The 72,089-nt window shown below is 31.0% G+C and overlaps 6 protein-coding genes, 1 long non-coding RNA gene and 1 pseudogene across 14 annotated transcripts in view; 1 reads left to right on the forward strand and 7 right to left on the reverse strand.

The window, feature by feature from the left end:
* Window positions 1-8,359: 8,359 nt before the first annotated feature.
* LOC114390387 (germin-like protein subfamily 1 member 7) lies at window positions 8,360-9,439 on the reverse strand. Its single transcript, XM_028351111.1, has 2 exons — window positions 9,264-9,439; window positions 8,360-9,147 (listed from the first exon to the last, which is right to left on the reverse strand). The coding sequence occupies exons 1-2, from the start codon at window positions 9,379-9,381 to the stop codon at window positions 8,600-8,602; spliced, it is 666 nt and encodes a 221-aa protein (XP_028206912.1). The 5' UTR covers window positions 9,382-9,439; the 3' UTR covers window positions 8,360-8,599.
* Window positions 9,440-13,327: 3,888 nt separating this feature from the next.
* On the reverse strand, window positions 13,328-14,530 carry LOC114390395 (germin-like protein subfamily 1 member 7). Its single transcript, XM_028351120.1, has 2 exons — window positions 14,402-14,530; window positions 13,328-14,071 (listed from the first exon to the last, which is right to left on the reverse strand). The coding sequence occupies exons 1-2, from the start codon at window positions 14,514-14,516 to the stop codon at window positions 13,539-13,541; spliced, it is 648 nt and encodes a 215-aa protein (XP_028206921.1). The 5' UTR covers window positions 14,517-14,530; the 3' UTR covers window positions 13,328-13,538.
* An 8,568-nt stretch (window positions 14,531-23,098) lies between these two features.
* On the reverse strand, window positions 23,099-26,766 carry LOC114389220 (50S ribosomal protein L9-like). Its single transcript, XM_028349848.1, has 6 exons — window positions 26,578-26,766; window positions 25,469-25,654; window positions 25,242-25,376; window positions 24,821-24,937; window positions 24,353-24,457; window positions 23,099-23,455 (listed from the first exon to the last, which is right to left on the reverse strand). The coding sequence occupies exons 2-6, from the start codon at window positions 25,613-25,615 to the stop codon at window positions 23,291-23,293; spliced, it is 669 nt and encodes a 222-aa protein (XP_028205649.1). The 5' UTR covers window positions 25,616-25,654; window positions 26,578-26,766; the 3' UTR covers window positions 23,099-23,290.
* Window positions 26,767-26,938: 172 nt separating this feature from the next.
* LOC114389221 lies at window positions 26,939-31,624 on the forward strand. 2 transcript variants are annotated; one of them, XR_003661723.1, is made up of 3 exons: window positions 26,939-27,150; window positions 27,514-27,608; window positions 30,609-31,624. It is a non-coding gene; the product is annotated as an uncharacterized LOC114389221 (long non-coding RNA). The 2 variants fall into 2 exon arrangements; XR_003661724.1 differs by lacking the exon at window positions 26,939-27,150 and adding an exon at window positions 27,160-27,415.
* Window positions 28,266-35,120, reverse strand: LOC114389219 (glutamate receptor 2.5-like). The gene is made up of 5 exons (XM_028349846.1): window positions 34,699-35,120; window positions 30,421-31,682; window positions 29,953-30,250; window positions 29,318-29,718; window positions 28,266-29,047 (listed from the first exon to the last, which is right to left on the reverse strand). Exons 1-5 carry the CDS (start codon window positions 34,988-34,990, stop codon window positions 28,562-28,564), a joined length of 2,739 nt encoding a protein of 912 aa, XP_028205647.1. The 5' UTR covers window positions 34,991-35,120; the 3' UTR covers window positions 28,266-28,561.
* A 6,384-nt stretch (window positions 35,121-41,504) lies between these two features.
* On the reverse strand, window positions 41,505-47,041 carry LOC114391109 (annotated as a pseudogene).
* A 3,960-nt stretch (window positions 47,042-51,001) lies between these two features.
* Window positions 51,002-56,704, reverse strand: LOC114388892 (glutamate receptor 2.5-like). 7 transcript variants are annotated; one of them, XM_028349421.1, is made up of 5 exons: window positions 56,357-56,704; window positions 53,661-54,922; window positions 52,779-53,076; window positions 52,020-52,420; window positions 51,002-51,745 (listed from the first exon to the last, which is right to left on the reverse strand). In XM_028349421.1, the coding sequence occupies exons 1-5, from the start codon at window positions 56,610-56,612 to the stop codon at window positions 51,314-51,316; spliced, it is 2,649 nt and encodes an 882-aa protein (XP_028205222.1). In that variant the 5' UTR covers window positions 56,613-56,704; the 3' UTR covers window positions 51,002-51,313. The 7 variants fall into 7 exon arrangements, with proteins under 7 accessions (XP_028205222.1, XP_028205223.1, XP_028205221.1 ...); XM_028349422.1 differs by having other exon boundaries at window positions 52,095-52,423; XM_028349420.1 differs by having other exon boundaries at window positions 52,020-52,423.
* An 11,588-nt stretch (window positions 56,705-68,292) lies between these two features.
* Window positions 68,293-72,089, reverse strand: part of LOC114389479 (kelch repeat-containing protein At3g27220-like) — a 3,970-nt gene continuing 173 nt past the window's right edge. Inside the window, exons 1-7 of the mRNA XM_028350171.1 lie at window positions 71,942-72,089; window positions 70,705-70,893; window positions 70,227-70,456; window positions 69,723-69,893; window positions 69,388-69,493; window positions 69,016-69,222; window positions 68,293-68,671 (exon numbers count right to left, since the gene is read on the reverse strand). The exon at window positions 71,942-72,089 is cut by the window's right edge and continues 173 nt beyond it. Of these exons, the coding sequence (XP_028205972.1) occupies window positions 68,504-68,671; window positions 69,016-69,222; window positions 69,388-69,493; window positions 69,723-69,893; window positions 70,227-70,456; window positions 70,705-70,893; window positions 71,942-72,089 (1,219 nt within the window). The 3' untranslated portion in view covers window positions 68,293-68,503. The remainder of the gene's footprint in view (window positions 68,672-69,015; window positions 69,223-69,387; window positions 69,494-69,722; window positions 69,894-70,226; window positions 70,457-70,704; window positions 70,894-71,941) is intronic.

Genomic DNA, 72,089 nt, shown 5'->3' on the forward strand with positions numbered 1-72,089 from the left:
GACTAAACAAGCTTGGCATATCTTTGGCCGACGTTATAAAAAAATTTCATGACTGATGTTACTGAGAAAATAATCCTAACCAATAAAATCTAAAAAAGTCTGAACTGATATCGACAAAAAATAACTTTAATTAACAATATACAAAAAAAAAAGTTTGATAAAAAAAATCTCAGTTAACGTCAGTAAAAAATAACTTATGTCAATATTGGTCATAAAAACTTTGGTTATATATTGAGAGTATCTCTGAAAAAAGAATTTCAAATTCGATATTTTTTTAGAAAATTTGAAATCTAACTATTTTAATAAATCAAAATGATTTATAAAAATATCAAAAATTAAATCTCATTTCAAATACTCTTTCCAAACAAACTATTAAATTTCCTTTAAAAAAATGAATTCTCCTATTGAAATTGCTACATCCAAACACACTATACATGTAACATATTTTGACGGGAGCCTAGCTTGTGAAAAAAAAAAATATGTTGAATGGGAGTACATTAACTAGTTAACTTTTTAGAATATTCAATTTATTAAAAATTGACAACATATCAGGTGCTTTAATTTCGAAATTCTAAATTACATTTATAGCAATTTAATGATAATTATTACGATTTGATGTTGAAAAATCATTAAAAAAGAAATTGTGCATATTTCGTTAACTTGAGCAGAAACAAATATTCTGTAATATTTTTAATTATATATTATTAATTTTCCTTTTGATTACGAAAACTAATTAAATAAACCAAAGTTAGAAAGATAAAAATTATTATTAAAATCAATAGGATATATTAATATAAAATATTTTTTTATTTTTAACTATTTAAATATCACTTTTATGATCAACAAAGGTTGATTTAGTTAATAAACAAAAAAGTTATATCCCAAAAGGGACGCGGGTTCGCTTCATGTTAGCGATGTAAATACTTGTAAATATTTTATTGGTGGATAATAAGTAAATATTAATTAACTGATTAGATTTAACAGATCCTTAATCAAAGAAATTGACGGAAATTAAGGACAAATTAAAATTATTATATCCAAATTTGTATTTATAATTAAAAGTAATTAATGTAATTAATAGAATCATTAAAATGATAATTAATTAATAAAATTTACGAAAATACATCTAATCTTAAATTTAAATAATATATATGACATGTAACCCCAAGCAAATATTACGAATCACCATAGTATGATATGTGTTATTCCAAGTACCAATGTTATGATATTTGTTATCCGAAGGATTATATCATGACACGTGGACTTTAAAGCTGTGAAAGAATTCACAGATTTTATATATTAGGATTAGTCTAGATATACAATGAGAGGTAGAGGATTTTGTTAACTTACATTTTTTTTTTGCTATTTTATAATTTGTTTCCCTAATTTCTTAAATATATTATTTTGATTTTTTTATATTTTAATTGTAACATTTGATTTTTCTTATTTTATAAATTGATGATTTTGATCCTTCTAATAAATTATTAATAAATAATAAGATAATTATAATTCTTCACAAGATTGTGTTCTTTTTTTTTTTCTTCCTAAAAACACTTCTCCCACCTTCATTATTGCACCCAATTCCATCGACAGTAATATCATATTAAGGTTAATAGTTTTTTATTAAAAAAATTAATGATTAATAACTTTTACTTAATTTATAATTAATTTAATATATCTAATAATAATAATTATTAGTTAATAATCTATCAAAATACCAAACAGGTCAATTTATAAAATTAGAAAGATAATTAAAAATTAAAAGAACTAAAATCATAAATTTAAAAAATTAGTACAAGGGCATTAACAAAGTTATAACTAGATGTTGTATTTCTTAAAATACACAATGTTTTAGCTTATTAATGCAGGCATATTAAAAAATAATTATATGTATATTAACAAATACTATAAGAATATCTTAAAAAGCATCAATACTAATATACCTTACTAATGTATTCATAATAAAAAAATAAAAATAATTACGCTAGCAAATTTCATATATATATATATATATATATATATATATATATATAGTAAATTAAACTATCTATCTATTATCATTATTTATCTTATATCATACCATATATTTTTTATCATATTTATTATTTATTACATCAGTACACATGTCACGCTCCCATAAAAAGATATCTCATTTTTCTTTTCAAAACATAAAAATACGATAAAAAGGGAAATAATTTCCATTGATTTTCAAAATATCAATCATCAGCAATAATTTATTTTCCTATGTAAACAAAATGTTTTCTTTTTTGCGGTTTGCGATATGTAATCGTAACGTCCTCAATAATGTATCAATATAATAATAATCTTGATATAAAATAAATATTAATATATAAGCTAATTTTCAGGAAAGCAATAAAAATTAAAAGATTCCAATTTTGTTCACAATAATTTTAAATGTCTCAAGACCCTTGATGATAATCAAATGAAAAAAAATAATTGAGGAAACAAGACCGATCAGATATTAGTTAAGAAATTAAAAACAAAAATCATGAAAAATTTGATTATTTAAAAATATATTTTGTCCTATTGATATAATGAGATCAATACAAAAAAGAATAAATTACACTCATTGTGATTTTTTCAAATTGTATCCAATATTCTTCCCTAACATCAATTCAAATATATGTGAGAAGATAAAATTGTCCTAACATCTTTATTATATTTGCATCATTTTTTTTTTCATATCCCAAAGGAATATAATATGTGATGAGACGAAATTGTCTTAACATCTTTCTTAAATACTCAACAACAAGTTAACAATTGATCATGTGGATGGACATTTCTTAAGATAATAATAATTTTTTTCCTTAACATTTGACTCTTACTTCACTTGTTGTTAATACTTGAAGAAAATGTAACCCTTAATTGATACATTATAACCTAGCCATCAAAAATAATTTTTTAAAGAAAAGAGTTAAAAACACAAATGCACCAACCAAATAACTATATTCAATCAATAGGCATTACTAGAACACGTTCAACAAAAATGCAACAAAGAAAGGGTGTTAACACATGTATATCAATAACATGGATTTACATCCAACAAGTTGGATTCATATCCAATTAGAGAAAAAAGAAAAAAAAGAAGAAAAGTGCTAAAATATGTTCAAGTTAAGAATGATCATATTTTTTATGGAATAAGGAAAAAAAATAATATTTTAAATATAAATTTTTATTAAAAGTCATGTGATCAACGTGTATATGATTTATGTTAAATTATTTAATATTGTTTATAGTGCGACAACATATGAGTATCTAATGCAAACTAAACAATTAATGAATCTTTTGTATGGTGTAAAAAAAAAAAAAAGAAATACAAGGTGTAATTTGGAAGGAAAAAAAACAGAACTATGAGTGTAATTTATTATATAAAAATTAAACGTCATTAACTATTTGTTAGTGAGTATCCTCTAATAGTCGAGGTGTTAAAGCAGTTATTGGCATGGGACCATAACTGAAATGGTAGTCAAGGTATAATTTTTATATAATAAATTACACTCATAGTTCTGTTTTTTTTCCTTCCAAATTACACCTTGTATTTCTTTTTTTTTTTTTTACACCATACAAAAGATTCATTAATTGTTTAGTTTGCATTAGATACTCATATGTTGTCGCAATATAAACAATATTAAATAATTTAAAACCTGAGATAATAGATTTGTTGTTCTCTTTTCAAAACCTGCATGTTTTGCTCCTTCCAAGATTCAAATAAATTTGTAGAAGCACATACTCGTGGTAATACTATTAATGGAAAAGGGCATTGCAGTTTGGTCAGTGAAATTTGTAGAAGCACAGACTTGTGGTTCTAGACAACTTGGTATAACAATGGCTCAGCTCAAGCATTCCAATCAGAACCAACGCAAAGATAAAATAACTAAAGTAAAAGTTTTAGACACATGAACAAAAATATATTTCCTTTCACTACAAAAAGAAAACTACATTTTATGGCGTTGAAAAAGTTGTGTTTGACAGCTAAAACTGTTACAAATTACATTTTCAACCATTAACCATTAGGAATAGGAATACGGATGGAAATAGATTTGGTTGAATTTTTAAAAGTATTTTTTATTAAAAATATTTTCTGAAACATTTTGAGTGTTTTTAGTTAAAATCTCGTTTTGAGTGTTTTAAACAGTGTTTTTTAATTTTAATTTTTTAAAAAATTTCTCTATAACTAATATTTATTCATTAATTATCTTTATTTTTTATAACCAATATTATATATTTTACTATACATTATATCACCTATTAATTATTTTACTCAAATACTACATTTTTCTTACAAAAGCTCAAAAATGATACATAATCCACAACAAATTCATTCTTAACATTTAACTTAATTAACGAACAATTAAACAAAAGAAATCAAATTTAACAATTAAACAAGTTTTCTTAATTCTTAATCAATTAAAAAGAAAGACAAGACAAAAGAGTTTTCTCAACCAAAAATGTTATCTTATCAAATTAAACAATTAAATGTAAGAAATCTTGATTTAAATATAACATAATTCACCAATCAAACTCTTAATGAACAAATTGCATATTAGTCAAGGTAAAGAATTTATTTACAATGAATTAATCAAGTTACAGTGAATCACATAGAAAATCTACCTCCTTGTGCAGAAAAAAAGAAGAAAAACAGCAAAATCAGCGTCGACGTCCACCATAACACTCAAAATAAGATATTATAAGTAACCACATCTCATCACATAGCCTTCTGCAGAAGCACCAGTTTTCGGATGACTACAATTACCTCACTGCACCAGTTACAAATAATAAAACACATAATTATCACTAAAGACGTTAATAATAAAACACTTCACTATCTTAAAACTTCATACTCTATTATCAAAATATGATTTACAGAGAAAAGAAGAGTATATAATAAACTCAAGGATACCTCATGATTTGCAACTCTTAATTAATAAGCCTGTAGAAAGAAATAGAGTACACTACTTGTAATAAATAACTGTTAGAGGAAAAAATAAGTAGAAAGAAATAGAGTACATTGCTGAAAGGTACCCTGTATATATAGATTAATTAGATATATTTATTTATTTCATTTTCTTCAAAATCATATCTTAACAAACTTTCGTGAACTGGTTTGAATAAGAGATAATTAAGATAATAGCTACATAGTACAACTTTAATATCTCTAATATAGGTTCTTAAATTTAAAACAAAAGAACTGTTCCAAAAGACACATTAGAAAATGACTAGCACAATGAAGCAAAGTTTGAAGTATCTCTTGATATCACACATTTTTTCATCGATATTTGACTTGATAAAAATTAGATATTTTTGTAGGAAACAAAATTAATTTGTGCTTGAGACTTACCTTGTTTGAGCTACTGAAATTGGAACTCTAGACCACTTTGAGATAGATGGGAAGAATTAACTTGCACTGACCTGACAAACCTTAAAGAATAATATCCTCTTGGAGTTCAAGGGTGATTGCAAGCTATGGGATTAAAGCTTCCGCAAATGACATCAAGAATATAATATAATCATTAAAATTACTAATATATATATATATATATATATATATATATATATATAAGCAAAATATATACCTGATCTAGTTTCATCTTTCTAAACCCAAAGATGTGAGTTGTGTATGAAAAAACAAGGAAAAGCCAAACAAAATATTACGAGAACATAATAACAGCAGACTATGACTATTGCTTACCACAGAGCACCTCAAAATAGGGAAATTTTATAAACCTAGTCACCTAGATCAATTACTATATTTTCATTCATATTATCGGGTATTGACAGATGGTATTGTAGTCAGAAAACAAGAATGAATTATTTCACATGTAGAAAGAAAAATTTAAGCTAGGTATTACTATAGAAAGGAAAATCCAATAGTTCAAGGCACAGGCTTTGACAAATTTCTCCTGAATGATAATGGGATAGAAATGATACAACGATAAGCAAGAGCTTTGGAAATAAAAAAAAAAAGAAGGAAAAACAAGAAATAACAGGAAGAAGCAACAACTTAAAAGGAAAGAGAATGATTATATTAGATGAAACTAAAATTCATTGAACACAATAATATTGCACCATCAGCACACCAGAAGCTTCCATACAATAAACATTGGTGGAGCAACGACTGAACCATGAAACTATAAAATAATAATAAGAGAAAATGGTTATTACTTAGCAATAGATCATGATCTTCCATACTAATAATCTTCCATTGGATACAGATCATGATCAGTTTATGATTTACATTACTTTTAATGATTTAATAACTACCTTTTTCCTTTAGCCTCTCTTATTATAGCTATCTAGCAGCAGTGGTGCACAAATTCTGTTTACAGAATTTATTATCCAACCACAGTTGATTATCTAGACGATAAATTGAGATTTTGTGTTTGCGTATTCTAATGTATCTAGATTCAATTGACTTGACAGTAAAGTTGAATGCAAGATACAACTAAGAATGGTGTTACTATAGTGAAATTTGAAACCAAGTTAAATGTCAAGCATTAAACCATTGAAAGTGCAACTCTCACCTGACAATGGGAACAATATTATACGTCAAGATTTCTGTCCTGAAATTTAAAATTAAATATTTTTAGGCCGAAGGAAATGGTTATGGTGTTAAAAGGAATCAATTCTTAACCATTTTCCTATCTAAATTTCTAAATTTTACTCATAATCTTAAATGAACATAACCTATGATTTCATGTAATACAAGTGAGCAACTGCAAATTTCAAATCAAGGTTATTGAGTATTTCAAAGAATAAAGGATACTATAAGTTCACAATTCAGAAGAAATATATAAAACTAAGAAGCTCAAACGATCAGAATAAGAATTTCACACCGTAAATGGACATCATTTGGTCTTCCCATTAAGTTAGTTTGACAAAGAGGCGTGACAACCGGAGTAGCTGAACATGCATATGTTCCAACAAACTCAATTTGCAATAGCTTTCCATCACTCATATTGTTGTATTTCTTGATGGCTGCTAAAGCATTAGAGTGCCTCACGAACACAACTTCTGTTGTTCCCTTTGATCTCCCAATCTGGTAAATAATGAATGGTAACTTTTAAATTCACCCTCCTCCGAGAACAGCAGTTGTGAAAGTCTGACACAAATTTTCAATTCCTTGCATTATTTGACTCACCAAAAGAATGACAAGGTTGTCATAAAAAATGACATAAAATTTAACATTATCAAAGATATAGAAACTAATTGAATACGTAGCAAACAGTACCAAGTAGTGAAATTTTCTGCACCTCTCCACAGAGACAAACTTTCAGAATACAGAGATTCAAGCGTGCTACACAGTTGAAGTTAGGATATGACATGAATAAGAACAGAAGTTGAAAAAAAATGACAAGGTAAACATAAATACTACTAAGAATCAAAATGATAAAAATTATAGGTTAAAAGGTGTTTCAGGCCCTTTAATTTTCAGTCCAAATTGATCTTAGTTCCAATACTTTAAAGACAATGACTTTGATTCTTATATTTTTTTATAATATGTGAATTTCTTCTCTCTTCATGAAACATAGATATTGGGGCGAGAGACAAAATTAATTATGATTGGAAAACTGAAGCACCTCAAACTATATTGTATCACCACTACGAGGCATACAAAGAAAAAGGGATCATAACACATTTAAAAAAACAATAAAAAAGTAGAGAAAAAATAAAGCAAAACAGATTTTCTACTGTAGATGATGATGATACCTTGATATCATCGTCGGCAACTCCATGATCCAAGTTAAATAAATAGAGTTTAGTGCCACTTTCAATCTTAGCCGCACCTAACTCCTCCAAAACCATTTTCGGAAATGCAATCATGCTATGTTGCCTTACCTGCCAACCAATCAGAACTCTCTTTTCTTAGTCACAGTAAAAATAATAACAAGGAAAAAAGGGAACGAATGAAACCCTAACTCACATGTGGAATGGGGTACAGTGTAATTCTAGCCGAGTTGCAAACAACTGTGAAAAACAGGAAAGTTTTAATAAGATACCAAGAGTCAGGAATTAAAATATTTGCAGAGGTTTGTAGTAACCGCTAGTAATAAACCGTCACATGTATTATGGAGACGGAAACGTGGGTATTAATTAACCTGTGATATTTGCACTTGATTCGCAGAATAATAAGATTTGTGGAACAATAAGGATAAAAAATTTAAAATTTAAAACAAACGTTCGTAAACTTCATTACCTACCCGTTAGTAAATATCCTCAAATAGTTCAAGTATCAAGTGGTTATTAATCGTTAACTTCAACAAAAAAAAAAGTGATTATTAATTGGAACCACAACTGATGTATTAACGCATCCCATGAAAGTACCATGTAAAAAGTCTACTTGAACAAAAGGGCAGAATATCGTATTTTATTGAGGTTGTCACAAATGTAGAAAACAAAATTAAATTATAACAAAACAACAGCCTTGGCATATAAATACATCTCAAGTGCAATGCCTACCAAAAATTAAAACAAACATCCCAAGTTCATTTTAATATTATCCATATTCATAGTAACGATATATTAATTTGGAGAGTGTGAATTGAATGAGGTGGTCCAAACAATGATTCAGTTATCCAAACTAGTTGTTGCCGTACCAAGATTGTTTTTGAAGATAATCAATTACTTTCTTGTCAACTTGGAATGCTTTAGTAAGAACCTCTGAAGAAATTGGAGGATTGGCTTTAAACAAAACATTTGCAATAGTGATAGTTCCTGGATTTTGACTGCTAAGAGCAGCAATGGCAACTGCATTGCCATATCCCACATTCCGTTGGAAATGAATGAGACCAATTGGGAACACAAACACATCACCCTTGTTCAGCACTTTGGTGAAGAGGCGATTTCCATCTTGATTGGAAGTAACAAATCCAACATAGAGAGTACCCTCAGTGACTATAAGGATTTCAGTGCCTCGAGGGTGAGTGTGGGGAGGGTTTAAACCCTTTGGTGCAAAATCTACGCGAGCCAAAGATATGCCAAGCGTGTTTAATGCTGGTAGCTGATCAACAAACACTTGAGTCACTTGTGCACCATTTGGGTTGGAGGTATTCCCAGGTTCCACATGTCTGAAGAAATCTTCTGCTTTCACAAGCTTAGGGTCTTTACAGAATTTTCCATTCACAAACACTAGAAAAAAACAAGATAGAAAGTTTTTAATTAAAAGATTAGACTTGATCTAAGTTAGAAACAAACTCAATTAGTGTCAAGCTAGACTAGTGAAAAATTAATGTTTATATTCTTACCACCATCTTTGGTGCCATTGACTGTCACACAAAAATCTTGGAGAGGACTGGGGTCATAGGCCGAGGCAACTGAGAATGCCAAAGCTAAGACGGCAACAAGGAAGTACATCACTTTCATTTTGCTTTCAACGCTACTCTTTAATGATTACGATCAAGTATGTAATTACTTGATTTTATATATGTTGTGAGAATTGAATTTTGTTGCATGTTAAGATTGCTATATATAGGGATGAACCATTGAACTGGTTTGCAGTTTAACTTTATTATAATTAATTCTTTATTTCGCGGTGAACCATTCCTTAACTTCTTCATGCGTGCTTGATCAGAGTGTAGAATGCTTCAGTGTTATCTTGTCAACCATGACCGTGTTTGTACCTAGTCTATAATATTACTTTATAATGGGAAAATCCATTATCTAAGTCATATATCAATTTAGACTTTGTCTCAATTCTTAGATCTGATAAGAATTGTTTAAATATTTAAAGGATTGCCTCAAGTCGTCAAAAGTAGTTGGTTTATATATATTTACAAGAAAGAAAAGAGAGACCATTTCGGATTTTTCCTGTCAACAATTAATTAAAGATTAAAGATCACTCTGAATGCAATTCGAAATTGTGCATATGTTTTCGAATAGAACGATGTATACTTTAGCAGGATTTTTCCTGCTAAAGTATGAATAGAACGATGTGAAAAGATATATAAATATTGGAATTTATTAATGATGAATCGATAAAACATCGCATTGACTGCGATTGCTTTAGGGAAAATCATTAAAAAATCGCATTTTAGGGATCTAAGTTGTGAGATAAATTTATAAACATTGGATATCCTAATCCTATTGTTCAGGGAATTTTATTCTTAACAATACTATTCTCAAAAACATGTACTTATTGATATTTTCCTTTTAAAATTCTTGGCTTGTTAGAATTTATCATAATTAGACAAATAATGTTTTATTTTATCCTTGATCAATTGTTATTGCCAACTTAAAAATTAAACGTTTCTACTCGGGATCTATTCTAATTTATTCCAATTGCGTGATGTCTTGTAACTTTCAAGTTTGACCACGTCTCTGTTGCGGGGCTTTACCTTATTTGTTGACGTAGATGATCTATTTATATATGTATATAAGAATTTGGTAAGATACACTCATTTAATTTGTTTTTTTAATTAAAGTACATAAACAATTCATACCTAAAAATTATATATTTTCATATCTTTAATAATATATTTTAGTTAGTTTTTAATTTTTTTATTAACTGAAAAATTAATTTAACTGTTCGGTACACAATTTTTTTAATAACTTTTAACTATTTTGAAATGTTATTTAAATGTTATGTTTAACAAAACTAACTGCAAAATTAATAGTTAAAAAATTTTAAGTTAACTTATTAAATAATAAATATTTGATAAAACTAACTAAAAAAATGTAAAATGATATACTTAAAAAAATATTTATCAAATAATCAAATAAATTATAAGTTTTTCTCTCAGGACAAGAAGTTAGAAACTAATTAGAATATTTTCTCAAACACACTCTTAATGACTTTTTAGTTGAATATACAATATTAATTTAAAAAATGTGACTTATATATAAAATTGTAAGAAAAATATATTATTGGGAACAATACCATCACCATTAAATATATTATTGGGAAAAATACCATCACCATTATTTGATATGTTTCAGAATACAAAATTTATTAAAATCAAGTTCAAATTGGAATTTACAAAATTTGAGCAATTACAATTTAGACACAGATAAAAATAGGATTTAATTATATCGTAATGACTATATGTAGGGAATTTTTACATTGTTATTTAATTATATATTATCATGCTGTATTGAAATATTGTTAACTTATATAAATTATAATGATTATTTTAATTTTTCTAGGTCAATATAATTACTTTAATTAAAACTTTACTCGATCAAGGTAATTTCTAAAGTAAAATATTATATTTTATACTGACTTTACATGAAAATTAAACTAAAAATTATAATGTAAAATTAATATTAAAAATTTGTTATGATGTGATAAAATTTCTAAATCTAGTTTAAACTGAAATTACGTAAATTCAAGTTAATTAAAATAAAAAATTAAAATTCAATTCTTATAAATTGGGACTATTGTTACACTTACAAGATTTGGATACGCAGTTTGAAGCCTTGACTGAGTCTTTTCCAGCCATTGCAAGTAAAAGTACAGGCTATTTCAATGCCTTCTCATGCAGCACAAAATATGAGCACGCAAGATCGTTGAGATCGAAAGTGATGGTCGATGGAATAATAAACTTGTCGATATATGCAAATGTTTAATGAGTTGTCCAAGTTCATATAGTTGTCATTTAAGCTTTGTTCTGTCCTCCAAATATTCTATAGCTCGAACTCTTTTAAAGCTACTTCACTTCTCTTTGCTCTTCTCTCAAATTAATTGATAGCTCTTTTTTATATCTTAAAACTAAATTTGTATTTTTCATTTTTTTAAAATCAATTTATATTATACTTTTAAAGATGAATTTAATTATTTATTCTATAATCTAGTATATTTTTTCAATAAAAATAAAAAATAATACCAAAAAATTTACAAATACTCACACATCTTATTCAATCCATGAAGTTAAAATCTATTATTTTACTATATTAGCACCCATTAGGTATAATGACGGATAAAATTTAGGTAGAGTAATAAATTGAAGTTCTCATTTCTATACCTGTATTTTTTAAAACTATCCCTCAATGACCTATACCTATATAAACAATAACTTCACTACTTATCCCTATATCTTATGGAATATGGATACCTAATTATTTTTATATTATTTATAAACATATGATAAACAAAATATTTAAATAAATTTAATTAATCTCACTTAATAAATAAATTATAAACATATGGGCACCCAATACTTTCTAAAAACAAAATAATTTAAGTAAATTCAAAATTAACAAGGAAAGCTTATGAAATAATTATGCTAAAAACTTGTACGCCTAAAGCTTGAACACTCAAATCAATACATTATAGATATATAAAATATGTAATGTAATGTAATTCATGTAATATCATTTTTTTCTTTAAATTAATTTAATATATTAATACCATTTAAGTATATGGATAATATATTCATTTCCATAACTTTTATCAGTAAATACTTATCATTACGAGAAAATTAAAATTAGTGATAAAATAATTTGTATATATGTTATAAAAAAATTCACCAATGAAATTTTTGTGACTCCAGTGCTCGTGATAAAAAATAAATTTTCGTTAAATTAAATTTGTGTAATGCATACTTATACTTGAACTTTTTACTAACTTATTCTTTTATTTTTATTTGTTGGCATTTTTGTATTGAATTCAATTAGAATGTACTAACCCTAATTCTATGTTATTATTTAATTAACTTGTATGATACCTGTTGATTTTTATAATATTTACTTCAAAAATCAAATTTAAGATCATTTAAAAAAAAGTTGGTGATCAAGATAATTTTTAATTGATTGATAATGTATTGAAAATATTTTTTTTATTAATATCCATTAAAAAAATTCGGTACAGTTCAATTTTATTTTATTTAATATGATACAGTGGCATGTCTAGTTTTGGCAATTATTGACAAAAGTTTAACTCTAGAGACAGTCTACGCTAAGATATAATATATAAATAAAAAATAACTCCCTTCTTAATTAATTAAGAACTAATTTTTAAGATTAAGTCAATTTTACACTCACGTTTTAAGAGCAATGTTAATTAATAAGATTGAAATAATCTCTTTACTTTTTTTTATCCCTTACCCTCACTTCAATTAAAAAGTGACATGATTAAAAAGTTATTCTCTTTCTTCTTGCTAGTATTCATTTTCTTACACGTCGTTTTCTTTATGATATGTAAAAGGGAACGTGAAAGATAGACATATAAAGTACGTTTATTACACTTATTTTAAACAAAAAAAATACTTATTTTAATCTTAAACAAACGGACCCTAATTGTTCTCATCATATTACCGTTTTTTTTTTAAAAAAATAATAACTAAATTAACAAGAGCATGCATGCATATACTGTGTAAAATCCTTTATCCCAACAAGAGAAAGGTAAAGGCCCTTTTACTAAACAGAAAAACAACGTATCAACCAAACCAACAAGATCCAAACAAAATAAACATATACCCCATACATTTTATTTTGTATAATAGTAATTATTTGGAGGTAAGTTGCGTAGGGTACATGATTAAAAAAACAAAGCCATCTTAGTTGTAATTGTCCCAAGATTTATATTAGTTTTGATTCTGAAGCTCATCAATCACTTTCTTATCCACTTGAAAAGATTTGGTGAGAATGTCGGTTGAAATACGTGGATTAGACCTAAACACAGCATTTGCAACAGTGACAGTTCCTGGATTTTGGCTGCTAAAAGCAGAAATGGAAACAGCACGGCCCCTCCCGGGATTATATTGGAACTGAATGAGACCCATAGGGGACACAAACACATCACCCTTCTTCAACATTTTGCTGAAGAGACGATTTCCATCTTGATTGGAAGTCGCAAATCCAACAAGAAGAATTCCCTCAAGGACTATAATGATTTCAGTGGCTCGAGGGTGAATGTGTGGAGGGTTTAAACCCATTGATTCATAATCTATGCGAGCCAAAGATAAACCAAGTGTGTTTAGCCCTGGTAGTTGATCAACAAACACAGGAGTCACTGCTGACCCCAATTGATTCGAAGGATTCCCAGGCTCCACTTCTTTGTAGAAATCTTCGGCTTTCACATCTTTAGGCTCTTTGCAGAATTTTCCATTCACATATACTACAATTTAACAAGACAGAGTTTTCAATTAATTAAAATTCTTGACGATATATATACATATAATTTAATATCAATAATATTTAAAATAAGTGATAACAGCTTGTGTTTCTCAATAAATGTTTTAAAATTCAAATTTTAATTAATCCTTATATATTGAATAAGTTATGTTAGTATAAGAATACTCACCTCTTGAAATCCTTGATAAAAATTAATTATTATTTTTGATAATAATAACTTCATATCAGTCTTATGATTAATAAATATAAATCCCTAATATTTAACCAGCTTAATGTTTACGTAGCACGAATTGTGAGAATTGTTTGTACTTACCACCATCGCGTTCTTTGGTTGCCACACAAAAATCTTGCAGAGGACTAGGGTCATGGGCAGAGACAAGAGAGGATGCCAAAGCCAAGATAGCAACAAGGAAGTACACAACTTTCATTTTTTTTTCCCCTCTTATTGTGAGAATTGAATTTTGATTCATTCCGAGCCTGGTATTTATAAGGATGAAGCATTGAAGTTGCTTGCAGTTTTCTTTACCGTACTTAGTTAATTCTGTATTTGACTATGAACTCTATATATTCCTCCAAGAGTAAACTAAAGGGATGTGCTCCACGTGAAAAAGTAAAGGTTCGGAATTACATTGCCCACTTGCTTGAAATTCAACCTAATTCTTTATTTTATGGCATAAGGTATAAATATCTCTCATCCAGGATGGCATTCTTCTCTGTGGAATTATCATGGAGAACTAAACTTTTCTTCTTAGTATTTAATATAATATTTCACTAGTAGTAGATTTATAATTTATCCCAAAATAATAATTATTTTTTGTTTTTCAATATACCATCAATTATCTTTTTTTCACTCATATCTTTTATAATATTAGTTTTAGATAACAAAATCTATAAATAAATTAATTATGATGCATGATTAATTTTGTAAAATTATTACTATTTTTATTTATTTATTATTTCTTTCTTGATATGTATAAACTAACTTAAAATAACAGTTAGTTTGAGATGAAGAAAATAACATATTGAATACTTGAATTTAAGTTCACCCGCTAAACTTAAAATTATCCTATCAGTTGATCTGTGCGTTCCATAATAATTTATATACCCGATCCTTGTTAGTGTAATAGTAGTATATATTATTTAAAAAAGTCTCGGTTTAGACTTTGGGTCAAGATTTTTTATTTGATTTTTTTTTTACTAAGTTTTTAGATTCGATGATCATACTTCAAAGTATTTAGAATATTACAGTTTTTTTTTTCGTAACTCATCTTTTATTGGCTTCCCTGTTACTATTCCAAGTTTAAACATGGTCATCGAGACCATTTCTGATTGCTCCTATCAACAGCATTTCTTTGTGATAAAACGTACAAAACAAATCATTAATAATGATATTGCAAGGAAGCCGAAGCCATCATGTGAAGAATCTGTGTACTGATAATTTTGTATTATAGTTTTGAACATGGCAGCTACTTTCTGCTTTTCCTTTAATTTTTTATGTATTTATCGAAAACATTTTTACGCAAATATGGATACAACTTGAAGGTTAAGTATGATTGATATATATGATATCTAAACTTCAAAAAATATATATATGATATATAAGCTTTCATTATTCGATTATTTTATTTTATCTTTTAAGGCATAATAATCTTTTTATTTTAATTCAAAATTTGACAAAAATAATGTTTTTATGATTTAATGCTAATTTATTATTTAACATGTCATATTATATAATAAAAATATATTTAATTATCATTAATTGGATTCTGATTAAGTTAATAAAACGTGGGCTGATACTTTTACTGATACTGAATCATTTTAAAACAAATTGATAAAAGAAAAATAAAAAAAATATGATTAAAAATATTAAATATGTAAAATATTTTAATTATAGATTTTTATATATAAGATTATTATTTTTTCTTATCACACATTAAAATTAAAATTTAATGATTATGTATTATTAGCGTGGATCTCAACCCACCGCTAACATGACTATGCCTCCAACAATCAGAAAACTCCATGGTGAACTCGTATTGTAAAACCCTCACTATCACTTGAACCCAACAAATGAACCACAAATTGCCTCCCTGGGAGAGCTTGCTGCAAGTGAAGAGGATGGAAGGAGGTTAGGCAATTCTGAGAGAGAAGGTGGGGTGTTAAGGTTTCAAGGAAACAATAGGAATAAAAAGGATAAAATAGGAAAAACTAAAATAAAAAAGAATAAAAAAAATCCTAGTTTTTCATTTGCAAACTAAAATAACTAATGCTGAAAAATGGGTTTCCCCACAGTGAGAGAGAAGAAGTCTTGTCCCACCCAACCTAGAATCAGTAGTTATAAAATTAATAAATTTATAATCCATGATAACTAGTGATTTGATAATAATATAAAATTACTTTTTAATCTATTTCATATATTAGAAAGTAGATTAAACCAAAATTGAAATAAAATATAATTAAAATATATTAATTCATATTTTCATTTTTCTTATTTTTCTATGAAGTTACTTGTATAACCTATTTCATATATATTAAAGCATATTTGTGTGTGCTTCACAGAGAGGGAGGATAAGGTTAATTATTCTGAGAGTAATTCTTATTCTTATTAATATAAAATATATATGTTTGATATATTTTCATATAAATTTTAAAATTTAAGTATTATAAATAAATGTTTTTAAAATCAAATATGTTTGATCCAATTGAGACACTAGTTTAAAATTTAATAATAGTTTAACTGTGATCAAATTGGTAATAATAACAATATGTAAGCAATGTAATATCTAATTAATATATATATATATATATATATATATATATATATTAAAATCTAGTTTAAATAATATAAAAATAGATGTTCAATGTATTTTCATTAAAATATTAGACAATATGTAAATATAATGTGATCGTATATTAAAACAATTTCTAAAATAGGACTAGTCAATAATAATAATATGGATTAATTATATTCTTAGTATCTCAAATTAGTATTTTTTTAGTCTTTTCATTAAAAAAATTATATTTTAAGTCTCTTACATTCAAAAATTCAAAAATGGTTACTTTCACTCTCGGAGTTTGAGGGACAAAAAAATAAATTTTTATTTGGAGAACTAAAAAAAGTAGTTATCCTAATTTTGATAGACAGAAAACATAATTAAACTTAATAATAATAATAATAATAATGAGACTAAAAAAATATATTAATACTTTATAATACTAAAAACATAACAACATTTTATAGATTCTTAACCTTCAAAATACACACAAGAGTCTAAATCAAATATAGATAATACTTAGGTAAAAAAATTTAACATTACCTAATAATGTTCATTAAAAACAACTGCAAGTTTACATCTAGAATAAAAAAAATCAAAAAGACGTTTTATTAAGTATTTTTCAATGATATGTTGTAAACCAATTTTTTGTTGGTTTTGGGTCGTTATTTGATCAGATTTTAAGTTCTTTGAACAGTTTTTTTGAGGTTGATTTTATGGTTTATTTAGACCAAACGCTAAATTAGTTTACTAGTTTCCTGGTCCAATCGATCAGTTTGTTCCAATTTTTAAAACTATGATAAAAAAAATTTACATAATTGAATTTCTTGAACTCTTAAAATCTAGGGTCTCATATCAAATATTCTATTTTACCTAAATTTGCTCATTGGTCAATGTATAAAGGTAGCTTCTCTAATTTTTATCTATATTAATATATAGGTATCACTCCAGTAGCACTATTATTGACAGTAATATTCTCTCTCATAATATTTAATGGTATAATTGCATACTCAATATTATTAGAAGTTAAATAACTGATTTACACATTATTTAACGGTTATTCAATCATTAATATAATGTTAAATATTATAGTGTAGTATTTATAATATATATATATATATATACATATAATTATATATTAAAATTTAATTATTAAGTAAAAATTAACTTTTGTAAAAATTTAATATATATATATATATATATATATATATATATATATATGTATATATTAAAATATACCTTAAAATTTTATTAGTTTATATTTTGAATTTTCTTATTTTTTTTATGAAGTTATGTAAATTAAAAATGAAAAATAATATAAAAAATAGGTGTTTAATATATTCTAATTAACATAATAGATAATTTAAGTATAATTTAGTCGTATAAAAAAGAATTATCACAAATGAATTTGTTGAACTTTAAAAATCTACTATATGTCCTTTCTAATTTTCTTTTTTATATAATGGCTCCACGGTTCAATATTGAAAGGTGGGTTCTCTAGTCTCTACTATCTATCATTATAGAGAGTGCTTAAAAAAATCATCTTTATATGGAGAGAGAAATTTCGGAGAGAGAGATTCATTTATTTTTACGTGGAGTAAAATTGACTTAATTAACCATAAGCATTGATGTAATATTTAATATCATTAATGTAGTATTTTTTTAACCATAATATTGGTCTCCGGATGTATTAATTTTGTATCATTAAAAATTTATTTTAAATAATATAAAATAGATGTTCGATATATTTTAATAAAAATATTCAAGTACGTAAGATTTTAAAATCAAATTGGTGGTTGAACGACCTAGTATAACTACATTGGTTCAAGATTCAATCGTTATTGAAATATGATTAAATCGGTATAATAATAATAATAATAATAATAATAATAATAATAATAATAATAATAATAATAATAAAACTTAATATCACTACTTTATAAAAGCTAAATAAAGCATCATTTTATAGCTTTTTAACGTTCCAAATTCACAAAAGTTCAATCAAATATAATATAATACTTAAGTATAAATTTTAACATTAAATAATAATATTTATTAACAATATAACAACTTTGCATCTAGAATGGAAAAAGAAAAGGACCAATACTTTTTATTGATTCTCCATTTAATTTCTTAACAAAATCAAAACGAGGTAGTATTAATCATTTTTCATTGATATGCTGTGAAGCAATTTTTTGCATATTTTTGGCTGGGTTTTTTTTTATCGTTTTTTTTTAGTATTTTAACTGGTTTTCAAGATCATTTTTGTGATTTATTTAAACCAGTAGCTTCTTTCACCGAGTTTTTGGTCCGATCAATTAGTTCATTTTAATTGTCAAAACACTGATAAAAAAAATGAAAATTACACAACTGAATTTCTTGAACTCTTAAAATCTAGAGTCTCATCCAATTTTCTTTTTGTTGTACATTCGTTCCATTGATGAATTAAAGTTGAAAGGTAGCTTCTGTACCACTTATCTAACTATACCTATATATCTATATTTTTGTAAAAAAAAAAAAACTATATATCTATATGAATTAAGGCTGAATGGTAGCATTAATACAATATTTGATACTATTAATGTAGTATTTAGTTATATTAAAAATTCATTATTAGATAAAAATTTATTATTATAAATTTATATATATACCTTAAAATTGCATTAATTTAATTTGATGTTTTCTTAATTTTTTATGAAATACCTAAATTATAAAATTGAAATAATATTAAAAAAATAAGTGTCCAAATTATTTATTTCAAATATTAGAGAATGTAAGTATAATTTAGTAATATAGACTTCAAGCTAAGGATTAATATAATATAGTATAATATTCAATAATATTGATGTAGTATTATGTATATTAAAAGTTCATTATTATAAAATTACACACCATAACCCCCTCCCCCCGACACACATATATATACCTTAAATTGTTATTGATTTATATTTTATATTTTTTTTATGAATTTAAGTAAACTGAAGATATTTGATATGAAATAAAAAAAATAGCTGTTCGATATAATTTAATTAGAATGTTTAACAATGTAATTATATTTTGAGCTTATATAAAATTAAAAAGGAACTTTTACAGTTAAATTTCTTGAATCAGTATTGATCAATGATAATATTAAAAACATCATTTTGCATATAAAAATAATATTTAAATAATATTAAAAATATGATATCATTACTTTAATTAGAATACTCAAAACTAAAATAAAAACACCATTTTGTATGTTTTTAACATTCATCAAAATAAATAGAAATGCCTAAATCAGATATATCATATTGCTTAAGTCTAAATTTCAACATTACACAGTAATGCTTACCAACAATGACAAAATTACATTTAAAATAAAAAAGAAAAATACTTTATGTTGATTTTTCATTTTCTTTAAGAAGAACTTTAAATGACGTCTTATTAAAAAAACTTCTTTGACTCACTATGAAACAATTTTTATCTCCATTTTTTGGCCAATTTTTATCAACTTTTTAGTTCTTTGAACCTTTATTTTTATCAAATTTAATTTTGTGCTTTATTTAAGCTTTAGAATAAAACTGTTATTTTCAAGGTTAATTTCTTGAACTCTTAAAATCTACGTCCCTTTCAATTTTCTTAGTCCTAAATTCACTCTATTGGTAAATGTTGAAATTAAGGTATAGCTTCTTTACTATCAACCCTATCGATCTATACATATACCTATAGATATTTCTATAATTCTATATATAAAAAATAGACTTGAACCTAAACATTAATGTAATATTTTAATTCTATCTAACATATGTACTCATATATAATATTTAATATTATTAACATTTTTTGAGTTTAATGATCTAGATTGACAATATAAAACATTTTACATTATTAATGAATCAAAAAGTATCATAGATATAATTTTTAAGTTAATTATTGTAAAAGTCAATAAATTTATCTTACATGATGATTTATGATTAGATAATAGTTAAAAAATTATTTTACACATTTAGGGCATAACATATATTTTTCCTCTTTTTTGTTTACCAGACAAAAGAGAAACAAAAAAGAAAATAGATCGAGGACTAAGTTCTTCTAAGAAACAACACCCACTAATTTATGATAAAATTTTCATGCTTTGAAGAGGGGAGAGAAGCAAGTGGGAACTAGACTAAGCTGGTTGGGCTTCCAATATGATTAATATGGGCATTTATATCCTACACTCGCACTATTGCATCAAATATCTTTCTCATTCTAAAATGAAAATTTATATTCCGAAATAGACTTTTCATGGTGTAGGATGAAATAATGGGGATGTAGGATACAATAGCCACCATCATGTTAGCAATTCTCCGAGAATATGCCAATTGAAACAAAATCAAATTCTATCTTCAGAATTGCTTCTTACACCCCATTTTAGAATGTAATTTACATTTCGGATTAATCATTCTGGAATGTAAAAAATTTCATTTTGGATTACATTCCAAAAAGCCTAATAAAAAATGTAATGTTATATTCTAGATTAAGCTTTTCAGAAGGTTAAGAAGGCACAGGAAGATATTGCCTCCTGTCTTCATCCTAATGTCTTGGATTAAGCTTTCATGTTTATGCATAGTAGGAAAGGCACCATCAAGGCAATTGCTTCCTGCACCCCATAGGAAATTTGAAACAATCCCGATGGGCAAAAATGTCTTTTGTTATCTCTTCCACCTCTTTCCCTTTGTGCGCCGACACATCCCTATTAAGCTTCTCCTTTCTTATTTCTTCTCTTTCGGACCCAACATCAATCAAATGTATAGTTGTGAGAGAATTATAAGGGGTTGTTGTTTTCTGGACTCCCATTATTGTTTCATGCCCATGTCTTTCCAGAATGCAAACCAGAAAGCCATGAGAAATGCAGGAAGTTATAGTGGAATTGCACGAAGTAGGCCTCACTATAAGGTTGTTGGTGAAGAAAATGATGGGATACGAGATCCAAAACAGAATGGGAGGCCCAAAAGGTTTATCAAAGGATTAAGCTTGCATGTTTATGCATGTTATTTTATTTTCTTATTACATTATGCATGTTACTTATCATCTCTGCATTTATCTTTTCCTCGTCTCTTTGTCTCTCTAAATGTCAAATGAATTTGTGATGTTCACATATCAACCAGAAATTAACAACATATAAATTTTTCTAAGAATTCCATGGTTCAAATGGCTAATGCTCATAGCTTTTTCTAAGAAGCAGATTATGGTCAAATGGAAACCCCCTGACTCGAGATGAATGAAGCTTAATTTTGATTAATCGGTCCAAGGCACTAATGGTATAGCAGAATGTGGTGGTTTAATCAGGGATGATTAGGGGAGATGGATTGCGGGATATGCTAGGAAACTAGGGATAACCTCAGCCTTTGTGACATAGTTACGGGGAGTATATCAGGGTATTTGTATAGCTTGGCAAATGAGTTTCTTAAGATAATTGTTGATTCTCAAGTTGTTGATTCTCAAATTGTTGATCATCATTGCTGCCATTTTAAACATGTTGACAGAGGATTGCCATGTTAAGATCAGTCATACTTTCCGTGAAGCAAATCAATGTGCTGATTTGCTAGCTAATCAATCTCAAGAGCTGGAGGGGGACTTAGTTATTTTTGAGAAACCACCAGGGTTTCTGACTTTCTGTCTAAGTTGTTGCTTTTTATTCTTTAGGAGTTGAGATCAATGTTTTAAGAATTGGATCCATCATCGGCCCAAAGTACTAGGTTAATGAATCACTGGTCAAATTGGAGTCTCACTGATCAAACTGATTTGATATAATATATATTAAAAAATATAAAAGATAATATAACTAAGTAATTAATATAATTTAATCATTTAATACTCCAAATTTAAAATGATTGTCTTTATAAAATGTCTAATATATCAAATAACAACTGATATTCATGTCAATACAAGTCCATAAATAAGTTTTAATGTCTTAAAAATAAACATAAGTTCACAAAAAAATAACATGAAAAAAGTTCATAATTTTTTTTTATAAAAAAAACACTCAATTCAACCAAAGACTCTTCCGGTTCAACCCAGGTTATGCTGGTTTTTATGCATTTTCAATCCTTTCAGTAAACTAAATCAGTGTAATCACCAGATTCCAATAGAACAGGCCGATGCGATCCGATTCTTAAACCACCAGGTTGAAACTCCACATATTTCTTAGTTTTTTTCCGGTCCATTACCAAGAAAAAAAATATTTGACAACTAGACAACTTTATACAAAGGAATGTCAATAACACATGAGACTTCACTCAATAAAAACAGAGAATATTAAAGAGACTTTGTTAAATGTGTCGAATTTTTGTCAGTAAATAAAAGCAATGTCAAAATCTTATAATCCCCGGGTTCAATTAAATGATTTATCAGCTTAAAACAACAATTCCATCCCTTGTGAACTTGAATTCAACAAGATGAGTGAGTTATTTACTCCTGATTTTAACTTTCAAACTCCAATTAACCTTGCCCTCTGGCAACGGGATGGACCTTGGTAAACGCAGTGGCACCTCATATTCTCCCAATGTGGCTAAAGGTGATGGAAGATGCAGGTTATCAGGTGCAACGTTCACACAGATTTGTCTTGACACCTTAAATTAGAACAACATATAAAAGTCAGTACCAGAAACATAATGAGGGAAAAAAAAAAACAAAAAGAAGAGAGAAGCTCACCCTTGTAGGAACGAAATTAAAATTTGGCATATACATTTTGGTAATTTCAGGCAGTTGATCTAGAAGTAATTTTTAACTCATTTACTTTGAAGCAACACAAAATATTAAATCCTAATTTTCTTTGATAAGAAACCTATGTTAAATTAAATTAAATACGATTTGCAATTGCAACAGAAATACTAACACCTCAAAGTAACAAACTTGGATCCATTTAGTTTTAGAATAAAAAAGGATGTTAGAGACAATGTCCCAGCGAGAACAATCATCTGTCCATAGCAATAAAATAAGGATTATTTTCATAGAAATTCTTTATTTCCAGCACTGTCATATATATCATCCAACCCCTTTTCCATTGATTAAAAAAAAAAACAAATAGAACTATCCCTAGTTTTACTAACATGTCAAGATAAGTAGTAGGGTGAACAGTAACATCACATTCACACCAACTGTAATTGATCCAAGAGGTAATGTAAACTAAAGTTAATTGGCAAAATTAAGTGAAGGAATAGAAGGAAAGGAGAAAATAAAAGCCATAGTATTAACCCCTATCTAGACTTCTAATTATAATTAAATAAGGAAACAAATGATGAATTATGAAAACCATTCACAAGAGGTTATGTAGAACTCTAAAATATTTTAAGATACAGCAATAATATCATAAAATATTATCTACATATTCTAACATGAATCATTCTCTATTCCATGCTTTGAATAATGACATGAAAGGTACAAATATTACAGACTATATGCTTATTTCTTAATTTGTTACTTAGCTAATATCAACAAAACATTTAACTACAAAGAACAAATATTACCTCAGCCACAAGAATATCTTTTGTCACAGGATAACGTAACTCCAAGGGGTCATCTTTTGATTCACGTGACTTGGCTTTTTGAACATTGATTAATCTCCGCAAGACCTATTAGATCATCACACCCAGGCTTATATTAAAATAATTATCAACTTGGTTTTAACATGAAATATTCTATCGAATTAAAAATTATCGACTACATATTTCTATTTTACAACTTTAACAATTACAAACTATGTGAGTATCTTCACAAACATTTAGTCTAAATTGAAGTTTTAATAAGTAATACATTTAAAAAAATAAAAAAAAAAACTCAGAACAGTTCAATTGTACTGTAGCTACACCAAATTCCCCAAGGAGTGATAATAAATACAAAGCAATACTCTACCAGAAAAAGAAAATAATTATCCCAGAAACAATAGCAGAAATAGTCTAAAACAGCAATGAATTTGAACACTAAACTACACAAACCAGCTTAGCTTTATCAAGACGCAATGCTGCCTTTTCATACTCTTTCATCATATCTTCCTTTGACTCTTTAACAAGAGTGACATCTTCTTGTTTTTCTTCTTCAGTTGGTTGATATATCTGAAGCATTTAAAACACAACACTGGAAAATGGTGAATACAGAGAAGAAGTTATAGAAATATTGACAGTGTGAACTGCATACACATTCACATAACCACAGAAATAAATGCAAAGGAAACAGTTATTTTAAGGATCAGACATCTAACAGGATTATCATATCAAGAATTTAAAATTTTATTCCAGAAGATAGTAAAATGCAGAAAATTGTAAGTGGAAATAAATTTACCTAATGATGAATGGCATTGACAAAGTAGTATATATAAACAGGGAAAACAGAGATTAATTGAAAATAAAAGTAAAAAACCTTGCGCTGCTCATTGAGGAGATGAGCAAACTTATCAATGTTAGGGAAAGCAAGGAGCTTGGGCATTAGGTGGTTGCGAAAATATCCAGGGGCAACTTTGACAGTATCACCTGCCTTTCCCAGATTATCTATGTCCTACAAATTGGAAATTAGTACTTCACAAATCAGAAAATTGAATTAAATGAAATCCAAGAAAACAAGCATCACAACTCAATATAAATAATTACAGTTGTAAGGATGACTTGGAGCTTCCTCTTGTAACGAAGTCCTTGGGAAGCATATAGGAGTGGGTTTACCACAACATTATCATAACTAGCATCTCTAAATCTAATGATCTGCCTAACACCATGTCTGCCAAATTGAAGATAACCCATTCAAATTTGGATTCGGATTCACAGCCACTTCTTTTCTAACTGTCAAGAGCCAAAACAATTTACCATATCAATATCAAACCAACAAATTTCATTTTTTTTCAAAAAATAAACACTCTGCTTAGGCTTCTTAAGAATAAGAATGGCAATGGATCTTCTTGGGATGTGTAATTTCACATATTACATTGTTAGTAATTTTATAAGAACCAAATTCGAAGCCAAAAGCCTTGTGTAACCTATGGTTAAAGTTAAACCAATCCAGCAACAACCTTGAGGCCTTACTGGTTTGATTTCAGGTTCAGGTCTCAAAACACACATAGTATGACGGTAACCTTGCACTTTTAAAAACACAGATATAGACAGCCATGTATCCAAAACTCAGCCGGTAACACCATCATCAATATAATAATAACCAAAAAATCTCTCATGTTTTTGTTAAATTACTTCAGATGTAAACAAGAAAACCAACGGGTCTAGCATCACAAATTCAACCTCCAACATATCACACACTAGTTCATTTCTGGAAAGTTCAAGCATTTCATCAAAAGGGTGGCGGGCAACTAGGCATGTCCAATAAATCCCAAAGAAGATACAGCCCGCTATACATATTATACAAGGCATCAACCAAGACTCAAATTGATTACAATTCGACCCAAACATAGATTGGAACCGAAAAGCAAATAAAAGTGAAACACAAAACTTTGCCCACAAAAAAAAAAAAAGCCTTTGAGAACATAGAAAAATTGCAAAGAACGAACCTTGCCACGTGCAATGTGAGAATAATTATACAATATTTTGGTGGCAATAGTAGCATTTACGGGTCATGTCATGGCATTCACAAAAGAATTATTATTAATATTATTAAGACATTGATGGATTTTTTCGAAGGCAACCAACGAAGATGAACTAACTACTCAACTAATACATGTGGAATTGTTAATAGCTTCTGATCAATAAGGACTTACCGTAATCAACGAAGTGGGTTAGGATTAGGATACGGGGGTTTCAAAAACTTGAAACCTTCTTCACCAGGCTTCTATCAAAATGCACAGTTTTCGGTAACTTTATATCACACTGCTCAAATTGTTTAGGACATCTCCAATGGGAGATATCAATTTGAGATCTTAATCACTTTTTTTTTTTAATCTCACATATCACTCTCAACATTTCGTAAATAGTATATCTCATTTAGTATAAATCTAAAATATAATATACTATATATTTAAAAATATTTATTTATTTTAAATTTTAATTGAATAAAAATTATTAAATTAACTTTCATCGAGAAAAAATTGTTCTTAAAAATTAAACAAATTACAAGTGAAATGAAACAACAATAAAACCTCTTCTAATTTGAGGAAAAGAAGAGAGCACACAACAATTGTAGACTTCTAAATTCCCCAATTTACCTCAACAAAACTGTTTACGTTGTTCAAATTTGAGGCCATCATAGCATGCAAAACTCCATCTGAATTCTCCACACTTAGTTTTTTTTAGCACACTAGGTGTTTGTTAAAATGTTGAAGTAAAAAAAAAAGGTGTTTATTATAATGCTTGACTCACTTTTTCCTAAATCGTTGCTTATGAGTTTGTGGTATAAGTACGTTCTTGGATTAGTTGTTAGAGAACAGCATAAACATCGTTTCTCTTTCTCTAATTTCATGTGAAATTTCTAAGGACTTTTGTAACTTCTATGTTCTATTATATATAACCTAAGCAACATTATTTTAATAATTTGTTTTATTACTCGTTCATTTAGCAAAGCTAAAAGGACAAGAGATGAGGGTGAAGTGAACTACCCATGTATGGATAATTTTGGGCTTCCTATCTAATATTTTGTGCTATCTTATCTATTAGAAACTAAATAAGGATTGAATTTTGAATTTTGAATTTTGATGCAGGATTATGTTCTAGCCAACTTCCAATATTCCAGTCGTGACTTGTGCACCAGAATGCTCCACCAACACCAGTGTCTCTATTTCAATCTCTCGTGCAAGTAAAACTTAACACCATTCTTTCTTCTTCTAGATTTATTATTAATTAATGTTTTACTTGCATTTGGAATTTTTTAGGTTTGCCTGGTTTGTTCAAAGAATTGATGATGTATATGTGTTCAGGGTTCTGGATCAGAATAGCTTCATTAGTTTCTTGTTTGTTCTTATATGAGTTATATAGATCATTATCTTTTAAGTTGAGATTCTATTAGAGGAGTGAAGTGTTTGGGCATAAAATTTTGTAAAATATTTAATAAACAAGGCCATGCAAGTAACAACAATATACATAGGAAGAACATCACAACAATTTTTTTCCGATTTTCTTACAATTTATAAATTTTTCTGTCATTTTCACTTTTCGGGAGGCTTTTTTAATTTTCTTTCTATGCCAACTGGGTAGGATGAGTCAGGTTGGCCAATGTTTTGCTCACAACTATTTCAAGCTCAATATGTGGTTGGTAAACACAGGTGAGTTCTGGTGGGCCATTATGAGCTAATGTGTTTGGGTAAACAGCTTAATTAAATGTATATTCAATAAATTCCTGTTATATGAGAGCTTATGTAATAAATTTTGCCACAAAACTAATAAGTTAGAAAGAGATTATTTTATCACAGCTTCACCAACATCTTATAGGAGTCATTAGTTGAAATAAACTCCTTAGAAACTCTTCCAAACACCGCCTAAAATACATTTTTTCTTTTGTTGGGGAGGGGAAGGTATATTGAGAAAGAAACCACATACTAACAAGAAAGAGGTACATAGGATTTGAATCTCTCTCTCTTACCTTTTTTTTCATTTATTATTTTTCACTCATCAGCAATTTGGCACATAACTTTCTTTATCTTTGTATTTACAACGTTGTATCATCACAATATCACCAAAATAAAATGTGCACTGAAATCATTTAAATCTTTGTTAGTATAATGATTTTTAGAACAGTGAAAAATGAATAGCTCACGAAGCATGAGCAGCCAATACTACATCAATAAGCTCAACATTCATTGTGCTTTGCTGATCACTAATGACAGTCTCCTCGGCATTTCTTGTTACTGTGGCAGTACTAATACTTCTCATACTCCCTGATTGGAGTCTTGAACAGCTCCAAGTAAAACATGTGGTTGTGCATCTCCACATACTCTTTAATTTTGTTAATGTTACATGCATGTAGCTAGAGAAGATCTCTACACTAATCTTGAACACACAAATCATATTATATAACAATGCCAGAATAGCAACAGAAGAACAGATTAAAAATAGGCCAAGGAAAGGCTGAAATCCTGTTGATGACCTACCTTTTGCCTTGCTCTCGGAAGGAGAGCAATTGGCATTGCCTCCTATCAATAGCATATCTTTTTCTAGTTGTTCTGTTTCTCGTTTCTCTATCACTTTCAGCAATGCCTCGGATAAGTCAGTAGCCAAAGTCGAACCCTTGGGAAAAACCTATGTAATCAAACACGCAAAATGTACACATTAGTTAGAAATTAGAATAGTTTTCAGAAAAAAGGAAAGCATTTTTGAACTATAGCATGTGCAATGCCTTGTCAATTAAGTTTGGCTTTAGTGGAAATTGGGGGAATGCATGCAAGGAGTGCTGAAATATTGGCATTTAATATGAGAAAACTTCCAATTTAAGATTTTCCATACAACTACTCCAATTTTCACTACTGCCAAAAATGTCATAAATGAGTGATAATGAGGAGAGTGACTCACAAAACCAAAACCACCAAGCTTGAACGTGCTCCCTGCTTTGATGAGGCCCTTGCACGAGTACTTTGCCAGAAAGATTTTAGCATGAGGGGTAACAAAGAAAGCGGCTTCAATATCCTTGTTCTGAAACGCAGCAGGGTAATCACCTATAGAGTTAATTTTCTTGATGTTCTCAGGCTTGAATTTTAGTATGTCAATCAGGTACTTCACAATGAACGAATTTCCATTACAACCGACAGGGGAATTTCTTTCCTGAAGGGTTTGGATATCTAACACAGATGGCTCTAGTTGCGAAACAGTCATCATGGAAGTCAAACTTGCTGTGAATGTACTAGTTGCAATGAGTATAACAAATAGCCATGGTGCCAACACAGTTCGAGCCAGGGGGCTTGTAATTGGTTCTCCTGCTTATTAAAATTTAGAAATGTACCAAAAATTAGAGTTACACATTTCTAAAGAAGGAATGAATGTTATTGAAAAGGTTTGGTTAGTATCATGTTCTATATATAGTGAATGTTGTTGAGGAAATGCCACAGTATCATAGTGGTAGCTGAAGTTTTGGCCTTCAAGTATACCGATAATTAGTAGCTATGAAATTTACTCCTTTGAACACATGAAGTTCATGTTAGAGGACTTACTGTGTGCATAGAATATCACGCTGACTAGAAACCAAAGCATGGACCCCAATCCTTTTAGTTCTGCATTGTGTCGCCGTTCTATGAACCAAATAACAAATCCCACAAAAATGTGCAATGCAACTATCATCAACCACATCTCTTTTGTAAATACATCCAAAAAAATCCATGTTTCTTTTGATTTTGCTGATTTCTCTTTAACCACCATGTCAAGGCCAGATTCAATGTAAGGTTGTGTGAAGTCGACTAAATGATATCTATATGCCATTATTGCTGTGTCTCCTACAGCAGCATCCAATGTCTACATCAGAAATAAAAGTTTAGGATTGTATTAAGCAAAAACATACTAAAGTTTAAAATATAGTAAAAAAAACACATGGCTGTAATGTAAAAATCTATGAATTTTACAATACAATAATCAACGAGCCCTCTATATTATTAACTCCCTGAAATAGTTAATTGTTACCTTACCTTATTGTGGACTTGCTCTACCATTTCATCATAAGACCCATTGAAGGGAACAAACGTGTATTTCAAGTCATAAGGCAAAGTATTAACAACAGCTTTAAAGACATCAATTGAGAAACCAGTTATAGAAGTGTTATTTGTGTTCTGATCATGTGTCACATTCACAAACTGACGAAAGACACCATTTGCAGGCACTCCTATTTGCAGAGTTCTCTCCTCGGTGCTGCGAGTCGATCCCTTAGGAACAAACTGTAAGCCTCCAGGCCAATAAACAGTACTCAAAACTTTAGTAGAAGTAGTATCTGTGTTCACCTCTGTTAGCTGCTGTGTAATAAGGTTCTTGGAGAAACCTAGTTTTGGAGACCATAATGCCAAGTCTCTATAACTTTTACCTATCACATTAATTATATTGAAGGTTGGTGATTGCTGTAATTTGTCATTCCTGGAGAGGTAATTTTTGAACAATTGTTCAGGAGTAAACTTCCCTTGTGATTCCTTTGCAGCCTGTGCAATCGCCCAGGTTGCATCGTACAATTGAAGTGCGAAGAAACTTGGATTAATTTTCTCTTCCTCGGGGAACTCCGAGGCAAAGTTTCTTTGAAATTTGAATTTGAACTGTCTAAATGTCTCACTCACTTCCATGAAGTTTGTCTTAAACCCAATTACTCCCTGCATGTTAGAGATAGCAGATGGGTTAACTGAATCAAGAAGGCCAACAACCCCATCTGATATAACCCACACAGAACCTTTTTCCATCAAACCTATTTGCTTTGCTTTCTCAAAAAGTATGTTAGCCAGCTCTAAAGAAGAATGCACAATCAAGAAGACCCTGTTACTTTTGCTTTTGAGCTTTTTAAGCTCATTTTCAATGTTTGATTTTGGGTCTGATAGAGAGGACAAGGAAGGCAAAGCTAAATGATTGTCAATCTCAGAACCAACTTGTCTAAGAGCATAGGTGAGGTCAAGTAGCATCCCTGGATCAGAGGAAAGCCAATTATTAAGTTCATAGATTACTGTCACCTTTTTCCATCTGAATTCTCCTACTATGGCTGCAACGCATTGCATGTGAATCCTGACATCATCGCCAATTTGGATGAAGTGTGGCAATTGAGGAGATAATAACTTTGTCCTTGCTGTTGGAGAAGTTAGAGACAATGTAGGAACCTTGTTTATGGTGTAATTTAACTCACTTGCCAGAGTTGCTTCATTGTGTGTTATTGTTCCTATGATAGCTAGCACCCGCATGCTCTGTGTGAGATCCATAACTACATTTATATAAGCATAATAGTGTTATAATGTTTCATTTTTTACTAGTTTCTTCATGAGCCAATCAGTAATGAGAGAAATGAAAGTAAATATTACACTGCCAGTTTTCACTCCTAACATAATCATGAACTTAGGAAAAAAAGTTCATGTTTAGTAGAGCGTTAAATATGTGCATTGATATAGAAAACCACATCAAAAATTGTGAAATACACGAAAGGTAATATAATGGTTGGTTTCTCATTGGTGAGTATAAGATGCACGTCTCATCTGAAGCTAAAAGATTTAGCTTCCGTTTATTTCACAATTTTTTACGTGGTTTTCTATATCAATGCATATATTTAACGCTCCACCAAACATGTACTAAATCTTTTAGTTTAAGATAAGATGTGCATCATGTATTCATCATTGAGAAATTAAATATATTTTTAGTTCATACAATTTATTTTTTTTTTATTTTTCTCTAATTTTTTTTACTCCTTGTGAAATGTATTTTTTTTTTGTTTTTTTATCTTTAAAGTGTTTTAGATAATATTTTTTTATTGTTTAAAATACTTTTTTACGATTAAAAGTGTTATCTAAAACACTTTAAGCATGAAAAATAAAATAAATATATTTTGTAAGGAATAAAACAATTTTTTTTGCAGGGAAAAAAAACACTAATTACATGAACCAAAAATGTATTTAAGTCTCCTATCAAACTTACTTTTTCTTTTGTGTCTCAAAATATTTAAATTTAAGTGGGTATTGATGTATGTTTTTTTTAGAGACTAAATTACTTATTGCATACTTGTGAATGTAGTTCAATTTGAAACCAAATCAATGCTATATTGCTCTTTTCATCCGATTAAAAGTGACACCATTCATAAACAAAGGCCGACAATTTAGGGGCATAGTGACGTTTACAACTTCCGCTGTTTAAAAATTATTGTAATAAATTTAAACAATTATAATAAAGAAATAAAATTAAATGTTGAGGTAATTTCTTTGTCTGGCAAAATGAATGGTCCGGACCTTGTCCATATTTTTGTGGGCTGGAATTTATAGGCCCAGTCCCATCCTATGTTGAGCTGCCAAGCCACCGGTTTATTTGTACAAATTTAGATATTAGTATAAAAAAATTGATTTTGTGTTAAAAAATATTAAAAAAATTTAAAGACAAAAAATTATTTATTATTTGTTTATGTCACATAATAAGAATTGGTAAATTTATTTAAATTATGTTTAATAAATATTTAAATTAATAATATTGCTTTGAGGTTGTCACTTATTGTGAACGTTTATTTTATTTAATGAGTATGTTTTATATTTTAAAAAAATATAAATTGTAATATAAAATTATAAATTATATTAATAAGTTAGTATATTTTATTTAATATTTATTATATATTACTAATTGAATCAGTCCTGATCTTTTGTTCTGTTCGAGCTGAATCCATTTGGTTCATCAGTTATATGGGCCGAGCTAAAAAAACTTGTTTTTATTTGGGCTGCATTTTTTAGGCTAATATGACCCCAAAAAAAGTTAAATTTTTTGCTTATATAATAATTTTAAAATTATCATGATTTAATTTTATTAAATTAAAATAAAAAAATGTAATTTTTTTAAAAAAATATTACAATTTAAATTATAATTTTTTAAAACTTAATAAAGTAAATTTTTAATAGTGGCAGTTATATAAATTAAAGTTCCTCTATGTGTAAATGAAATTGCCGGTATATATTTATAACCTTAACAACATTACTACACATGGAAAAAATTAAGATTGAATTGATTTGAAAAATTAAGAGATCAAATTAAAATTTTTACTAATAAAATATCAAAATTAAACCAAATAAATTAACAGATGGGCCAAATTAATAATTTAACTTATATACACACACAAGGGTGGAAATGAAATTACTCCTAATTAATTCCAGTTAAGGTTACTAAACTCAATAACTCTAGGTATATATATTTAATTTTAACGATCTAACAGCTGAATATTTTGACATTATCTCAATGATAATGCACACCAAATTTTAAATGAATCGGACATTTATAGTTAGATAATCTTATAGCCATCATTTACTTATATCTTTTAAAAAATATATTATACGTTAATTTGAATTTATTTATGCAGACTCGATCAATTTAATAAGCACTAATTCAACTTTTGAACACCAGTTGCATGTATCACGAGTATTTTATGGAGTAGGGACCAAAATGTTAACAGAAGAGAGTTTAGGGTTAAGACTGGGTCATTTTTGTTTAGAAACTAAAAGTAAAATTTCAACAAAAAAAAATAGGGACAAAAAATATATTAAATGCTTGGGAATATCTTGAGCCCCTTTCTCTTTGTACGTGTGTGTATTTATATTTTTTTTCTTTTAAATTACACACTATTTTATGTAATGTTTACAACAACCTTCCTTATACTGAATATTATGCCAACCAATCACCGTTGACATAAGTTATAGCGACTTAACCTTTTTAAAAATAATTTAAGATTTAAATTTTATTTTTAAATATAAAATAAATTATGTTTAATATAATTCATTTTCTCTTAATTTGATGATTAAAGTAAGTTATGAATTAAAATCATTAGATTAAGAGGAAATAAATTAAGGATTTGGTTGAATGAATAGTAATTCTTTTAAAGTTTTTGTTTGAGTAAATTGATACATTATATATATATAGAGAGAGAGAGAGAAATGTTTTTTTTTTAAACTAGTTGATAGTTTATCATTAAGAGTGAGAGATAATAATTAAGATTTACAATTTTCGTTATGATATGAAAACATCCTTCTTATATTGATAGGTACCTGTTATGTGTATTAGGAAAATATGTATGAGGGGAATGGGGGCAAAAAAGAATGGGGAAGATCGATAGAAAGAATAGCAATAAAGTATTACAAAGAGACAAAATAATGTGATCTTATATGATAATATGATCTGATATGCTCCCATTAAATGCCTTGTTGATGTTTGTGTCTGATCAACTCACAAGACAAAAAAGTTGGGGGAAGAGAAGTTACCACTAGCAATTGCTCGAGCAGAAATCCCACGGGAATTTTGTATATTCAAATCCAGCTTGGAGCAACTCAAGCTATTGAACTCTTGGACTGCAATTTCCATGGCGATTTTTTGTTGCTTGCCCACTAGTGAATCCAAATCAAGAACAGCACCGATTTTCATCATAATGGGCCTTGAAGTAGTGCTTATGCAGTTGTTTATTTTTTCACTAGCTAGTAGTACCCTTGATGACCATGCAAACAATTGCAAGACAAAGAACAAGATAGTTAGTGACATTGGAGAAGTCCTTACCATTGGAGAAATTCATGTCTAGCAATTAATCAAGAGAACGTTATGAAATTGAGTTTTTGACATTGAGCATGATTGCATGAGTATTAATAATCTTTCCTATGACTTCTTCATAGTTTACTCCGATACTATCTGAACCAATTCATTCTGCTTTTATTTGTTTCCTATTCCCATCTTAATTATATATTACAAGCTTGTTGCCTTACTCCATTGCTCAAGCCTTTTAAAAAGTTATTTAAAAAATGTATAGAAAAAGTTATATATTTATTTAATGATTTTATAAAAACAAATTTATTTTTCTTTAGTAATTTTTTTGTTACGTTTTTTCTTTAACATTTTTATAAAGTTATAACGGTGAGAAGATAGAACTTTTTATTTTGAAAGCTAGTTATAATTGCAATACTTCTTTTAGAAAGTACTCAAAACAGCTTCTCAAAATAATTAATAAGAAATCTAATTTTTTAATTTTATTTTTAAACTTCAAAAACACTAAAAAAAATTCAAAAGTGGAATTTTCGTGAAAAATAACTGACATAAAATGAAATCTAATCTACTCCTATTTTGAAAATGTGAATGAGAATACACAAATTGCTAAGTGTATCACGCTCTTCATCCTCTCAAAATTAAACATTCTCAATATTATCTTTCTTCTTTTAGTTAAATAATATGTCTCTCAATCATCTAAAACTACTATCGATTCTTTTATCTTTATCTCTAGCTATATTCACTTTTTCTTTGTGAAAGTTCCTCTAAGAAGTTAAAGAGAAAAGTGATATTTTCCTGAAAATCTAATGCATTCATTTGTTGGACTCATGATTACTTACATAACGAAAAAAAATAAAATGTTTGACTACAAGTGTATGATGAGGGCATAATGAATGGAAAATAATGCATGTGGCCATTGGTAGTGTTTGACACTAAAATAAGGTCCAATCTCTGATATATGGGTGCCTGTGCATGACAATTAAGCGATTGGGTTTGAGTTTTCTTGACTGTGAGCTTTCTAAGCTGTTTCGGTGCTGCGTGCTTTGAATTTCATTTTATTTTTTTAACTTGCATACATCTATGATCTATATAATATCTTAATCTAATAATATTCTTGGAATTAACCTGTTCATTTGGGAGACCATTAAATATATTGTCAATTGCAATTTGAATATTACATTAACCTGCATCTTATTGGTGTTTGACCATATGCTATTTTCCATGCATTGTTGTAGAAATACAGCAATTTTCTTTTATGTACATGCATTGGTCTAGCTGTGATATTTGATAAGGGGAGAGCAAGTTTGCAAGGACAATGAGGTATTATTTGCTTTTCTGCGATATATACATCGATCTCTTGTTTAGGTGTAAGAGGCTAGGTGAATTAATGAAAGAAAGATAAAAGTAAGTTAAAAAAAAAAAGTAAAGCATGTAATATATACTTTGATTTGAAAAATAAAACACGAGAGAGAGATAAAAAAAAAAATTTAAATGAATGCACCCATCAGAGAAATTGAAAAGATAATAAATGATTTAATGGAGCAAGCTAGTTGTCTTCCATTTTTTTGTCCCACTTGTACTTTAATATTATATAAAATACTTTTAAGAGTTAGAGTGTGAGATCGTTTAAGAACTATTTTAGAGTTGTTTGGGTTGAAAAAGAAATACTTAAATTGTTTGAAGTAATGAAATAATATCACATTGTGGAAAAATTTTAAAAATGATGAAATATTATAAATAACAACTCATAAGTTGCATTGTTAAAGATGTAAAAAGTCAATTATCAGGAATCTTTGGAAACTTATTATAACCCCCACCGATATACTGAATTTTCCCGCAACATGATACAATGTACACTACAATTAACTTTGTGTATTATATTAACCCATTATTATATTAACCTATACAGATATACTCTAAAAAAATCTTTGTAGCTAAAATAATACATATAGATTAAAATGAAACATAAATAAAGGTCCAACAACCGAATAGAAAATCTATCAATAAGTTATACGCTGATTTTATTTATTTATTTATTATATGCTGAAAATTAAATACCAAACAAGTAAGGTGTATTAATATTTTTTTGTGAAGACTGAGCAGAAAACTTCATATAATTAAGAAATTAACATACAAGGCAATGACGTTATTAACTGATTTGGAGGTGGAGAAATAATATGGCCTTTAGTGATAAAATAGTCTGAGATGTCGTATAGATATTATTGTCAGACAAATTTTTAATTTTCACAGTGAATTAGAAATGTCTTCATAATTTGGGTCAAGTGTGATAACCAATTGTTATCTCTGTTAAGTAAATTTCCTAAGTGTAGAAGTGTAGTTTTTTTATAAGGTTAATTTCGATAAAGAAAGCTAACTTCCAAAAAGAATATTGTCTAAGATGGTATGAAAGTCATATCTATTATATTAATCTTGCTAAAATATGTTTTTGAATTTCGATTGAGGTACGTTTGTCGAAATATGTTTTCGATTGAATTTTGTTGAAAGCAAATAGTAGGAACTAAGTTTTATCAAGTGCTTTAAGAAAGCTTCTTTCAACAGAAGTTAGTTTCGATGGTTGATTTTGCGCGTGGGTTTTGAAGAGTTTCACAGAAGACCTAACGAAATAAGTAGCAGCACTCTTTGATATATATAGGAAGTTAATAAACTGTTGTTAGAAATCTATAAATAAGGGACTCAATAGTTATTTATTTTTCGCCTCACTTTTAATGATTTTTTTTTATTTGATTTACTTCTCCGTGTTATCTCTTAACCCTTTAACTTTTTTATTTTATTTTTCTTCTCAAAACTTTATCTAATTTCAAATAGATCATGACAACTGCAAGAGACAAATTAGGCGGTTATCAATTAAGCCTCCATTCATTTAATATCTTATTTTTTATATGATAAATTTTATTGGACTTAATTATATTTTTTATCATTGATAAATATTATTTTTTATATTTGGTATTTGATAAATTTTTCTTTTGAATTGAGTTCCTAATATTTCAAAAAATTTGTCTTAAGTCTATGCCGTTAATCCATAATCGTTCACATATAGGAGTATGATGTGTCGTGTCACGTGTAATTTTTGGTATTACTATTTATACATGATTATTTTTTATAAAAAAAACAAAGAAAATGATGTAGTTTTAATGTATTCTAGACTTTTTTCAGATCCATCTCATGGCCTCCCATCTCTAACCAAGGACTTCTTCTCTGGCGAATGCAACTTCGAGGACAACCACTTAATCTTCTCTCTATCAATGCCGCCGTGAGATATAGCTTCACCTTCCACATGGTTTCTTTTTCCAAATCTGAGATCCATTCCCCCTTTTTTCCATGGTTTCTTTTTCCAGATCTAACATGGTGACTTTGTCCTCTTCTTCTCTTTGCACCGACCTCCTCCCCCTACACTTTGTCCCAGTTGGTAAAAAAAGGGAAAATATGACAAAGATGAAGATCCGAAACGAGAACAAGCTACGGAAACTAGAACCACCTCTGCCTCCTCTCGTGGCAATCGTCATTGGATCTTGAACTTAGCATCGAAGAACATTGCTTTGGTAACTATGGAGAGCATAGTCAGATCCAAGAATTTGAAGAATTTGTGTTAAAAAGGTGGGCTAGTAATGGTCTTCAGCCTGAATCCTAGGACAAATCTGGGCTCCATCTCAATTTTTTTTTTCTATATAATTTATAGAATAACTATGAAAAAAATTCCCTTAATTTGACTTTCTTTTCCTCCTCGTTGCAAATCAATGGATTCATTATTCTTCGTCAGCTGCTGCTCCTTAATAATATTTGTGCGAGATGCACACCTTCGTGGTGGTGGCGATGAGTAGGAGCAAATTTGGGTTTAGGCTCAACAGAGGAAGAGACAGTAGTTTGGGAAAAGAAAGAGAAAAAATTTAACGTGCAAAATAACGTCGTTTTTTACTTTTTAAAAAAAAAATATTTTTTTCATGTGTTATCCCATTCAGACAAAGATTACATACAGCATCACTCGTGGCATGCATGCATGACCAATTAACAATCACGTAGGCAGTTAACGATTTCGGACTAACGGTAAGAACCTGGGATAAAATTTTTTAAATATTAAAGATCTAATCTGAAGAAAAAATTTATTAGGAACCAAATAAAAAAAATATTTAGTAGGGATCAAAAACATATTTAAGCCATTTTATTGTAACACAATATATTATTATTATTATTATTATTATTATTATTATTAATAAATTACATTCTTAAGATATGTAAATTATTTAAGTATAATTTTATTATTTATTTTAAAATAGTTTTGCTTTGAAGTCTACTCTTTAGTCCCATATCCAGAAAATAGACTATTATAATTTATGTAGAACTTAAATTGTAGGAATAAAATGTATGATTTGTAAAACAAATATTTTAGTGAAAATGTTAGTGATAAGATCACTTTTTAAAAATAAAAATAAAAAATAACTGTATCCATTATTTTGTATGCATGCTATCAATTTACTTCATTTTTTAATTTGAATGCCAAATTGAATAGTTTTAAGACTGAAATAATGCCTTATTTTTTTATTTGAATCCTAAAAATGAAAACTAAGTGAGGATGAATATTTGAAAACAAAATGTATTAATCTTAAAAAGATTTTATGATAATGAAGATTTTGATTTATTTTAAAAATGAAGATACGACAAGAAGTGCAAATAAAAGAAATTCGTATTCCATTAAAAGTATTAAATTAGATTAAAAAAACTATATATATATATATATATATTTTCAGAATACATGCATATATTGGTTATAAAATATTGTTGTCAATACCTGCAACTATTATCATTGTTGCAAGTAGCTTTTAAAATTAAAAAGTAAACAATTTTCGTTTTTCATATATATTGACTATGTTAAAGGATTTATGGAATGAATTTGCCATTTTATATATTATTGGGGAATTGTTAAAAATACTCAATCATAAAACTTTTGTTGATATTTTGTATTTAATTAAAAAATAAAATATATTTTTTTAGTTTTATTAAATTAAACTTTAAATATAAATTTTGCATAAGGCCTAACAATATACGGGCACAACTTTGCTGTTCAATCTTTATTTCTTCTCAAACTTTTATCTTTTTATAATCTTCATTTCTTCTTAGAACCTTACTATTTTTAATCTTAATTTCTTATTACAATTTAAAATGAAATACTTTATACTACCATGTCCATAATGGATATTGTTATCAAAATAATGATTACCAGTTTTGTTAGTATATAGATAATTCTTTTAAGTTAAAAATTATAGTTGTTTGTTTAATAAAAAAGAACTTATAATTGAAATATAAATTGTGTCTCACTAAAAAATCTTATTTGTTAATAGAATCTATTAAAGTACAAGTGTGAAATGAAGTTACACATTGGATAAAAATAAAAAAGTTGAGCAACATATAAATGAAGAAAAGACTCATAAACCAAAGATTTAAATTTTGTGTTAAAATATAATGTCAAGTCCACTCATGTGGTGTGCTTGAGAGACCTATTGGTGAAAATTTCCCCCGATATTTATCCTTTTGATTTCCCAACAATTGTTAGAGGCGTATAGTTCACATATAGAGGGTCAGGCTGCATGTTTCGTGACCGTGGAACAACAGAAAGATGGTTTGACTTGGTAATTGACTCAAATGAGTAAAATGGAATTGGTGATAAATCCATGCATATGAGAATCTCTTGTATTGAAATTTTCCTGGCAGATAAGTCCATGTATAGAGAGTCAGACGGTGTGTCTGTAACTATGGAACAATGGAAAGTGTGGCCATGCAAGATACTGGAGCATGTTGACGGGAAGAGTTAGCCAAATCGGGGCCACCATTGTTCTACTTGAGGAAAGACTACCATGCGAAATACCCACACTCGATGAAGATATTATTGGAGTCCAAGTATAATATAAAGTCACACATTTGATAGAAAAAGAAAAATTAAGTAACATATAAATGAAAAAATACTCATAAATCAGAACATTAATTTCTCAGAATCTTACATAAAATGTATATTCCAATTCAATAAAGTCTGGTTACATGATAGTTATATAATAAATATTTTTATTTTTTTCCTGATGTTGGAGAGGGGGAGGTAAATTAAGAGTTATATAATAAATATTTTTTCTCCTGTTGTTGGGGAGGGGGAGGTAAAATAAGAGTTATATAATAAATATTTTTTTCCTGTTGTTGGGGAGGGGGAGGTAAATTGAGAAAGAAACCATAAACTAACCAGAAAGAGGTACAAAGGATTTGAACCAGTCTAGTTTTTCTTTACATTTTATTTATATCATAAAAATGAATAATCCCATCCACTATATTCTTGAATTACTCTTCCTTAATTCTCTACAGAAAATTATTTATTTTTGTTTAACTCATAACATCATATTGTGCCAGTATCCCAAAAGAAAATGTGTATCCAAATCCTTCAAGTATTTGGCTCTAAAATGCTTCTTAGTTCTTATAACAATATGAAAAATTAATAGCCCAGGAAGCATATGGGCAAACAATATAATATATAATATCAATAAGCTCACCAACCCAATATAATTTGCTGATTATAATGACTGTCTCTTCTGCATTTCTTGTTACTGTGGCATCACTTACACTTCTCATGTTCCCTGATTGGAGTCTCTTGAACAGTTCCTAGCAAAATATGCGGTTGTCCATCTCCGTATTCTCCTTAAAGAAATCTTATTTGTACATCAAATTCACACAACAATTTATGAAAATCTCTTCTCCTTAATTATGTTAATGTTACATGTATGTAGCTAGCAAAGGTTTCAAAATTCTTCATGAACAAACAAATCATATCGTATTATATAACAATGCCAGTATAGCAACAGTAAAACAGATGCAAAATAAGACAAGGAAAGGCTGAAATCCTGTCGGTGACCCGTCTTTTGTCTTGCTCTCTAAAGGAGAACAACTGGCATTGCCTTCTATTGATAGCATATCTGTTTCTAGTTGTTCAGCTTTTCCATTCTCGATCACTTTCAGCAATGCTTCGGATATGTCAGTAGCCAGGATGGAACCCTTGGGAAATACCTAAGTTGTAATCAAACACCCAAAATGTATATGCATGCTAGTTAGAAAAGTTTCCAGAGGAATTTGTTCTTTGAAAATGTATTTTATGTTTGGCAGGTAGTGCACCTAGCATTGAGCGCTGAAATATTGACATTTAATAATCCTTTCGTTGTTAATTACAATATTTTTTTTATAAATTTGTTTGTCTTTTTTTATAAGATTATTTTCTAATTTTTACATGTATTAATTTTTTTTCCTATATATTCTTAATTCTTCTTTCTCCAAAATATAAATGAAGAACAATTAAATTGATAGAGAGATAAGAAAAAGATAATTTTAAAATAATATTATAAATAATTGACAAATTTAATATGATTACCTAAATCAATTATTTTTTTTAAGGGACACAAATGGATGGAAAGAGTATAAAAAGACATCCATGAAGACTTCAATTCCAAATTTTCCTAACACCTACCCCCAATCACAACATGACACAATCAAATGTTAATTAATTTTTTTCTTGCAAATTAAAAAATTTAAATACGTGTCACATAAAAATTAGTCCAAACCATAGATAAAACTACTGTCCAAGACTACCCAATAATTTTTATCGTTTGACTGCTACCAAACATATCATAAAATTGTGACAATGAGGAGGGGAGAGACATACAAAACCAAAGCCACCAAGCCTGAAAGTGTTGCCTGCTTTGATGAGGCCATGACATGAGTACTTTGCCAGAAAAACTTTAGCATGAGGGGAAACAAAGAAAGCGGCTTCAATATCCTTGTTCTGAAAGGCCTCAGGGTAATCCCTTAAGGAGTTAATTTTCCTAATGTTCTCAGGCTTGAATTCTAGTACATCAGTCAAATAGTTCACAATGAATGAATTTCCATCACAACCAACTGGGGAATTTCTTTCCTGAAGGGTCTGAATATCTAACACAGATGGTTCTAGCTGCGAAATAGTCATCCTGGAAGTCAAACTTGCTATGAAAGTACCACTTGCAATGTAGATAGCAAATAACCATGGTGCCAACACAGTTCTAGCCAAAGGGCTTTTAATTTGTTCTCCTGCTTATTAGAAATGTACACAAAATTAATTAAGATTAGGATTTTCAAATGGAGGAAGGAATGTGATTGAAAAGCTTTGATCAGTATCACAAAATTTGAAACATGCTTTTTTACAAATATGTATCACTATCACTGTATTTTTATTTTCTTCTTAGACATACAATTTGAAAAGGTTCGCGTATGGCAAAACTTATTACTACCATAGTGCTAGGTGAAGTTTTGATGTTAGAGAACTTACTGTGTGCATAGAATATTACAGTGACTAAAAACCAAAGCATGGACCCCAATCCCTTTAGTTCTGCATTAACTTGCCGTTCAATCAACCAAACGACAAATCCCACGAAAATGTGCAATGCCACCAACATCAGCCACATCTCTTTTGTAAAGGCATCAAAAAATATCCACGTTTCTTTTGATTTAGTTGATTGCTCTCTAACCACCATGTCAAGGCCAGACTCTACATAAGGTTGGGAGAAATCAACTAAATGATATCTATATGCCATTATTGATGTATCTCCAACAGCAGCATCCAATGTCTACAGCAGAAATAAAAGTTTAGATTTGTATTAAGCAAAGCAACATTTTCAAGAGATCCAATGCTGGAAAAAAATGTGATTTATATGTTTGACAAAACTAACTTGAAGTTGAAAATTAAAAATTAAAATTTTTTATTTTTTACGTTAGCTTATTAAATTATAAGTATTTGATAAAATCAGTTGTTAAAGTAGCAAAAAGATGTAAAATGACATAAATGACATTTAAAAAAGAAAATAAGAAAATTGAATAAACATTTTAAGGATAAAAATAGAATAAAATATAAAAAATTAAAAACTAACGTTTTAAAAAAAAAAACTTCTTCAAATAACATTTTAATAAACGCTAAAAACTATTAAAAAAATGTTAAAATCTACTTAAAAAAATTATTGTCCAACAATCAAAGTATTCCAATTAGTAAAAAAAGCTAAAAACTAAGTTATGCTTGTTTCATAATACAGTAATCAGCATGTCCTTTATATTACCATACCTTGTTATAGACTTGCTTCACCATTTCATCATAAGACCCATTGAAGGGAACAAATGTGTATTTCAAGTAATAAGGCAAATTACTAACAGCTGCTTTAAAGATATCAATTGAGAAGCCGGTGATGGAAGTGTTATTAACTTTAACAAATTGATGAAAGACACTTTTTGCTGGCACTCCTATTTGCAGTGTCCTCTCCTCGGTGCCGTGAGTCCACCCCTTAGGAACAAACTGTAACCCTCCAGGCCAATAAACTGAACTCAAAACTCCAGTTGAAGCAGTATTTGTCTTCATAACCTCTGTTAGTTGCTGTGTAACAAGGTTCTTGGAGAAACCTAGTGCTGGAGACCATAATGCCAACTCTCTATAACTTTTACCTATCACATTAATTATATTGAAGGTTGGTGATTGCTGTAATTTTCTATTCCTGGAAAGATTAGTTCTGAATAATTGTTCAAGGGTAAACTTCCATTCTGATTCCTTAGCAGCTTGAGCAACAGCCAATGTTGCTTCATATGATTGAAGTGCAAAGAAACTTGGGTTAATGTTCTCTTCTTCAGGGAATTCCAATGCAAACCTTCTTCGAAATTTGAACTTGAACCTTCTCAAGGCGTCGCTTGTTTCCATGAAATGTGTCTTAAATCCAATAACACCTTGCATGTTGATGATAACAGACGGGTTAACAGAATCAAGATGGCCAGCAATCCCATCTGGGATAATCCACACACAACCTTTTTCCATAAAACCCATTTGCTTTGCTTTCTCAAAAAGTATGTTAGCCAGCTCCAAAGAAGATTGCACAATTAAGAATACCCTGTTACTCTTGTTTTTAAGCCTATTTAGCTCACTTTCAATAGTAGATTTTGGGTCTGATAGAGAGGACAAGGAAGGCAAAGGTAAATGATTATCAATCTCAGAACCAACATGTCTAAGAGCATAGGTGAGGTCAAGTAGCATCCCTGGATCAGAGGAAAACAAGTTATTAAGTTCATAGATTACTGTCACCTTTCTCCATCTGAATTCTCCTACAATAGCTGCAATGCATTGCATGTGAAGGTTGATGTCATGTCCCACTTGTATGAACTGTGGCAATAAAGGAGATAATTGCTTTGATCTGGCTATAGGTGAAATTAGAGACAAGATAGGAATATCCTTTATGGTATCATTAAATTCACTTGCCAGAGTTGCTTCGTTGTGTGTTATTGTCCCTATGATGGCTAATACTTTCTTTCTCTGTGCGAGATCCAAAGCTATATATTTATAGAAACAAAATCGTGTTAGTATGTTTTATTTGAACTGTTTTAGTTATTAGTTAAATCATTCAGTTGTTCATAAAGTTGGTACTACTTTAAGTACTAATTCCTCGACGAATACAACCACATTTTTTTAAAGAATAGTTCCTATTATCACATCTTTGTTAACGACTTCAAGGTATAATTGATGTGGTTGACATGTGATAACATGAATAAAAGTTAAAGATAGAAGAGTCTACATTGTCCAGAAGTGCACACCAAAAACAACAAAGAAGAACGTCATGCAGTAATGTACTGAAACATTGAATATGAAACAAGATCTCTAGAAAACACAAATAAATCTAACGAGGAGTGATTGCTAACACCTACAAGTCCTAATCAAATTATGAAAAACTTAAGATAGGATAATTACTCAAGTCCTAATCAGCTTCATCTGTTTTCTTATTACAAGCTAATTTTTAAGACCTGATCTGCCATGTTTGAAGGTTTGACATATTCTAAAAGGTTTTACATGAATATGATTAAACACACATTTTATAGAACCATGATGTTCAGTAACAGTTGCAGCAACAAAGAGAAACGGTAAAGCTAATACATGATGTCATTCTTAAACCACTGTCACACCATCACCTATGATTATTGCCTACAAAATCATATCGTCATGACCCTATTTCTCTTCATCAAGCCATATTTGCCTTATGAAAGTCTAGCTCGTTTGAAAAATTAAGGCCAAAGACTCCTTAGTATTTGTCATGAGCTACCTTTTAGGGTTGATCTAATCATTTTTATGGCTTAACTTAGTCTACCAGATAGTCTGTCAGGGATCAGATATGCAAATAAGAAAAATCACATAAGTAGGCTTTCAAGCTAGTTGGACCTTCAAATTTAACTAGTGTTAAAATCAAATCACAATGACTGGTTGGGCCACTTTGACCAGAAACTAGAACCATGGCCGATCCGGTTGAGTAATTAAGTCATTCACGTAATTCATCTGATAAGAACCGCTTAATTCCTCTTGAACTGTAAAAACAGTGGTTCAACACAGCCCAGTCAACTTGTATTCTCCTACTAGTTTATGTGGTTTAATAAATGACCTATTAACCTGTCTTGAGTTGATGATCAATCTGATTCTACTAATAATAATTCTTCAAACAAATTAGGTCAAGCCTTAATGTTAGACTTAAATACCTTTTTCATCCCAATAAATATGTTTTTCAGTCCTTAATTATAAATTAAATAATTATTTTTAATTCTTATAAATTATATTATTTTTATTTATAGTCCCTGAGGACATGATATTTTTGCCAATTTGCCACCCATAACACTTGCTGACATTAGCAATCGTTAGACACGTCAACAGTTTTTAACATCAAGGACTAGAATAAACAATCAAGTAAATTATAGACAACATAAGTATATTTAATTTATTTTACTTTCTTATTTTCTTCTTTTAAAAGTATTTATAAAAGAGTATATCAAAACACTAAACTAATCTCGTGAGACAAAAGTTGGAAAGTGGACGCTAACATTACCACTAGCTACTGCATTGGCTGAATTCCTATGGGAATTTTTAATCTTCAAATCCAGCTTGGAACAACTCAACCGATTGAACTCTTGGAGTGCAATTTGCATGGCTATCTTCTGATGCTTTCCCATTTGTGAACTCAAATCAAGCACAGCACCTATGCTCATAATGGACCTTGAGCAGTTGTTTCTACTTTCATGAGCTAAAAGCACCCTTGACCATGTTAACAATTGCAGGACAAAGAAGCAGATAATGAGTGACATTGAAGAGCTAGCTCATTCCTATTGAAAAAATGCACAGCAAACAAGAAAACCTTATGGAACTAATCACTGGTTCGACCATCAGTCATACCTAAGAATTACTTTAACTAAGAATATGCCTGGAGCAAAGTCAAAGGAAGACAAAGAATTTTGATCAGAGCAATGCTTAAGAAAGTGATTGGGGTTTGAGTTTCCAAGCTGCTGCCAACTTTGATATTTGTCCTTTTTGTTTTTGTTATGTTCATTTTGGGCCGAATTCGCATATACTGCCAATTGCAAATTGCATTGAGTCATTGACCTGCATCGATAGGAGAGCAACTATGCAGGGAAGGTGGGATTTTGTGCACTTTTGTGGCATTGGACAAATTCTTTCTGGTTATAAAATTGATGTAGAAGTTAATCAATACATTTTCTGGAGCTTACTCTTACAGGTTGAACCTTCCAGCAAAATTACATGATATATACTTGTAATTTGGAGCATTAATTTATAGGCTAAATTATCATTTTTATTTCACTAATTTTTCGAATTCACCATTTTAATTTCATTGTCTTTTATTGTAATATTTTTTTCTAATTTTATAAATTAACGATTTTGATTCATGTGTTTTATTATTAATTAATAATTGTGATTAGTAAAGTTAATAAGTTAATTATAAACTAATTTTTTATCAGTTAATTATAAATGAATTATAAATCATTAATTATTGAAAAATTTAATTTATAATTAACTTAACAACTTTACTATAATCACAATTATTAATTTTTTATGGGATCACAATTATTATTATTATTAGCTAATAATTTAACAGATGAATCAAAATTACTAATTTATAAAATTATTGAGATCAAATATTATAGCTAAAAACGAAAGAAATAAAAATTATGGATTAAAAAAATTAAAAGATGAAAATTATAATTTAGTCTAATTTATATAACAATATATCATATTATCAATTAATACGTTAAAATGGCCACTTCGTTATGTATATATAATGAATAAATAAATAAAAACAACGGTCCAACACATTTTCCAAGGTATTAAGATGCATGAATTAAAAATACTTATAAGTAATTCTTTCTTTATGAAAATAGTATTGTCATTCTAGTGATGATAAATAAATATCTATATTTTTTTAGGCTTAATTATGTTAAAAATTCTTAAAATATATTCAAATTTTGTAACTGATCAATGAAGAAAAAAGTTATCATTGAATGCCCGAAGTTTCAAAAATTTTGTGAGAGATATCTATATCATTAGTCTCTTCGAACCTTAGTAACATGTTGGTTTATTTTTATTTTTATACTTAATTTAATAAACTATTTTATTAAAAAAGATAAAGTTAAATATGTGCAACTAACGGGTACGCAGTCAAGCCACGGGGCCTGCTTCATTTTTCCCATAACTAGTTTGTTTCATACATTCTACTTTTCTATTTTGTTTTCATGCATGAGAAAACAAATTTATTATATATATGGTAGTTGAATCGGGATACAAAGTGTGAGTCGGAAAGCCCATTTTTTGAATAGCGAATCAAATTGTATCGTGAATCGTAAGAAACTTACTATAAAACTAAAAATCATAACTCTAGATCATTTTGTAAAAAAGAAACATATGAGAAATGAAAACATTAAATATTATATATCTTATGAGAAACTCTAGATCATAACATTAATATTAGAGGCTAATAATGGCTGCAAGTTTAGAGCAGAGAGGAAGGCTTCACGGAAGAAATTGACTGAGAGTACTCAACACCTCACTCTACACTCTACAAATATTACCTACTGGAATTTGGAGGAGAAGGAATGTTTAGCCTAACCAACACAATCACTGTTGGTGTAGAGTGACGTCAAGAACCTTAATGTAGTAACTTCCGTTGTCTAAGTTTTCATTGGACGAAAATAGAAAAAAATATTAAATTATAAGAATTAAAAATATATTTAAGTCTTATTTTTATCATAAAAATAAATAACCCCTTTCATTCTATTCTTGGATTACTCTGCAGTAATTCTGTAAGGAAATTTCTTTCTTTTTGTATCTCATAACATCGTATTGTGACAGTACCACCAAAAAGAAGAAAATGCGTATCCAATTCCTTTAAATCTTCAGAAGTAAAATGCTCTTTACATCAATAACTCAACAACCACCGTGCTTTGCTGAGTATTAATGTCTATCTCCTCTGCATTTCTTATTACCATGGCAGTACTTCTTACACTTCTCACTCTCCCTTGAACAGCTCCAAGCAAAATATGTGGTTGTCCATCTCCATATTCTCCTCAATAGTGTTAATGTTAGATGTATGTAGCTAGTGAATGTCTCTACATTATTCATCAACACACAAGGAAAGGCTGAAATCCTGTCGATGACCCGTATTCCGCCTTGCTCTCTAAAACAGAGCAAATGGCACTATTGCCTCCATTGATAGCATATCTTTTTCTAGTTGTTCTGTTTCTCCCCTCTCTATCACTTTCATCAATGCCTCAGATATGTCAGTAGCCAAACTGGAACCCTTTTGAAATACCTAAGTAATCAAACACACAAAATGTACATGCTAGTTAGGACACTCTTCAGAAATAGGGAAACTTTTTTGAAAACATCATGTGCAATTTCTTGTAAATTAAAAGTATTCAAGTTTGGTAGGAGTTCTCGAGAACCGGTGGAATGCCCATAATGAGGGCTGAAATGTTGACATTTAAACTGTTTTACAAAGTTATTTGAAGGCCCCAAACTAAAAAGTTAACTTATCATCCAAGTTTTTAACTTAATTTATTAAATTATAAATATTTGATAAAATTAATTATTAAAATAGTTAGAAAATGTAAAATGATATATTTAAAAAGAATAGTAAAAAAAATTAAATATATATTTTAAGGATAAAAAGAAAATAAAATATAAAAAAATAAAAATTTTAAAAATTATTTAAAAAATAATACTTCAAATATCGTTAAAAAATAATAGAAGTTAAAAAAAATATCAAAAATTATTTAAAAAATTTATTTATCAAAAAATCAAACAAATTTTTTAACTAATAAAAAAAATTAAAAATTAGCTTAAATGACTTTCCCAATATAATCTTTGTTTAAGAAAACAATCATTAAGTCTCCAATTTCAAATTTTCCTTACAGTTACCACATTTTTTTCACTACTACCGGGCTTGAAAGTCGTAAAATGGACACAATGAAGGAGAGAGACCCACAAAACCTACGCCATTGGATGCTCTGCGTCTTCCCATTACCTTCTTTTGGATGTTAAAAAAAGAATCATGGGTTGAGAGGTAATTTTTATATTTTTGTTTTTGGTTCCTTTGTTCTATTGGAAATGTGGGTTTTGTTGGTTTTGATCTTCCCAAGCTGGTGAAGTCGCTGTCTGAAAGGAGCGGTCACGCGCCGGCAGAGATGTGCGTGTAGAACCTGTTTGGCGCAGAGAAACTGGGCGCGTGCAGGAGCTTGACTCGTTGTTTGGTGACACCGTGACCACCAACGTATAGATCGGCGAACAGCGAGTCCAATGGTGTAGTCACCGGTCAGAAAAGGTCGCCAGAAAAGCTAGAAAGGTAGCTGAAAAAAGTATGGCGAGTATAAAGATGCACCAGGAAGAGGGCAACGAGCAAAAAGCCTCACCTGGGACAGTGGGTTGCCGGAAAAGTGACTGTGGCCGTCAGTGGCCGGAAAAGAAGAAAGGGTCGTCGAAAATCGGATAAGAAGCAGAAAGGTCGACCGGGATGTGGAAAGAAGGGTGACAAGTAGAGAGGTCCACCAGAATGCGGAAAAAAAGTGGAAGAAATCGCCGGAAAAAGTGCCGCGAGTATAAAGGTCCACCGGAAATTAAAAAAAGAATGATAGAAATAAGACAGTGAGCAAAATGACTCATTGGGAATTAATAGTTTTTTCTTATTCTCTCAGCCTAACTCTAGATATCATGTAAAATAAGAAAAAATAGAATTAGTGTAAATCATGTGTCAGACTATCCAGCAGACACTAGTTTATGGACAGATAATATTGATTATTACACATAATCAGAGGATATTCCATTTCCTCTAAATCAGACATCACATCATTACACATGAAATTCCTCATTCTCAACAAGAGTGATATGCTTTCTACAAAAAGTTTGAAACATTAATATCTCAGGAAGCATAGAGCAGCCAATACTACATCTATAAGCTCAACAACCTCTGTGCTTCACTGAGTATTAATGACTGTCTCCTCTGCATTTCTTGTTACTGTGGCTGTACTCACACTTCTCAAACTTCCTGATTGGAACCTTGAACTGCTCCGAGCAAAATATCTGGTTGTCCATCTCCATATTCTCCTTAATTGTGTTAATGTTAGATGTATGTAGCTAGTGAAGGTCAATACATTACTCATCAACAAACAAATCATATTATATAACAATGCCAGAACAGCAACAATTGAACAGATGCAAAATAGGCCAAGAAAAGGCTGAAATCCTGTCGGTGACCCATCTTTTGCCTTGCTCTCTAAAGGAGAACAACTGGCATTGCCTTCTATGGTTAGCATATCTTTTTCAAGCTGTTCAATTTCCCCACTCTCTAGCACTTTCAGCAATGCCTCGGATATGTCAGTAGCCAAAGTGGAACCCTTGGGAAATACCTAAGTAATCCAACACCCAAAATGTACATGCTAGTTAGAACAGCTCTAGAAATAGGAAAAAGATTTATGAAAGATAGCATGTGCAGTGTCTGATAAGTTAAGTTTGGTAGAGGTGAAAATTGGAGAGATGCACATAATCTGTTTTGAAATAATGGAATTTAATATAAGAAAACATTGATTGAGTCTCCAATTTCAATTTTTCCGTACAATTACCCCAATTTTCACAGCTACCATACATGTGTAAAATGGTGTCAATGAGAGGAGCGAGACCCACAAAACCTAAGCCACCAAGCCTGAAAGTGTTCCCTGCTTTGATGAAACCCCTGCATGAGTACTTTGCCATAAATACCTTAGCGTGAGGCGCAATAAAGAAAGCTGCTTCGATATCCTTGTTCTGAAAGGCTGAAGGGTAATCATTTATGGAGTTAATTCTCCTAATGTTCTCAGGTTTGAATTTTTGTACCTCAGTCAAATACTTTACAATGAACGAATTTCCATTACAACCAACTGGAGAATTTCTCTTCAGAAGGCTCTTGATATCTAACACAGATGGCTCTAGTTGTGAAACAGTCATCATGGAAGTCAAACTTGCTGTGAAAGTACTAGTTGCAATTAGGATAACAAATAACCATGGTGCCAGCACAGTTCGAGCCAAGGGGCTTCTAATTGGTTCTCCTGCTTATTAGAATTTAGAAACGCACCAAGAATTAGTGACAGGTTTTTCTAAAGGAGGAAAGAGTGTGATTGAAAATGGTTTGATCAGTATCATATTCTATATATAATGAATACTGCAGAGAAACAGGGATATCTCAACATGCATTTGAAAAATGTGTTGATATAATTATATTTTTGTTTGCTTATTAGTCATACAGTTTGAAAAGGTTCGTATGGCAAAACTTATGGAAGTTGGAAAAAGAAACGCGACGGTATCATGTGCTAGCTGAAGTTTTGGTCTTCAACTGGTACTGATATTATTATTTAGTAGCTATGAAATTTAATTTTTTGAAGTTGAACATCAAGTTAGAGAACTTACTGTGTGCATAGAATATTACAGTGACTAAGAACCAAAGCATGGACCCGAATCCTTTTAGTTCTTCATTAACTTGCCTTTCGATCAACCAAATGACAAATCCTACGAAAATGTGTAATGCTGCCATCATCAACCACATCCCTTTTGTGAAGGCTTTTAAAAAGATCCATGTTTCTTTTGATTTAGCTGATTGCTCTGTAACCACCATGTCAATACCAGAGTCAACATACGGTTGTGAGAAGTCAACTAAATGATATCTGTATGCCATTATTGATGTATCTCCGACAGCAGCATCCAATGTCTATATCAGAAATAAAGGTTTAGATTTGTATTAGAAAAGGCAACAGTTTAAAAAGATGTTATTTTAACTTATGTATTGCATAGGAAAGAAGTTATTTCCATCTAATTTAATTACAGGCAAAAGGTGGAATACCACAAAGTGAAAGGGTACCCACTAAAAAAAGAAGTTTTTGTAATTGGTACATGTTTTGTTAAATCACCCATAAGAACCATACTTTGACTTTTAGCCAGAGAATATCCAACAAGAGTTTCCATTGAATGAATAATGGATCCAGATCCTAAAAACAATAATGCTTTTGTTCAAAATAATAAATATATTTTAATATATCAACTATATTATAATTAAAATTCATAATAAATTAATATTTTCATATATATAAAAATTAATATTTGAATTGGATAGACTGTTAAAAAGAGTACATAGATAAAGATAAAAGGAAGATTGTTAAGAGAAAAAATTGCTTAGTTGCAAAGATGGTGTGTGGAACAATACTCTAAAGAAGAGAAGAGAGAATATTAAGAATGTTTAATTAAAAGAGTGAAGAGAGTGAGAGTTTACTCTCTGAACTAGTTAATTTACCATACCTTGTTATAGACTTGCTCTACCATTTCATCATAAGACCCATTAAAGGGAACAAACGCAAAGTCCAAGTCATAAGACAAATTATGAACGGCTTCTTTAAAGACATCGATTGAGAATCCTGTGATAGAAGTTTTATTCCTGTTCTTATCATATGTCACATTCACAAACTCAGTGAAGGCACCTTTTGCAGGCACTCCTATTTGCAATTTTCTTTGTTCGGTGCTGTGAGTCCATCCCTTAGGAACAAATTGTATACCTCCAGGCCAATAAACAGTACTCAAAATTCCACTAGAAGCACTATTTGTGTTCATCTCTGTCAGCTGCTGTGTAATAAGGTTTTTGGAGAAACCTAGTTCTGGAGACCATAATGCTAACTCTCTGTAACTTTTACCTATCACATTAATTATATTGAAGGTTTGTGATTGCCAAAATTTGCCATTTCTGGATATATTACTTTTGAATAATTGTTCAAGGGTTAACTTCCCTTGCGATTCCCTTGCAGCTTGAGCAACTGCCCGGGTTGCTTTATATGATTGAAGTGCAAAGAAACTTGGGTTAATGTTCTCTTCTTCAGGGAACTCCAGTACAAACCTTCTTCGGAATTTGAATTTGAACCTTCTAAATGCTTTGCTTGTTTCCATGAAATGTGTCTTAAATCCAATAACACCCTGCATGTTAAGGATTGAAGAAGAGTTAACTGAATCAAGTAGGCCAGCAACCCCATCTGGGATAACCCACACAGAACCTTTTCCCACTAAACTCATTTGCTTTGCTTTCTCAAAAAGTATGTTTGCCAGCTCTAAAGAAGAGTGCGCAATCAAGAAGACCCTGTTACTTTTGTTTTTGAGCCTATTAAGCTCATTTTCAATGGTAGATTTTGGATCTAATAGAGAGGATAAGGAAGGCAACGCTACATGATTATCAATCTCTGATCCAACAAGTCTAAGGGAATAGGAGAGGTCGAGTAGAATCCCTGGATCAGAGGAAAACCAGTTATCAAGTTCATAGATTACTGTCACCTTTCGCCATCTGAATTCTCCCACAATGGCTGCAATGCATTGCATGTGAAGGTTGATATCATATCCCTCTTGGATGAAGTATGGCAATAGAGGAGATGATTTCTCTGATCTGGCTACAGGTGAAATTAGAGACAAGATAGGAATATTTTTTATGGTGTCATCAAATTCACTTGCCAGATTTGCTTCACTGTGTGTTATTGTGCCTATGATGGCTAACACTTGCTTGCTCTGGGTGAGATCCATGGCTATATTTATAAAAATCAAAATCGTGTTAGGATGTTTCATTTCTACTTATTTTGTTAACTCATTCATTCAGTGCATATAGTTGACACTATTTTAAGTATTAGTTCCCGAACGAAAGAACATAAATTTTAGTCCATACATCCACATTTTTGTTGAAGATTGGTTCCTGCCGTTACATTTTTATGAATGATGTCAAAGTGTAGTTTACATGTGTAACTAAAAATTAATCATTTGATCATTGTTTTTTATGTTATCAATGGTGTAGTTGACACATGATAATGATGTAATTAAAAATTAATCATCTGATAATATAAAATAAAATAAATTAAATCATTAAATATTACACAATTATAATATATTTTATATGGGATTTCACTTTTGATGTGAAACCAAGCACTAATCATTAAAGACTACAAATGCGAATAATTCTTGATTCTAGATCAAAAGTGAAACCATCATGTACATATAAAAATATAAAAAAAAAAAGATAAACTTTAGTCCCACATTGAATAAATAATAGTTATCTAATATTTAGTGATTATGTATAACTAACCCTTATTTATTATTTATTTATTAATATTATTATTTAAGTTACTATTTTTAAAATCTTTTGCCACCTTAGTTGGCAATTTATATAGTGGTTGACATGTGGCTTTTCTTTTTTAAAAAAAATGAGTTGGCAATTTACATGTGGATGAATCGGTCCATCTTTGAAAAAGAGGTTATGTTGAATGGAAATTATTATTTTAGTATTTTCTTTGTTAAAGTACTTTAATTCGGTCAATCAAATCCCTTCATATATTTTTTTTACTGAAAACCCAATTATAATCAACATTAGCAATGCTTATTGATGAAGTTAAGGAAGAATATAACAAAATGGGTGATTTTTTTAAACTAAAGCACATACTAATTTTTAAAGTAATATCACATATATTTTAAAAAAAGTAATATCACATGCATACAGAAGTTAAATGATTAATTTTCAGTCTGTCATTGTCATTGTTACATGTAACACGTGATGGTAAAAAATGAATGATAGGAATCAATCTCCATAAAAAATGCAAGTACAAATATTAAAACTTATATTTTTTTATCATTAGAGACCAGTGAATTAAAGGAACTGAATGAATAATTTAAACTATTAATTTCATGAGAAATCAATAAGTAATAAGAGGAAGGAACGAATTATTTTTTACTGTAGTTGCTCATATATAGATTCTATTTTTGCATTTCCAGCAGGCGAAAAAAAAAATGGGAGCCCTTTTCTCTGTTGGCCATGGCAATTGTCCCTAATTTTTGGGAAATAAATACAGTATTTTTAGATACTTACGTGAAAAATGAAAACATTGGGAAATTGAAAAAGAAAAAAAAAACAAATAAAATTAGTTGAGTTTTCCATCACAAGACAAAAAGTTGGAAGAGGTCATTAACCTTACCACTAGCAACTGCGTGAGCTGAATTCCCATGGGAATTTTCAATCTTCAAATCCAGCTTGGAACAACTCAACCGATTGAACTCTTGGAGTGCAATTTGCATGGCTATCTTCTGATGCTTTCCCATTTGTGAACTCAAATCAAGCACAGCACCTATGCTCATAATGGACCTTGAGCAGTTGTTTCTACTTTCATGAGCTAGAAGCACCCTTGACCATGTTAACAATTGCAGGACAAAGAAGCAGATAATGAGTGACATTTTAGAGGTCCTTCCGATTGAAAAATGCTCAAAACGTTGTGCAAGAGTACTAATAAGTCCCACCTTCCCTAGTTCCTGATTTCCTTTCCTCTGACTTGTTCCAACTTTCTCGATAACCTATATATATATATATATATATATAACTTATGTTAAAGATATATATTAGAATTAATTATCATTTAGTCTCTATTTTTAGTCCCTGATTTTTTTTACTAACGATAGTCTCAATTTCTTTTTCCTTCTTACTTTTTAGGTTCTGTTAAGGAACTTTTTTTGGTTGCTATCTGTTAAGGAACTAAACATAAGGATTGAAAAAAAAAAAATATTCAACATTAAAATAATTTAGGAACTAAAAATAAAATTTTAAAAAAAAATCATGGTGTAAAAGTAATAAACCTAAGTTCTTAATGTAAAATCATGGATGACCTGAAGTACAAGCTTTGAGGATAATAATTAATAGTCAATATACCTTATTCCTTGAAGCAGTTATTTAAATATAACCACCAAATCAAGTAATAGTCCATATACGTTATTCCTTTAAACAGTTATTTAAATATAACCACCAAAAGCAACAACAAAGAAAATGTTTAACTAAGAATATGCCTGGAGAAAAAAGTCAACGGAACACCATGAATGAGTAGTGTTGTGTAGCAATGCTTGCGGATGCTGCTTAAGAAAGTGATTGGAGTTTGAGTTAGTCGAGAGGGAAATTTCCAAGTTACTGCCAGCTTTGATTTTTTTTTTCCCACTTGCATCTAAAGAACCTTAAGTCAATAACCTTCGTAAATTAAGTTGATTTTGGGAGACAGTCCACATATACTGCCGAGTACCAAGTGGAAATTTCATTGATCAGTCGTAGACACGCACGCATGCAACCTTGATTGGTTTTTGAAGCTATACGCATAATGTAACGATTTTCTTTGTATTGACTATATTGGGGACCATAGGAGAGAGTAACTCTACAAGAAAAATCAGAGCTTTTACGCTTTTGTGAGATTACATTTATGTTTAATCCTTTCTGGTTATAAAATTGATCTACAAGTCAATCAAGACATTAATCTTCATATGTCACGTCAGGTATTCTCAGTCTTACTTATATTTAATGGATCATTAAGGATTTTTATTGGCTTGTAACGGATCTGGTTAAACAAGAAATCATGATTTTTCTGGAATTTTAAAAACTTAAGATTATAAGAGAGCATGCATCCTTAGAAAAACTTTCACTTATTTTCTATGTAGACTTATTTATTTTTCAGTCTTTCTTCCTCTAACAACACTTTTCTTGTTGGCACTTATAACACCTCTCTTTTTCTGTTCTTATTTCAAAAAGTACTCTTTTTCTGTCCTTTGTACTTATTTATAAAAGCTTATCAGAAGACTGAGAAAAAGAATATCATCTATTCTCTACTAGTGAGTACAAGAAGTATCTTCAATTCCAAGCAGCTCCATAAGCCTTTTCTTTGGCCACTACTGTTCACACTAGTAATTCTATTGTTTGCCTCTTCAATCTTCATTTGTTGGTCCTTGTATTTTAGATTTCGGTGCCTCTGATAATCTAGTTGGTAATGTGTTATGAACAATAAATCAGCAGAAGCAGGGGACGCAGAGTATGGAACAGGGACAAAGAGGAAAAGCCAGAAACCACGATACCTGAGGGATTATGTGGCAAAATGAGGAAGTCAACCAACCTTGTCAGCAGCAGCCTTGTCAGCACAATCAGCAAGGAATCCTCCAAAGATTTTAGACCGTTAGAAACGCATCTTGAGAGCATGACCCATATCTTTTTGCAAATTCCTCCAAGGCACATATGCCAAATTCTGTTAGAATTACATAATTCTAGAATCAAATGGAAAGCTTATAAATAGAAATCAATGTAATTCCAGAAAGCAGAAATCAATAATACGAAAAAAATTCCTTTTCTTTACCTTTTCTCTAGGAGGTGCTAGAACCTCGAATTCTAGCCTTGACCTCGGGTCATACCAACTGGTGCTTTCATTGAGCCATGGCTGAATCTACCCGTTCCAAGTCCTTTGATCGCCTTCAGGAGGCAATTGCCAAACTCGCTACTAGCCATATCCACGTTTCGGAAAAGCTTGATAGCCTTATCAACCGCGTCATCGCCCTTGAATCCAACCCTCATTCTCCCTCGTCTTCCTCTGCTAACCCTTCTTCCCACCCCCAAACACTTTCCCCCCACAGACTCAAACTCGACGTACCCAGGTTCGACGGGTCTGACCCCTCCGGCTGGGTATTCAAAATCTCACAATTTTTTGAATACCACGGGGTACCGAACTCGGAGCGGCTTACGGTTGCCTCTTTTTATATGGACGGACCTGCCCTAGCATGGTTTCAATGGATGGCTCGTAACCATCAATTGCCCACGTGGACAGGCTTCCTTCAGGCGATTGAAGCCCGTTTTGCTCTATCCCCGTATGAGGACCCAACAGGACAGCTCTTCAAGTTGGTTCAGAAAGGTACATTGCGCGAATACCTGGCTCAGTTCGAGTCCTTGGCCAACCGCATCATCGGGTTGTCGCCGTCTTCGCTTCTCAGCTGCTTCATATCAGGCCTCGAACCTGATATCAGACGCGAGGTACAGGCCCTCCAGCCCTTGACTTTGGTGCATGCGGCGGGGTTGGCTAGATTGCAGGAAGAGAAACTCCATGATTCTCGACGAAGTGTCCGCAGCCGACCTTCCTTCACTCCCTCACCCTCGACTCCGCCTCCTCTCTCGGTGGTTCCTCCTCCCTCTCCTTTACCCTTACTTCCTTCACCGCCCAAACCTCCGCCCTTACCAGTCCGACGTCTTAGCCCGGAGGAGCTCGCTAGCCGCCGTGAACGCGGATTGTGCTTCTACTGCGATGAGAAGTACAATTGCAGCCACCGCTGCGCTTCCCGCTTCTTCCTTCTGGTTGCAGACAAAGAACCTGAAGATGAGTCACTTAACCCTAATTTAAGCCCCCCTCTTTCTCCTAACCCGCCCCGCCCCGATAACCTCAATAACCCAACCCCAACTCACACACAACCCGACCCACCCCAGGCCCAGATTAGCCTTCATGCTCTTTCAGGCCACACAACCCCTGAAACTTTGCGCATGACCGGCCGGATTTCCCAACAGCCCGTTGTGATCTTGATTGACGGCGGTAGCACACATAATTTTGTGCAAGCACGCCTTGTCAAGTCACTTGACTTGAATCCCCAACCCACCCCGACACTACGTGTTCTTGTAGGAAATGGTAACGAGGTGCTTTGTTCACAGGTTTGTCCAGCAGTCACCATTCATCTTCAAGGTCACTTATTCACCGTTGACCTCCATGTTTTGCCCTTGTGCGGCGTGGAAATCGTTATGGGCGTCCAATGGTTAAAATCATTGGGACCTGTTCTCATAGATTACAATGATTTAACCATGAAATTCCTTCATCAAGGTCGATTTATTGAGCTAAAAGGCAACACCGACATGCACCTCCTCGCCGTTTCTCCACCGCAATTAAGACGCATGCTTCAAACACAGAGTGTGAGTGAATTTTTTCACATTCGCGTCTACTCCCCCACTTCACCACCACCAGCAACTCATCCTGAAATCCTCTCCATCCTTGATCAATTCACACCTCTGTTTCAGCCCCCAACCACCCTCCCACCATCACGATCAACCAACCACTCCATTCATCTCCTTCCCAATTCCTCTCCCGTAAACACACATCCTTACCGATACCCACATTTCCAAAAACAAGAAATTGAGTCACAGGTTGCTGCGATGCTCAGCAATGGCATTATCCGGCCTAGTACGAGTCCATTCTCGTCTCCGGTTCTCCTTGTCAAGAAACGTGATGGTTCATGGCGATTCTGCGTTGATTATCGCGCGTTAAATGCCCTAACAGTTAAGGACCGCTTCCCCATTCCAACTATAGACGAGCTCTTGGATGAATTAGGGGGAGCTCGTTGGTTTTCGAAGTTGGATCTTCTTCAAGGATACCACCAAATATTAATGGCGCCGGAGGATATAAGCAAGACAGCCTTCAGAACGCATCACGGGCATTATGAATTCCTCGTGATGCCGTTCGGCTTGTGTAACGCCCTAGCTTCCTTTCAAGCCACTATGAATCAGACCTTGGGCCCGTATTTGCGGAAATTCGTAATCGTCTTCTTTGACGATATTTTGATTTATAGTCAGACGTTTTCCGACCACCTTGACCACCTGCGAAAGATATTGCAACTCTTAGTTGATCATAGCTTTGTCTTGAAGTTATCAAAGTGCTCATTCGCAACTCAGCAAGTGGAATACCTGGGGCACTTGGTATCGGAAAAAGGGGTTGAACCAGTTCCGGCAAAGGTAACCGCGGTGCAACAATGGCCCACTCCTCGAACTACGCGCGCTCTACGAGGATTATTGGGTTTGTCGGGGTTCTACCGACGTTTTATTAAGGGATATGCGTCCTTAGCCGCCCCTCTCACTGCCCTACTAGCCAAGGATCAATTCCATTGGAATGAAGAAGCTGACAGAGCATTTTCACAACTCAAGCTTGCTCTGTGCCAAGCTCCGGTTTTGGGTCTTCCCGATTTCAAATCTCCCTTCGTCGTTGAAACGGACGTCTCTGGGATTGGGATGGGAGCCATTCTCTCACAGAATCATCACCCTCTCGCCTTTTTCAGCAAGCCCTTTTGCTCGAAACTGCTCAGTGCTTCAACTTATGTTCGCGAACTCGCCGCGATCACCGCCGCGGTTAAAAAGTGGAGGCAATACCTTCTGGGGCATCATTTTGTGATTCTTACTGATCATCGGAGTTTAAAAGAGCTCATGGCTCAAGCTGTGCAAACCCCCGAACAACAAATTTATTTGGCGCGTCTAATGGGCTTTGATTATACGATTCAATATCGAGCCGGAAAAGCCAATCTAGCCGCCGATGCTCTCTCACGACTTCCACCCCCCTCTCGAAGTCAACTTTATGTGCTAACAATACCAAATTTCCTTTTCTTGCAGGAACTCCGCGCAGCACTTGCTGTTAATCAAGACTTCGTACTCCAACGACAACAGCTGCAGGATAACCCTCATCCTGATTGGGGACTGAGAGAAGACCTGATTATGTATCAGGGGCGCATATGGCTTCCTCTGAAATTTTCATTAATTCCGGCAATTCTGACCGAGCTTCATTCCACCCCTACCGGCGGTCACATGGGGGTTATGAAAACGCTTGCTAGGGTCCGCGAGAATTTTGTGTGGACTTCTATGAAGAAGGATGTACACCACTTTGTGACCACTTGCTTCACCTGTCAGCAAATTAAAACCGATAATCGCCGTTCACCTGGTCTCTTGTGCCCTCTACCCATTCCGGCGAAGCCTTGGGAGGATCTCTCCCTCGACTTTATTGTTGGTCTTCCCTTGTACCGTGGTCATTCAGTCATCTTGGTTATTGTAGATCGTTTCTCCAAAGGCCTCCATCTGGGTTCTCTACCACAGCATCACACGGCGGCCGGAGTTGCCAAACTCTTTATGGAGATTTCCGAAAAACTTCATGGGATGCCCAAGAGTCTTGTATCTGATCGGAACCCACTATTTTTGAGTCACTTTTGGCAGGAACTATTTAAATTAAGCGGAACTAAGCTCTGCATGAGCTCAGCTTATCATCCCTAGTCTGATGGACAGACCGAAGCCATGAATAAAGTTGTGGAGCAGTATTTAAGGGCTTTCGTACATCAGGAACCTTCTTCTTGGGGTCGTTATCTGATATGGGCTGAGTGGTCCTATAATACTTCGATCCACTCAGCCACGGGCATGTCGCCGTACGAAATAACTTTTGGAAAGAAGCCCCCATGTTTTCCCCAATACCTTGAAGGCACGTCGAAGGTAGAAGCAGTGGACGAATGGCTCTCTCAACGTGATCGAATATTTACCAGCCTTGTGAAGAAGCTCTCCAAAGCACAACAACACATGAAGGAGATTGTAGACCGACATCGTCGCGATGTGAGTTATAAGGAGGGAGATTAGGTCTTAGTCAAACTGAGACCTTGCCGACAGACATCTGTTTCAGGAGGCGCCCACTCGAAGCTTGCAAAGAGGTTCTACGGGCCATTTCCAATAATCAAGAAGATAGGACAAGTTGCTTATCAATTACAATTACCCACAGGATCCCAAATACATCCGGTCTTCCATTGCTCTCAGTTGAAGCCCTATCACTCCTCCGCTGAAGTTCGCCCCGCCACGTTACCCATTTTATCGAAAGATAATCAGCCTTGTATCACCCCATTAGTAATATTAGATACTAAATGGGTATCTTCACCTGAGGGAAGAAACTTGATGGTTCTCGTGCAGTAGACAGGATTGCTTCCTGAAGATTCTTCCTGGGAACCTTGGGATATTCTCAAGCGTGATTACAACCTTGAGGACAAGGTTGTTTTGGAAGCCTGCAGGGATGTTATGAACAATAAATCAGCAGAAGCAGGGGACGCAGAGTATGGAACAGGGACAAAGAGGAAAAGCCAGAAACCACGATACCTGAGGGATTATGTGGCAAAATGAGGAAGTCAACCAACCTTGTCAGCAGCAGCCTTGTCAGCACAATCAGCAAGGAATCCTCCAAAGATTTTAGACCGTTAGAAACGCATCTTGAGAGCATGACCCATATCTTTTTGCAAATTCCTCCAAGGCACATATGCCAAATTCTGTTAGAATTACATAATTCTAGAATCGAATAGAAAGCTTATAAATAGAAATCAATGTAATTCCAGAAAGCAGAAATCAATAATACGAAAAAAATTCCTTTTCTTTACCTTTTCTCTAGGAGGTGCTAGAACCTCGAATTCTAGCCTTGACCTCGGGTCATACCATAATGCTTCTCTTTTCTCTAAATCATCACCTCTTAATCCTCACACTATTACTCTAGATAATCAATTAGTGTCACATCTCCACTCAAACCCCAACTTTCATGAGGATTAAACATACAAAAGTTGACTGTGACTCATTAAAAAGAAGATCCTCTCCGACGTCATCAACACTAATTCTATGAGTTCTAAGGAACCAGTCATTGTCGTGTGTGTGTTCCAACTAGAGGAAAAGTGTAGATTATGAATATAGTTATTTCCTTTTAGTCTTATAGTTGAAATTTTTCTACTCTTTTGATCTTCGTTGTCTAAAGTTGCCTAACGCGGTTATTTTTAGATCTTCTAAAACCATTATACAAAACTAGAATTTGTGGTGTGAAACTGCTAAGAAGAGATTTTAGCAGTTTTAACCACCATAAATTAAAAAACAAGGCTATGTGTGGCGGCTTTCATTGATTGTGCTTTTTTTTTTGCGGTTTTTACGCTACTAATTCCATTTTCGGCGGTTTTTACACTAGTACCCTTATGTTATATATATTAATCTGTTTGCTAATTTTATTTTTTTAAAAAAAAATCATTTTTGTAACGATTTTAATGGATATATATATGTAACTACGTTAGACAACTTTAAACAGCTAGCAGAGATCAATTAAAAAATACTAGAGACCAAAAAGAAATGTTTTAAATTATATCGATCTGTATTTATAGTTATAGATTTATTAGTGTTAATAAACTAAAGTATTAATATTTCTAGTTTGTTATTGATAGATGTATTTGATATTTTACCTACTTAGATGTTTTGATAGACTCATTAATCGTTATTATGATTAATGATTGTATTTTTTTCGTTTATTGTATATTAATTTTGTAGGTGAATTCAGTCATCCGTTTATAAGTATGTTTTTTTTAAAAAATTAGAGCAAGTCAACCCAGCTCACAATCTACTAAGGTTGGATTGAGTTCAATTTTTTAGTTCACTCTCAAAATAGTCCAACCTAACCCAAAATATTTTTTGATAGGTTGAAGGTGAGTTCAATTGGATTGAGTTAATCCATTTTCTCATCAAATTCTCATTTTATCAACCATAATCATCAACATTAAAAAATAATAATAAATCGTCACTTTTATCACTAAAAATAAAATGAAAATTTTAATTTGATCATTAAATATGTAAAATATGTGATAATTATATTATGCCATACAATTTAATTTAATGTCAAATTTATTTTCAAACATTAAAACTTAATATCAAATTCGTCCTTGAACATTATAGTTTAATGATAAAATAATCCTATAGAACTTAATGACAGAACATATTTATCATTTTTTTTTACACATTCAAAAATTAAATCAGAAATTTTTTTCTTTCAAAAAGACTATTATCATTATTTTACACTTTTAGGACAAGAGTGACCATTTACAAAAAAAACAAAAATAAGGATTCTTTTGTACTAATTTAAGGCATAAACGTGGAAGGTATAAATATATGAATGCAACTTTAATTAGCCAATAGGTATGAATGAAAAGTGTTTGAACTGAAATTTCCGTTAACGTTACCACTAGCAACGGTTTGAGCTGAATTTCCCTGGGAATTTTTAATCTTCAAATCCAGCTTGGAACAACTCGACCGATTGAACTCTTGGAGTGCAATTTGCATGGCTATCTTCTGATGTTTTCCCATTTGTGAACTCAAATCAAGCACAGCACCTATGCTCATTTTTGAGCAATGGCTTCTTTCATGCGCTAGAAGCACCCTTGACCATGTTAACATTAATTGCCACACAAAGAAGCAGATAATGATGAGTGACATTAATAATAAAGAGCTCTTTCCCATTGAAAAATATCAAGGAGAAGAAAATCTTGAGCAAGGGTACTACTAATTAATAAGCCCCACCTTCTTCATTTAACCATTTCATTTCCTTAACTTCTTCCTAGTTCTCGTCCTATATACGTATGATTGATGCTAGAGATGTTAATATAAAGTCATCGATGATGTATCAACTGAAGCATGAGTTTTGGGGATAATAATAGTATTTTTTGGGGGGTAGGCTGGGGATAATAATAGTTAATGTACATTATCCGTTGAAACATTTATTCATATATACCCAAAAAAGTAATTAATACAACAAAAGTTTACCTAAGAATATGCCTGGAGCAAAGTCAATGAGTAGTGTAGCAATGCTTGTTGATGCTGCTTAAGAAAGTGATTTTTCAGTTTTATCTAGACAGGGAAATTTCCTAGCAGCTGCCAGCTTTGATTTTTCTTTTCTCTGTTACATCTCTAAAGAATCTTAATTCAGTATCCTTGGTAATTTGTGTTAATTTTGGGACATAAGATATATACTGCCAGGGACGGATCCAGATAGGTAGTTAAATGGAGAAATTGTTCTCATTAAGTATTTTTTACATGAATATATTAAATTATTATTATTTTTGCACATAAAAAAATAGGTGTAGAATATAAATAATTATAAAAAGAGAAAATAAATTAGTATTAATTTTATCTTTTTAAATTTTGTTAAAATTTAAATATTTTGACCTTTGTTATTATAAGATTGTTTATTTTGTAAAAGCTTATAATATTTTGAGAAGCGCTAGAAACTCTTTAGCATATTTCTTTAAACACATTTTTTTAATTGGTTAAAATTTATTGAAAATTATTAAATATAATATAAGATTTATCAAATTTTTATCATTTTTAATCAATTTTAACCAATAAAAATGTATGTATATTTAAAAGAGTATGTGCTCCTAATATTTTTCTTCTCTCTAAAAATATTATAGACTATTATTTTATCTCCACTAAAGAAACTTTTTGGATCTCTCACGGATGTCAATTGCAAATTGCATTGAATATTGACAATTGACTTGCATCTTAATTTATTGGTGTTCGATACTATATAACGATTTTCTTTGTTTTTCCCTATATTGGGGACCATAGGAGAGCAACAACTCTGGCAGGATTGTGAGATTTTTCTACACTTTTCTGGCATTGAACTAATCCTTTCTGGTCATAAAAATTGATGTCAAAGTCAATCAATAGCAATAATCTTTGGAAGGTTACTCTCCAGAATGAAACTTCCAGGCTCCAGCAAAATGACATGGTATATATTGGAAATTCGGGGCATTGATTTCTAGAACAATATACTAAGTCCTAAGACTGCATTAAAATAAGCACTCTTCATGATGTATATATAAAGAATAATAAAAAAAAATAGAATCAAGTTGTTTAACTTCGGTTGAACAAGGATTTTTTTTACAGGCAAAGACAATCATATTATAATAATATTACACAAGATGTGTATTTTGAGTAAAAATATGTGAGTAATTATATAAAAAAAAAAACTGATACTATATTCAATTATTACTGATAAAAAAAATACAAACAACGGTCCAACACATTTGCCTAACTTGTGTCTTGCTCATTAAGATTAAGGAAAGTATTCCATTCTAAGAATTAAAATTACATTTGACATCATACATTTATCTAAGATACATACAAAGTTTGCCCTTTGCTTGTACTAGCTAATTATCTTCTTCGCAGAAATGTCAATGCAGTAATATTTTATCTTTTTTTTCCTGTAAAAAAAATATTTTCAACTTTTCCAAAGGGTGGCAAATTTTCATCCTATATAAGTTAGTGCCATTTTTAGAGCTCTTTTTGTTATCGTCAATGCAGTAATATCCTTCGAGGAATTCACAATCTAATTTGGTTTATTTTAGTTTTCTTAGTGTGTGTGTGAAAAATACATTGAAAATATCAAATAAAGATAAATCACATTATGATTAAGCCGATTAAAAGTATATATTAATTAAAATAATCAATCTCTCAAAAAAGATTAAATAAATAGCGCTACTATTAATTAAAAAGATTAGACGAAATTAATTATAATAATAATTTAAAAAGTAATTTTATATTTTTAAAAATGCCAAAAATAAATTTTAAAATTGGTTTAATCGATTAAATTTACTTTAGGCCTACATGATCATTGTCGTAGAAATACAATTTTCTTTATATGCATACAGTGCTCTACATCTGATATTTGACCATAGGAAAGCAACTTTGCATGGATATTGTTGAGGTATTTTAACACTTTTGACCAATTTTTCCTATTTGGCTAAATAATTGATTTAAGAATCAATCAACACTAATATTCTGAAGCTTAAACCAATTGATTGAAACTTCCAGCAAAATGGCGCGATATACACTTCCAGATTTGGACATTAGTTTATGTAACAAGATTTTACAGATTAATGGCGTAAACCACTTCATATTGCGCATGTGTCAATATAATTTGAAAGGAAATTGCTAATGAGGGTCAAACTCAAACAATTAAAAAAAAAACTAAAGTTTATATTTAGAAAATTATTACCCTATACTTTGAAAATCTCCAAACAAAATGCCCCATTAATGGTATTGACTTTTGTGTGTGCATAAAACTTATGACAAATTTATTAGATAATACTATTGCTTTTCTTATAACAAACTTATAACAAGTTTTCTCAGTAACATTTTGAAGAAATTAAGAATATGTTAGGTAAAGATAATATTGCTTTTCTTTTTTTTTTTCCTTTTTAAAATTTTATACAAAAGAAAGATAACAATATTTTAGCACAAATTTATTAATATAACAATTGTCTCTTCATCCTTGATTTGCACAAATGACTCCAATTGACTGTCTTTACTTTATGATAACAGATCCTACATTGTTAAGAGGAAACCAGAATGACAAAACTAATTCCATTGTGCATGTATCTGAAATTCTGAATTCCTGAAGCAAATCTGGATTATATTTGGTGTTGTTATACTGTTTTGCATGTGTAAACCAACTGTATGTAGTTTACCAAAAAAGAGTGACAAGAATAACTGCAACTTCCAATATATCCATTAAAATCTGAACTCTGTACACAAAGTAGACAAATTTTACATAACTATTGCCCTACTATTAGGGCATTGAATTAATTGAAAGGAAAAGATAAATAATTTGAATAGGCATGTGGCAGCAATGTGATTCAAAAATTGTAAAGTAAAACAAAAAAAAAACTTTTAACAAACTCAGCTTTCTTATCTCAAACTATGACAAATGTAATTTCGTTCTCCACATTTCTCCAACAACCTGTTTTGGTTGTGGGTTATCTGGCCCTCTGTCCCTTTGTCCTGATGTAAAGTATAGCCATCCATCCCAAAAACCAGTTAATGTGGTTTTTATGCGATATGGAAGCTTTCCAATCACTGACCACTTCTGCAATCAGTAATAAAACTGTCAAATGATCTGAGTTGAAGGAATATTAGTCATTACAAATAATCATGAATCATATGTTGTAAAATCACACTTCACCATCACTTCAATGAATTCATAGACAAATTCATATTGAATGTTTTTAACTTTTATGAGGTTTATTGTTGCTTCTAAAAATCAAGATTCTATGGACAATTTGACTGGTGAGTTACATGAATGATCCATTCATTTGATCACCACTCATAAAATTACAATAGCCAATAAGCAAAGTGAGAGACTAGGAGGTATTAATGGATAAAGAGAAATGCACAACCTATTTCTAATGAGCAAAAGACAGAAAAGTGTACCATTGTGTCTAAACGAAATTGGAAAACCTCCCCAACCAGCATCATCCTTTTTGTCACTGGGTGCTTTTCTGTGGTACCTCCAGTGATGATTATTGAATTGTTGACAATTACCCATGCACACTCTATATGAGAATCTGGTTTTGGCATAGCTGGCAAAATTTTCCATTTCATTTCTTCATCCAGCATATAAACATCTCCATAGACCACCTGAAACGTAAGAAAATTTAGTTCCACAAGTTCCCTTGAAATGATCATATATAGAATCCAATATATGTTGGTCTCTCAACATACTAGGCGTGAAAAATTAACTACCAAATTATTATATGTAATTTGTAAGTCATGTATGATGTTGACAAGTAGAGAAAATTATACCTCATGCCTGCGTGAACACTTGAATATAGGCGAACCGGGTTTGGCCATAAAATCACCCTCTTGTCCACCAATAACAAAAAGTCGATCATTGACTGCAATGCAAGCCCTGCACCAAATAACTAGTGTTAGATGAAAAACAACTTCCTTTTGAAGACAATGAATATCACACCACTTTTCAAGTATTGCCACAAAAAGCTTCTTAGGCTTTAATAACACAGGTTTGGTTTTCTTAAAACAAGGATTCCTATTATAAACTCAAGATTAAATGAGAACATCATGGTTAACTATTGAACAGGAATTGCAGCCTACTACTAGAATCTGAGCAGTCTGCTAACCTATGTGGTCCACCGCGTGGAATGGGAACTTCGTCCCGCCATTGTTGCTCCAATGCTTCACCATCCTTCACAGCCAAACTCCAATGATCTATTCCAGGTGTATGGCGATTCTCCTTGCTACCACCCATGACATGGAGTCTTCCTTTCCATAATTGAGTTGCAGGAGCATACCTGAAATGAAATTCTCATGTTAAAATCTCTCATTTCACAATTAAATAGCTCAACCAACTTGCCAAAGTCTAAGCCTCTAGTCAAATTAAAACTCAATCAATCATCAATGTAGTGAACAGCCAGCAATTTAACAGGAATTTCATTTGTTAAATACAAGGCCTATAGTTTTAAATTGCAATCTGGTGCCACAATTATAGCTGCAATAACCACATTATGACCACAATTTCTGTCCCATCATCCGCATTTATCTGCAGTTTAAAAAATAACATGCAACACACATTGACAAACAGCAAATGAGTGAGTGCAGTACTGATGCATATGTTAATGGCGCACCTGGGGGCTGGCAATGGTGGCAAAGGTTTCCATTTCTTTGTTGCAGTGTCTAACGAAAAGGATGCGGTAGTAGGCCCACTGCATTGGATACCATATTGTCCTGAGATAATGTATATATACCTCCCATCAGATGCTATGCCCAAATGTGAATGAGCCATTTCCTTTGGCATTTTAATCTGATCTACCCACTTGTTGCTGCTGAAATCGAACACATCAACATGCGAGTGCACCTGAAGAAACAAACAAACACAAGCCAAGCTCATTTATCACCATTTTATTAAATAAAAGAACAAAAAATAAGTAATCATCTTAGGAACTAAAAAAAATTGTAATACTTTCAGGGATAAAAAACATGTTAAAACTTGAATGAGTGTTAGTCCTTCAAATTACATTAGTTTAGTCATGAAGTTATGCCATTTTAGTGTTTAAAACTCTCATACATGAGGTCATTAAATAGGAGGAAACGAAACACACTCACATGGTCAAGATTGGCATATCCTGCAAACACATAAAACATATTCTTAATCTGTATAGAGTACCCATCTAGCCGAGGCACTGGAGCCGAGGGCATCTGCTTCCAATGCCACTCGGGAGCAGGCAAGTCTGCAAATGTAGCCGAAAGGAATCTCTCGGGACCCCTCCTTTTTGCAATCTTCCCATCTTTTCCCTGCAACAAGCACAAATTAAACAAAACAAACAAATCAACTCCTATGTGTTGGAACTTGGAAATCCTACATTGACCAATGACATGCTTTTAAATAGTGGTCCACAACCGCAATTGCAATTGGCGTAAAGGTTTTTTGACATCAGCCACATTTGCCTGCAAATTCCCCCAATTTCAAGGTTTGTGACCAAACCAGAACCACAATTTAGAACCATGACCAAAACAATGTATATAAGTGGTGGTTAACCCTTACCTTTTGAACTAACTGCCAATAAAAAAAAACTTTTGAACTAACTATTTTAATTAAGTTCGACCTTAACTCAAATTTCAAGGTGATAACAAAGTCTACCGTAGCTATTGTTGTTGGACTTCCCTTAAAAAAAAGCTATTGTTGTTGGACCACTATTATCGGGTCGTTATTAGATCATCAACAGATGTCCAAATTTCACTTCAAATGTCTAGTCCTTCACGTAAGAGAATGTATTGGAGATCACGTAATATGACCAAAATGGGTGCAATATCAAGGTTTAAAAAACACTTATTGTAAAAAAAAAATGAGAAAATGATATCAAGGTTTTAAAAAACGATCTGCAACCGTGATTTAGGGCCGCAATATCAAGGTTTTTTTTAACTATCCACGCCTGCAACACCACTGGAGTTTTGACCACATCGACCACATTTCTCCGATGATACCGCAACGCAACCGTGACAGATATTTAAAACCTTTATATATATATTGACTACTAACACGAAACAATCTCTCGAACTGATTGAATCACCACAAATGTTCAAACTTGACACTCATTGACATTGGAAATCCTAATCCTACATTGACTACTAACACGAAACATTAATCCTCACTCAACCGATAAGCTAACTTTTGGGTTAAGCTGAAACCCACATTGTCTAGAGATATAATATAACCAAATTTAAGTATATAAGTGAGGACAACTCTTATCTTAGAAGCAGAATAAGGTTGAGTTATTGATATTACGTCATACACAAATTCTAAGAGCAAAGAAGAAACGGGGTGTAAAAAAAGAATACTTACCTTGTTGTTGTTGTTGTTGTGAGGTATGGCGGTGAGATTCGGAATAAGAAGGGGTGCGTTGGTGTCGACCCAGTTGGTGGCGATGGCGAGATAGTGAGTGGAGAGGGAGGCGCGGAAGAGGTTGGCGATGAGGGCGAGGGCGAGAAAT

The sequence above is a fragment of the Glycine soja genome, chromosome 16 (genome assembly GCF_004193775.1).
Source record: "Glycine soja cultivar W05 chromosome 16, ASM419377v2, whole genome shotgun sequence".
NCBI lineage: Eukaryota > Viridiplantae > Streptophyta > Magnoliopsida > Fabales > Fabaceae > Glycine > Glycine soja.

Bases quoted from the DNA above. Each gene is read 5' to 3' on its own strand.
- LOC114390387 (XM_028351111.1), bottom strand. From the start codon at position 9,381: ATGAAAGTGATGTACTTCCTTGTTGCCGTCTTAGCTTTGGCATTCTCA. The intron at 9,148-9,263 runs GTAAGAATATAA...GTTTTTTTCTAG, and splicing joins CAATGGCACCAAAGATGGTG to TGTTTGTGAATGGAAAATTC.
- LOC114390395 (XM_028351120.1), bottom strand. From the start codon at position 14,516: ATGAAAGTTGTGTACTTCCTTGTTGCTATCTTGGCTTTGGCATCCTCT. The intron at 14,072-14,401 runs GTAAGTACAAAC...GTTAAATTGTAG, and splicing joins AACCAAAGAACGCGATGGTG to TATATGTGAATGGAAAATTC.
- LOC114389220 (XM_028349848.1), bottom strand. From the start codon at position 25,615: ATGGGTTATCTTCAATTTGGCAGACATGGTGTTAGGCAGATCATTAGA. The intron at 24,458-24,820 runs GTTTGTGTAGTT...ATGATCTAATAG, and splicing joins GTCTTGATAAAGCTAAGCTG to GTCTTGCGGAGATTAATCAA. The intron at 23,456-24,352 runs GTAATATTTGTT...TTCTAATTTAAG, and splicing joins AAGATATTCTTGTGGCTGAG to GTGTCAAGACAAATCTGTGT.
- LOC114389219 (XM_028349846.1), bottom strand. From the start codon at position 34,990: ATGGTAAGGACTTCTCCAATGTCACTAACTATCTTGTTCTTTGTCTTG. The intron at 31,683-34,698 runs GTAACTTCTCTT...ATATAAATGTAG, and splicing joins TGCTCGAGCAATTGCTAGTG to TTATGGATCTCACACAGAGC. The intron at 29,048-29,317 runs GTGAGTCACTCT...TTGATTACATAG, and splicing joins AGCTTGGTGGTTTTGGTTTT to GTTTTTCCCAAGGGTTCGAC.
- LOC114388892 (XM_028349420.1), bottom strand. From the start codon at position 56,612: ATGTCACTCATTATCTGCTTCTTTGTCCTGCAATTGTTAACATGGTCA. The intron at 52,424-52,778 runs GTAAGTTCTCTA...AATTCTAATAAG, and splicing joins TGTAATATTCTATGCACACA to CAGGAGAACCAATTAGAAGC. The intron at 51,746-52,019 runs GTGGGTCTCGCT...TGGATTACTTAG, and splicing joins GGCTTGGTGGCTTAGGTTTT to GTATTTCCCAAGGGTTCCAC.